This window comes from Electrophorus electricus, chromosome 19 (genome assembly GCF_013358815.1).
Source record: "Electrophorus electricus isolate fEleEle1 chromosome 19, fEleEle1.pri, whole genome shotgun sequence".
Taxonomy (NCBI): domain Eukaryota; kingdom Metazoa; phylum Chordata; class Actinopteri; order Gymnotiformes; family Gymnotidae; genus Electrophorus; species Electrophorus electricus.
In genome coordinates, this window is record NC_049553.1 from 1,432,402 (window position 1) to 1,503,622 (window position 71,221).

At 39.2% G+C, this 71,221-nt stretch overlaps 4 protein-coding genes across 5 annotated transcripts in view; 1 reads left to right on the top strand and 3 right to left on the bottom strand.

Annotated features, from left to right (window-relative positions):
- Nucleotides 1-281: 281 nt before the first annotated feature.
- LOC113579709 (macrophage mannose receptor 1-like) lies at nt 282-16,397 on the bottom strand. 2 transcript variants are annotated; one of them, XM_035520023.1, is made up of 31 exons: nt 16,223-16,397; nt 15,132-15,515; nt 14,718-14,897; nt 14,423-14,575; nt 14,130-14,243; nt 13,852-13,989; nt 13,535-13,714; nt 13,089-13,246; nt 12,754-12,870; nt 12,417-12,532; nt 11,963-12,111; nt 11,617-11,816; nt 11,291-11,415; nt 10,755-10,827; nt 10,489-10,639; nt 9,877-9,912; nt 9,604-9,767; nt 9,426-9,487; nt 9,223-9,323; nt 8,858-9,000; nt 8,590-8,692; nt 7,650-7,798; nt 7,492-7,536; nt 7,195-7,309; nt 6,816-7,045; nt 6,514-6,679; nt 6,015-6,170; nt 4,770-4,886; nt 4,356-4,538; nt 3,859-3,891; nt 282-3,520 (listed from the first exon to the last, which is right to left on the bottom strand). In XM_035520023.1, the coding sequence occupies exons 1-31, from the start codon at nt 16,317-16,319 to the stop codon at nt 3,279-3,281; spliced, it is 4,380 nt and encodes a 1,459-aa protein (XP_035375916.1). In that variant the 5' UTR covers nt 16,320-16,397; the 3' UTR covers nt 282-3,278. The 2 variants fall into 2 exon arrangements, with proteins under 2 accessions (XP_035375916.1, XP_035375917.1); XM_035520024.1 differs by lacking the exon at nt 7,492-7,536.
- Nucleotides 16,398-27,661: 11,264 nt separating this feature from the next.
- LOC113580436 (macrophage mannose receptor 1-like) lies at nt 27,662-47,113 on the bottom strand. Its single transcript, XM_035520032.1, has 31 exons — nt 46,961-47,113; nt 46,469-46,852; nt 46,011-46,184; nt 45,716-45,865; nt 45,396-45,509; nt 44,834-44,971; nt 44,517-44,696; nt 44,072-44,229; nt 43,737-43,853; nt 43,400-43,515; nt 42,946-43,094; nt 42,600-42,799; nt 42,198-42,328; nt 42,037-42,109; nt 41,782-41,935; nt 41,258-41,293; nt 40,984-41,147; nt 40,744-40,805; nt 40,550-40,650; nt 40,189-40,331; nt 39,833-39,935; nt 32,736-32,887; nt 31,830-31,862; nt 30,922-31,042; nt 30,574-30,803; nt 30,286-30,448; nt 29,960-30,118; nt 29,738-29,854; nt 29,247-29,426; nt 28,526-28,558; nt 27,662-28,175 (listed from the first exon to the last, which is right to left on the bottom strand). The coding sequence occupies exons 1-31, from the start codon at nt 47,043-47,045 to the stop codon at nt 27,934-27,936; spliced, it is 4,362 nt and encodes a 1,453-aa protein (XP_035375925.1). The 5' UTR covers nt 47,046-47,113; the 3' UTR covers nt 27,662-27,933.
- Nucleotides 47,114-59,374: 12,261 nt separating this feature from the next.
- Nucleotides 59,375-61,201, top strand: apoda.1 (apolipoprotein Da, duplicate 1). Its single transcript, XM_027014973.2, has 4 exons — nt 59,375-60,031; nt 60,120-60,241; nt 60,413-60,498; nt 60,688-61,201. Exons 1-4 carry the CDS (start codon nt 59,918-59,920, stop codon nt 60,969-60,971), a joined length of 606 nt encoding a protein of 201 aa, XP_026870774.2. The 5' UTR covers nt 59,375-59,917; the 3' UTR covers nt 60,972-61,201.
- A 296-nt stretch (nt 61,202-61,497) lies between these two features.
- Nucleotides 61,498-71,221, bottom strand: part of copa (COPI coat complex subunit alpha) — a 12,039-nt gene continuing 2,315 nt past the window's right edge. The window contains exons 7-29 of the mRNA XM_027013855.2: nt 70,084-70,193; nt 69,868-69,967; nt 69,496-69,714; nt 68,801-68,951; nt 68,584-68,650; nt 68,266-68,341; nt 67,437-67,519; nt 66,914-67,139; nt 66,052-66,190; nt 65,671-65,833; nt 65,341-65,487; nt 65,011-65,200; nt 64,807-64,902; nt 64,478-64,566; nt 64,243-64,366; nt 64,057-64,146; nt 63,795-63,895; nt 63,492-63,641; nt 63,028-63,351; nt 62,667-62,777; nt 62,254-62,415; nt 61,949-62,143; nt 61,498-61,846 (exon numbers count right to left, since the gene is read on the bottom strand). Coding sequence (XP_026869656.2) covers nt 61,787-61,846; nt 61,949-62,143; nt 62,254-62,415; nt 62,667-62,777; nt 63,028-63,351; nt 63,492-63,641; nt 63,795-63,895; nt 64,057-64,146; nt 64,243-64,366; nt 64,478-64,566; nt 64,807-64,902; nt 65,011-65,200; nt 65,341-65,487; nt 65,671-65,833; nt 66,052-66,190; nt 66,914-67,139; nt 67,437-67,519; nt 68,266-68,341; nt 68,584-68,650; nt 68,801-68,951; nt 69,496-69,714; nt 69,868-69,967; nt 70,084-70,193 — 3,173 coding nt within the window. The 3' untranslated portion in view covers nt 61,498-61,786. The remainder of the gene's footprint in view (nt 61,847-61,948; nt 62,144-62,253; nt 62,416-62,666; nt 62,778-63,027; nt 63,352-63,491; nt 63,642-63,794; nt 63,896-64,056; nt 64,147-64,242; nt 64,367-64,477; nt 64,567-64,806; nt 64,903-65,010; nt 65,201-65,340; nt 65,488-65,670; nt 65,834-66,051; nt 66,191-66,913; nt 67,140-67,436; nt 67,520-68,265; nt 68,342-68,583; nt 68,651-68,800; nt 68,952-69,495; nt 69,715-69,867; nt 69,968-70,083; nt 70,194-71,221) is intronic.

A 71,221-nucleotide genomic window follows, 5' to 3' on the forward strand; every position in this document is an offset into this window, starting at 1 on the left:
GCCCAGTGACCCAGTCGTTCAGTGCTGGGTCTTTGTCAAAGTTCTGAGTCAAGTGCCTAGCTGGTAACTTCAGGCATTGAGGTCTGTGAGTCCTCGTAATACACCTCACTTCTTGTCTGCAAGGGTGTTCGTGTTTTTACGCATCCCCTCCCCTCTCCAGTTTTCTGTCTCCCGAGGCTTCCCTTAGCCATTCAAGTTCCTCAGTGTTTTCTGGTTTTGTTTGGGAAGTTTTAGTTTGGTTTTCCGCAGTGTTTCGGGGTTGCCATTTCTTCCCGTGACTTCCTTTGTTCTCCCTTTTTCTATGCTCGGTGTGGTGTTTAGTTTTTTCCTTTTGTTTTACCTGATCCAAGATCTAATTGTTCTGCACATAGGCCCAGTATTGTTAGTGTGGTTGCTCACCCAGTAGGCTTTTGGTGTCATCACCTAGCTGACTTGGGTTTGAGCCCACCTTACACAACCTGTACATAACCATGACTTTGTGTTGTGAAACACATAATTGTCTCTTTTCTTACACAATAGCATTTTTCACATGTGCATTTGCAATTTCGTACATATGTAGATGATGTAAACTATTCAGAATCATATACAAAAGCCGCCTTCTTTTAATCTATAGAGTGAATCTCAACTATATGACTACCACTATAAGTTTACCACTTCATGAAGTAGCTATGAGTGTGAAATCGTAACATTTTGAATTAGGTTGAATCTTAAAAAGATTTACCTTTTTGTTGTTGTTGTTGTTGTTGTTGTTGCCAATGATGTTTAATTATCCTTATTACATGGGCAATATTAAAATAGAAATAATCACAAGATGCCCAAATGAAAAGGGTAGAAACCAGCATGGTTTCTGAAACATACACCCCTAGTCTGGAACACACCCCTAATCCTTTTGTTAATCATAGTGATTAAGTGATTAGCTCAAAAACCAGTTCACAAGTCCAGCAAATTATATTGCCCATATGTTTCAATTTCATCAATGTCCTAGATAGAATAAACATATAATAGTTATGTTCCTATGATTAACAACTGTACAATATAAGAGTAGTGGATATTGTGTGACCATTTGACAGGAACATAAACATAAGATGTGCACCTCTGGCATAGTGCAACCCATCATTGTGTAGCGTTATCTAGTTACTTCAGTATTTAGTAATTATTTATTTAATGACAGCTCCACTATTTACTTTTTTAAATGATTCAAAATATATACTTTAAAAGCTTAAACTTTGAAACTCTGTACAAAGAGTATATAGTATTGAATATCGAATACAATTGAAATATTGTATAAGCTATACTAAAGTGAATTGTTAGTATTGGTGATGTCAGAGTCGAGCATTGTTACAGTATGCAGTCAGGATGCACTTCTTTTGCTTTTTCTCTCAACTCTCCACACTGCTACATTATCTCTTCCTGTGGCCTAACTTTGTTTTCTGCCATTTCCTTTGGTTACTTTCTGGACTGCATGCAGTCTTGACCCCAGTTAACCATTCTAACAAAATTTGTTCATGTTGGTGCAGATGTTTATGCCATCACATAACTCTTAAAGCTTATATGTTTCTATGGTCATACTGCACTTTCTACCCTGCTGTCTGTATTGATATTGTAAAGGTTTTAAGTATTACTATATCTTTCTAAAGAACTATTTTATGCCAGTGGCCGTTTTTATTATTACAATATTTTGTATTAATATGGATCACTTTTATCTCTAATGTTTGAGATATTGGCACTGTGACGATGCGAGACACTATGCAGGCGTGCGTAGATAATTACGTAAACAAAAGTCGATTGAAAACGAAAGTAAAAGACGAAAACAAGACACACGTAACATACACACAAAAAGCAAATATGTCCGTTACGAAGTCGTCGACTGACGTAAACGAACAGCCACAAAGACAGTAACAACCGTATTCATAAAAAACAGAGAGGGGTATTTATACACATGATGAAGCGTGAAGGAACTAGACGCAGGTGAAGCGGGGCGCACCGGTAACAAGGGGCGCGTGGCAACTAACTGAAGGCGCGGGCTATTAAACGCGCAGACAGGAGGAAAACAAACACGTGAAACCACACGTCGTGTCTCACCACGTGGACGAGGAGGGGTATAGGATGGGCCATGACAAGCACATAACCAGTATTAAACCAGGACTGGTACCACTGGTACCAATCACAACACTAAGTTAATTTGGTCTTAAGACACTTTTTAATTCTTATGGTGAATCTTAACACTCTTACTATGTGATTTGTTAGCATAATTAAGCAATACACAAATAGAAAATTGTGCAGCACAGCCTTGTTTGTAAACTGGTTTTACATAAATAATTGGCAAGTCTGGATGGTAAACTGAAGGAAGATATGCTTAAGCAGCTGTGTGCCTTTCAGTTTAACAATGTTCAATTACAAAATTGTGCAGGAGTAACTGCTCTCACTCTTTTTTTTCATGACAGAAACTACGACAGACCACCTGGTTTATATCCTTGTTTTTACTGTTTTTACAATTGTCCTATTTTTATACAAGAAGTTTGAATCCCAACATCTTTTCTGCACATGCTGCATGTATTGGGACGTGTTTCCTATGCTCAGTCTCAGAGTATAATGTGTTCTTATTACTCTATGCATCAGTTTTTGATACAATATGGCTTAAATGCAACTTTTGTGCATTTGTGTATACCTCATATGCCTTTGTAGATTTGGGCTAATAAAAGTACAGAGTTCAACCTGTGCTGAAATATATTCTGCCTATTTGATCAACCTGGAACTAAGTTTCCCCAGAATTTACACTTGCTACTATTTAACTGAGGATTTAAAGTAAAATGTTTAAGCAAATATATCTTCATGAAAGTAAAACGGAATATACATATATTTGAAATATACATAAAAGCCAGCTTAAACACTTACTGTTGTATCTGTGATTTTAATATTTTAGTTAGGCTACATCTTATATACATGGAGACATCTTTGGGGAGAAAAATTACAGCACAATAACTAAAATTCTCTTTCACAACCTGAATTTGTCTAAGGAACATTTGTTGGCATGCATGACTGGTGAAATAACCTTAATTTAGATGGCCAATTAAATTAAAAACATATAAGCAGGAAAATGTATTCATTGCTCATGACTGAGTCCAGTTTGAAAATGTTGCAGTCTTGTAGTTCAGGAAGTAGATTTGAAGTGCTGCCATTACTGATAACGCCTTTTGATTTCTTAAACTCCTGAGAAAGACTTGTGTTATACACATTTCTTTTTTTTTTGCCTTGGCACTCCAGCACATATGCCAAAATTACAAAGGAGAATGCTTTTTATTAATCTCCATGTGGTCTGTTAAGTTTTTGATCTCTTTCTCCACTGGCAGAACTTCTACAACAGTAGGGTGATACATAGGGTTCTCAAACGCAGCATCAGCAGGCTGGTTCCTGGAAAACCTGTGGTAGCGGTAGAAGTAAGCCAACCCAGCCAGCAAACAGAGCACTACAGTCACCAGAACCACAGGAACAATGACTTTCACATGGTGTTCAGCATGATCTGGAACAAATGCAGAAAACACAGAATTGTACATTGTAATTGATTTGCAATACAATATAAAATGAAAAGTTCTAAAGGTTTGTGCATACTTATTCAATTCAAAGTATTTAATTTAATTATGAATTTTTGCATCATTTACATCATGGAACTGGTAATATTTTAAGCGCCTACAGCAATTTTGATCACAGAGAGAAATAAAAGTATTCATGTAATTCCAGTTGTACAGATTTCCTCAGGACTATTCATACCATAGTTCCCTCTGAACCTTTAGTTGCAACCTTTATTATTTAATTATCAGTTAATTATCAGTTATTATTTATTATCAGTTAATCTATTACCTGGATGTTTCACTTCTGTGGTTTTCTTTATATCTGCAGAGAAAGAGAAAAGTTGTGCTCTTAGGTTAAGCATTAGGAATGAAGGGAGGACTACAATATATGCTCTAAGAATACAGGACTTCATTTTACACACTAAAAATACATACATTTTATAGACCTGGCTGATTAGATCATTAATCAATTAATACACATTACCAGTGTCCCAAAACTACTATTCACACATTACTTATATTTAAGCACTGTAACTAGGTTTTGAATGCTAAAATATGATGAAAAGCTTTACCTGGAGATTACTACTATGCAACAGGTTACTACTAATGTTGCTGGTAGATTAATTAAAATGAATAACTAAATAATGCACAAGATAAAATGTAAGGTTTTAGAGCCATTTCTAAACCTCAGGAATGGTATTGAGTGACTGGGCATATCTGAGTTACCTATGATACAAAAGGATTTTTTGGTTCCACAGTAAGCTAATCATCTCCACTATGACATACCTTTGGCTGTTTTGCAGATGAACCGTGCCCTGTTTTCACAATGGCGTGTTCCCCATTGTTTACTTATGGTGGAGATAAATGCACATTCATTGAACTCATCATAGAAATAATTAGGATCATCAGATATAGACTGTCCCCAGTTAGTGTAATCCACCACACTACTGTCCATCCACAGCCAATGTCCTGTACAAACACAGAATTGTAACGATGTAAAAACCATAAAAAGAGTGTGTAGAAAAAACGACTGAAGCTGCTTCTAATGAAGCTGGTATTGAAATAAGCAACATGAACCACTTTCCAAAAAATGTTTGTAGTATTCAGACATTGTAAAATATGAAGGAATAAATTTTTGTTTACAACTTTGAATTGATAGGTGGGGCATAGCTGCCACTGACTGATGGTGCAGTGTGTTACCTGCATAGGTCTGATAAAGGCCTAGCCAGAAATGGCGGTCATCACTCCCAAGCAAATCAATATAATTCTCTATAAACTTTGCCTCACTTGTATCTTCAATGCTGACAAGACTGGCTCCTGATAAAAATAAATAAACAAAACTGGTCTTAATCTTTGAACCCGGAAGCATCATTAGTCATGGAATTCCAAATAAAAGCCTGTGCAATTAGAAAAAAAAAAACATTTTGGTTGCATAAAAGTATTTGTTTTAAAAAGACTAAGATGATATGTGAACCAAATAAAACAGAAAGTGTAAGAATGACTTACACAAGGCAAGTAAAATTTATTTATATAGCTTGTTGTCACAAAGAAGCTTTACAAATGTATGAGCCCAGATCCCTAATGAGTAAACATGTGGAGACAGTAGCAGGGAGAAACTCACTGGGTGAAAATAAAGAAGAAACCTTGGGAAGAGCAAGACTAAAGAGGGAACCCATCTTCCTTGGGCATCACAGCTAATAAACAATCCTTGCTTTAGTATTGTTTTTATTGTTTTAAAGTAGACAATTCATTATAGATGTGGGAGTTTCAGCTACTAAGGTGGGTCTTGGAACATTCATATTATCTGTCATGCTGTATTATAATAGAAGGATGTTGAAAATGTCTGAAATATTTATTTCCTCCAAAGGGGGCATGAAAGAAAACATTTGAGATCCACTGCTGCAATGTAAGTCTATTAGCAAAATGACAGGAAATCTGACCAATAAAATTTATGATTTTCACTGTGGGGGCTGGCCTATAGCAGCCTGGGTCTTCACAGCATTCTGAAGCGGGGGCTATGGCATTATTAGTAAAACATCACTGTCTATGTATGTACATGCTACATTAGCCAGCCAACTTTGAAGGGTGACTACAAAGTCAGACGTGTGTACTTAATTGAAAAGCTTTTCTCAAGGCTACCCTTCAATGAAAATCTCAAACTAATTCTACGAGGTCGGCCAACTCCATATATACATACATCTTAGACAGAAAGGAAAAAGGTACGTACATAGTTTCTATAGGAAGAACTATGAGATGTATTCCTGGCTAACAACTAACCTGTATGATACACACACATTTATGTTTTGCCAACAATAGTTGGGGGACTGCTGAATACAAACAATAATTCAAGGTTGCAAGTAATTGAGGGGGGTTTGAGAAGGGGTATGCACTTGATGTAGTTTATGTATGCACGCTGTGGTTGCCCAGTAATGAGGCTGTTCTTACCTCTTTTCTTACAAAATAGAGATGCAGAGCTCCATGACAGTGAAAGGTACATAAATGCATAACAATGTCCTTTATAAGGCAACCATGAGATTGGTGGATCCTCACTTTGCTCGGGGCACAACCCCGGGTATTGAGTTGGTCGATTTGGGGCAATGTCTGTGAAGAAGATGATGAACAGTGCACAGCAATGTTATAGCATGATGGACAACAAACTGTTACAGAGTTGTATGGACACAAAAAATTTGCCTGTTAGTAGAAAAGAACAAGAGGAAGGCTCTGCAGGCAAACCCACAATCCTTTGGGTTTATTCAACTATGGGACTGAAGTGAATGTTAACCTGTCATCATGTGTCTTAGACTGGCACATCGAGGAAAACTCAAACTTCATACCATATTTGTAATCATTTTTTTTCATGGAAACAATATTTGTTTAAATGTATTGTCAATTAAAACTGTATTTATTTTAAACATGGCATGGTCAGTTGATGAGTAAAGCCTACCTGTTGATTTCTTACAAACACTATAGTAGGTTTGGTTACAGTGCGCTGTTTTCCACTTTCCATTTACATCCACAAAAACACAGGGTTGGTCTTTCTTTGGTTCGTAGGAATTCCACCTTTCCATATTCAAATTCCAGTTATCAATCCATAGGAAGTAGCCATCTGTCTGTTCATAAACAATATTTCTATTAAGCATTTGTTGAAATTTTTTCTTCATGGCCAGAATCTTGAAGTTTATAGAAAAGATCTTTGCAAGTCTTTAGTCAGTTGTTTCACAATATTAGAACACTTGACTGTCATACCTCATTACTATTAAGGCCGATCCACAAAGGCTGTCCAAGTTCATGCGTCTGCAGCTCAATGTAGGACTGGGTGATCATATCCCGAATGCTGGCCAGATGTGCTCCTTCTACTTCACAGTGGTGCTTTGCTTCCTTCCAGGTCAGGGTTCTTTGAATGACCATGTAAGAAGAATTTCCGAGCTTGATGAAAGTTTTGGGTTCCTCTTTCGGACTTGGTTTTATAAAGTGATCTGGATCCAGAACAAAAAACCATAAGAAAATGCATTTAAATGTTATTATAAAATAACATTTCATTTATTTCAAATGTATTACACAATACACAATTCACTGATGAAAAAATGACAGTGGCATAAGAGAATCTGAAAATTTCTAGCCTTACCTACAGTTCGACTGCAAATAAAACCATTGGTATCATTGCAGTCTTTTGTCACCCACATTCCCAGCTCAGGACTTTGCACAGCTCCCATTACAACACAAGATGCTGCGTAATAAATCTATGGTTAAAATATACATATATTTTACACATTTAAAAAGATGACCTGGTAAAAATCATGTTTATCATTACATCCAAAGCAGCATATCATCATTCTTATTGATGATTTAAAATAGAAATTCAGCATATCAATTCATGCATAGTCATATGCATGCTTTATACAAAAAAATAGAAAAGAATTACCCTCAATGGATGGTTAACAATCCAGGAGGGAAAATGCTGAAAGAACTGGGGGGGGGAACACAAATGCTTTATTTTAAAAAGCAAATGTCTGTTCAATTGCTGAAGTGAAGCCCTCTCAGAATTTGTATATTTGTAAATAACAGCTGTACTTGTTATACCTCAGAATGCCATTCTGAAGGCTGTCCTTTGGCCCATTTTGTAACATGGATTGGGCTCCCATCTGTCCATTTAAAACTTTTGCCTGCCAAATTACTGAAGCCAATCCATAAATCTGGGGTGTTTTCAATCATCCTTAAGGTAAGAAAAGCTGTAACCAACAAGTGAGAACATATAATCTGTTACACAATTAACTAACCAAGATTAATCACTAGACATTCAAGATAACAGAAACTTTGCACAAGTTCACAATTCACTTAAAACTGTACTTCAACAAGATTTATACATTATTATATGAAGATAAAAACCCTCTTCCACTCTCGTTCTGAATAAAAACAGACTAAAGCGACATCTCAAATCTCATGGGGACCAAACAGTATTTGTGATCCTACAGTCTACATATGCTTATTAAAAACGTGTAAATTGTAATTGTAAAATGTGCAATCTAGGATTTCCCATATCACTTATTCAACACTTACAGAATTTCAGATTGTTAAACAATATTTTTTTAAAAGTAGTGACACATAGAGAATTGCTAATAATAATTTGCATAAATATTTACAAACAAGGTCTGATTGCATCAGCTGTGTATTATTATAAATCTGCTGTGGTTAATATAAATTATTACAACTGTTTACCTATTCTTATGTTTAATAAACAGAGGGTGTGATTATTTTAAATTGGTAAAGTATGTCCTAAAGTATGTTCAAAAGCTCTGGATCAGAAATAGACTATTACATTGTATAAAAAATATTATTAGAGGTGTTGGACCGCAAGCTATTTGCCCTGGTTGTGCATGGTCCCAAGTTCCACTCACTATCAATGTTTGTTTCAATATCATTTGTTTGTTACTAACCAGGTCCTCAAAAGATCATTGAGATAAATCAACACAGCTAAACAAATGACAGATTTTAGTTTTATGATCACTAAACTGAATCTGACCTTGCTGAAGACTATCAGTAATAGAAGCAAGATCTCCCCCGAGTCTTCTACAGTATGATCTGGCTTCAGTCCATGTTTTTGGCTCAAGTCTTATGTTGTAACACTGTAAGTAAACAAAAAGCACTTACAAAAGGCTTCCAGTAACTTCTGCAACCATTCAGTTATATAATCATTGTGCATTTCATTGATTTGAGTGTGTATGCAGAGATGGAGAGAGAATTTCTTGTGATTATTTGGCTATAAAATATGTTAATATAATATCTCTTACCTTTCCCTGAAACTTCACCCAGTCAGGAGCACAGCCACCAATGGAAGGTTCAGTGGGGGCGACAGTAGAATTGACTGGTGGAGTTCCACTCCGTTTACAAATAAAATTTTCTTCATCACCGCAATTTACATTTTCCCAGAGACCTGTAACAGGCATTAATCTGTTACTCTCACTGAAGATAGAAAATTAATTCTATGTGAATTGTGTCATAGTCTAAACAAGCTGGATTCGGACTGTTTTTTTTTTTAAACTTTTTTACTTTCCATGCCCATTTGCTTTATGGCTATGATGCATTATAATACAGATAAAACAATGTTTAACTCTTCCTGTTTGTCTTTGTGTTTCTACTGAGATTAATATTTTACCTTGAGATCGGGTCATTTTTACACAGTGCTCCTCATCGTTCTCAAATGCTGGCTGGTTTTCTGACCATGCTTGAAATACTACAGGTGATCCATCCATCCACCTTGTAAAGGAACAACTGTATAATTTAATTTCTTCTTTTAATAATGTGTTTAATGTTTTTATGAATCCTAGTACAACATTGTTTTGAATTCTTTACACTTACGTGAAAGTCTTGTCTAAATCAATATGCATACCAATATAAATGTCATCATAACGTTTTTTGGCCTGTAACACACACATGATGAATTGGGTTCAGTTCACACTACAATCACAATATGAGGTATATCATGCGCATGAGTGAAACAATATAGAGCCACAGCTTACTTCATCAACGATCTTACCTGATGCCATAGAAACACTCTCTCCTCTTCATCATTAATGACCACAAGATCACTATGTCTGTTCTTACAGAACATCCGTGCTTCTATCATAGAGATAGACCTGTGACCTATGTAATATTGATTGTCCTTGAATATAATCCAGCCATCATCTGTGGTATTATACGCTGTGAAATTAGAAATAAATTTTACAGCATAAATAAATTTGAGTCATGTTTTTCTGCATCGATAAGATGACAGGCCATCTGGGCACTGTTAAATGCTTAGAAGACTTACTTATACTTGTAATGTTTACTTCTTTTGGTATCACACCTAGAAGAACACAGAGAGGCCAGAAGTGATCATGTGGAATGGACAATGGCAGCTCTCTCGTTTGATTGATGCCATTTTCAATCTCTACATAATCTGTGAAAGCACTTTGTGCCACTGAAAACAAATGGCTGTAGTGTATTTGAGGCATGCTAACTTCAAGACTGAGAAATGGTCTAGATTTGTTAGCAATGGGCATTATCATTACTGTTACAACATTGTTTAGAAATATTGTTTAGAAACCTTTTTTACATATTCTTTCAAAATCAGAAATTGCTTGACATCAAAGATTCTACTTCTGGAAGACCACAGCTATTGACAATGTAACCAGATGTGTTTGAGCAGAGAAAACCTTAAGATGTCCTATGCCACACAAATACTGGAATGTTATTTTGGTGCTTTACTGTGAGCTGTCCAACCTATTCAACATCTATTGATAGTGAAATGTAAAACAGTGTTTGCCAACTAGATTCATTTTACATTTAATAGATTTATTTTTAGATTATTTTTTCCCTGCATGGCCCTAGAATGATTTTATTGGACACCTCTACCCACACAAATGCATTTTGCTTTCTTTACCTTTTCTAATCTCACAAATCCAATTGCTTCTGTCATCACAGTGGAGGTCATTCCAATGTTTTTCATCCCACCAAGTATTTTCCATTCTAACACAGTTTTCCACATCATTTAAATTATTTGGTTCACCTGTTGCCCAGTTTTCATAGGATGACTGAAAGAAAGAAGAAAATAAATCTAAAATATGTTATTGTGTTCACATGCAGGCATATTCTATCCCCTCTTAAAATAAAACATTGCAGGGTGATTAAAATTTCAGCCCAACTCACAGAGGAACCATCACTCCATACGTAGCCAGCAGTGGGATTCTGAATACTGTAACCAATCCATGCTGATGATGAACTACAAGCATTAATATTATAAGAAAATATATGTGAAAAATAAAATGTAAAACAGAATGAAAAATCATTTTAACATCATTTCAATAACACTAGTTAACAAAGATTTTGATCCATGTAAAAAAAGATCTGATTCTTTTGTATTTTTGCACGCTGAACCTAAATGTGTTTTCATAATTTCTCTATCATCTATAGATTTTTTGTTCCAGTATACTTTCTTATAATTATGCATAATATAGAAAAGTGGTACCAAGGAAAGTGGAGTCCCTATATGTTAGCAGTGTAATAACAGCCTTATTTATGAATAGGTAATAGATAATATATATTTATAGTAAAAGTTATTTATTTATAGTAAAAGGTACCCATCTATTTCAATATGTGGGTAAAAATTTTAAATTGTGGGTAAAAAAAAATAAATAAAGATTTTGCTGCTGGTGTAGTAAGTTGTTACATTGTTGCCATCTTACTATTTTAAGTGCTGTTGTCTAATGTCTAAATCACTGTGGATGCTCAGAAGATCTCCTCCAAGTTCTCGGCAGAAGTCAAGAGCCTCAGACCAAGTCTTCTTTTTGTCAAACTGCACGTCAAACATCTTTAACAAAGACAATAAAGCATAAACTCAATTTAGAGACATAAAATATACAAAAATTACTTATAATTCATCAACCACTGAAAATTGTTGGATTCTACCCTTGTGTTCAGTAGTCAAAGCAGTTTTAAGCTATTCATAAATGCTATCTTTATTCTTTTCTAACATTGTCATTTGTCATCATTTTGTCCATCCTCATTATACCTTAAAGCAGTAGTCTCTGTTTGTAAGTGGATACCAGCCCTCACTGCAGCTGGGAGCAAGCGTTGTTGGGGGTGCTGGAGTTGTCACCATCCCCTCAGCCTTTTGCTTGCAGATATACTTTTCTTTATTAGTACAACTAAGCACATCCCATAATCCAGCAAGCACTCCTGTAGTCATGGCAACACAACCTTGTCTCCCTCCTGTATTTTTAAGAATTTGTACACTTTGTATTAGCATTTTTCAGCCAAAATACTGCCATACAAGCTTTATTTTGTTCATCTTTCTACTATAGCTGTCATGGACAGACATCTTTAGTTATAAAGAGTATTTCATCTTTAGCATTTACCTGGCATTCCAGCATTAAAGTGAGTGAACAAAACTTTGTTGTTGTTAGTCCACGCAAATGTGTGTCGGTCCCTTTGGTTAGACAACCCGATCCAGAAGTGCTTCTCTGGTCGTGCCCCAACCAGGCTGACCAGGAATGCGTTTTCAACCCTGATGTGACAAGAAAAAGCATGATCACTGACCAACTTAAGAAGCTCCAATGTTATAAAATGGTATGTTTCAAGTGAATATTAAATTCATATTAAATGCATATACAAGTATTTATATATAAAGGATAACTTTATATACATCATATACTATCAAGCAATACATACTTGTTTATTACAAAAATTCCAGACCTACTGGGTTAGTAATCATTTACATTAATTTAACTACTGGGTTAGTAATTAAAATCTTATAGGAAGCATGTATGCTCAAATTCACAGTATAATTCCCTTCAGCCAAAGAGTTCTTACTTGTTTGTAATGTCAATCAAATAAGATCCAGATTTTTCACACATCTGCTTGGCCTCTTCAAAGGATTTAATCTCTGCTCCGGCTAGGTAACAGTAGTAGCCGTACCTGATCCAACCCTTAAACATTCAAGAAAAGTAAAGCAACTATTAGAGAAAGTATTTCAGCGTACATACATCATAGAATTCCTTATTAGTTTTTAAATTACTATTTTTTTCTTATAAAATTAATTTTCTGCAATTGCAAAAAGTTATTAGTAAAATGTAATTGAGTATAATTTCAAAGCTAAATGGTCTTATTACATCATGTTATAATGGAAGTGTTTCAAATAAACGCTTACAGGTTTGCAGCCTGGACTTGTGACAACAGTGTCATCAGTAGATGGATTCACATTGGTCTTTTTCTTACAGATATATCCATACTTCTGCTGACAGATTTGGTCAGCCCACTTGCCCTCCTAATAAAGAGACAAACATGTTTACTGTATAGATGGACCTTCTCATCTTCTAAATGTATGCTTCATGCAGCTCTGTTTAATGGTACTACAACTATGAAAAATTAAAGATTAGACCCCTTATAGAGTTCACACAGAACAGTTTGTCCTGAGTGAGAGTAATGCATATTTGTGTTATTTGATAATACCTCTGATCGTGACATGTAGGACAGTTCCCTTACCTCTCCTTTCATTAAAACACAGTCCTCTTTAAGAGCAGCACTGTGGCTCGGTTCATTCATGCCCCACCAGGCAAATGGAACAAAGGAGTGATCACTCCACTCAAACAGCATTGGAGTCTTGAGATCATTAAAGCCAATCCACAGCTCATCCGTCTGTACTGTAGAAGTTGTTTGAAAATTCATCAGCTGCAGATGTATTTTTCCAGATTGCTTTCCAGATCTAAAATCTCTACAAATTTACTTTGTTATAACTGAAGTTGCACTGTGAAAATATCTAAACAAATGGCAGGCTGCCACTATGAATTGGTTAGACAATGCCATCCACCATGGTGTCTCACTCCCCAGTGACTACCTCAACAAAAATTACTTTTCTTACATTAGTAATTTCAGCAACTTGAAATTGTGCTTGTCACTCCATGTTTTTAATACATTTTCAAGGAACTTACAATATCCAAGTTGTGAGATGACGAAACTTTGTTCCTCTGACTTCAGAATGCTCAGCAGGTCTCCACCTTCACGTCGACAGGCGTCTCTCGCCTCCAGCCACGTTCTCTTTGTGCGATTGAGGAAATAACAGTGGCCTGAGTAAGGGATCCATGGACTATGGCAATAACCTGTGTGCACCACTGGATCACAAGGGATGAAGAAATATTATTCAAAATAAACATGCAGTATCTCAAAGACAATGTTTTATAAAAGAAATAATGTAATAATGTAATGTAAATAAAAGAAAGAATGTTTTAGAATAAGACCTGGTGAGTACCTGGTGGAACTGTGGGAGTGGCAAGACCTTTTTGGCATATATATCCATGTCTTGCAGAACAAATATCAGTCGACCATTTAGAATCATAATGCTGATTTATCACCCCACAGGTGTGCCCTGGTTTAAAGGATGGTTGCCCTTTTCCCCAAAAAACACATATGAGTAAGAGAATAAACAAACAAACAAATGAAACAATGAATACCCAAACAAATATGGCTATATGAATAAACAAACAAATAAAAGAGACACAATTTGCAATACTTAAGTTAAAAACTTACCATTGAGCCATTTCAGATAACGTAAAGGTTGCCCATTGATCCATTGCCACCCACTTAAGGAATCTAAACTATTCAGTCCTGTCCACAATGCAGGAGCTGTTGTCAGAGTCATCCCTAAGTGAACAAAACTGTTTATTATTTGTTAATTATTATAAATTACTTCCATTAATAATCTCAGTGTTATAAAATAATACTGTTTCTTTCATGATTTGCAATTTGAGATGCAAAACTTTATAAGAGTATTTATAATAGCAACATGACATATGCATCAGCAGTCTTGCAAGGTAAAGCACCTGATATGAAGGTTTGTTCATGGGGCTCAGTGATGCTCAGCAGGTCTCCGCCCTGCTGCTGGCAGCTCTTCCTGGCCTGATACCAAGCCAGTGCAGAATTTTCATTCACCTGGTAATAGATGCCTGTCAGGGGGTTCTTACTCCATGATTTGTCTACAGCAAAAAGTGGCAGTCATGAAAACAAGTTCATACCACAAGAATTTATGAATAGACATATTACACAAGCAGTACATATAGGGATTTCTTTTTTAGTATGTAAACGTGTTCTAATGTAATAATATAGGAGACCAGGTACCTATTTGATGTGTTGGGCAATAACCCCAGGGCCCATCATCTTTAAATTCACTTTCAATTGCACACCATAGACGACTGACAGAGGAGCCTTCTGTTGTGCAGTCTGTGTACCATTTCTTATTGAATCTAAATGGAAAGTGACATGGGCGTCCCAAGGCATTGCCATGGAGTGTGTATAACTCTGTGAAAAACAACAACAGACATTACTTATTCCCATCCATTCTTTAACTACAACAGTATATGGGTGTGAGAATAGGGAATCTGTCAATGTGAAGCTTCCATGCTCGCTCTCATTTCGTTGTTCACATGAAAAGGCACTTCATACCACACATGTTGAAAACTCATACTGGCCTATACATTTTGTCTCATAGGTTGTACTGAGGTAACACCTCCATTGAGCTTTGCAGTCATATACCCTCATATGGCCGTGAGCAGACGCTGTCCATTGTTCCATGAATTGTCCACTTCCCTTCCTCCCCTGGATCTTTGGACAGTGTGAGCAGATTAGTATCTTTCTGAACAGACAAGTAAAGAGACTCATTCTTCAGGCCAAACTGCAAGTTGTCATTGCACTCCCATTTTTGAAGGTCACTGTTGGCATCACAGATGTACCACTGCAGTTTATTGCCTTCAGTCTTGCTTCCTGTGCCAAGGCATTTTTTCTGGGCAACATTGAAGATGCGACTCTTTGAAGTCCAGCGGAACTGTTGTCTTGTGCTTAAGGGGTTACACAGGACCAGGCCTTGAAAATCTCCCAGGCATCTGTTCTTATATGCATTGTAAATCAAAAAGTTTCCATCTATGGAAGAAAATCAGCATTCTTTATGGTAGAATGGAGGTCAAATAAGTTTTTACATTTCAAATATATCCTTCTTGGAAAAAGAAAAATTATCACTGTCAAAAGTAAACTTTGCATCTCAACTTTATAGGAAGGATACTTTAAAGGAAAAATATTTCTTTAATCTGTCAAAGTGATAATTTTATTCCAATTAACTTTGGCCACTTTTTATTAGTCTATTCATTCAATGTTCACACATTGTATTGATTGCACCTCATAATTAAACAACATAATGGATGGTCTTTGCAGAGAGTTAAATCTTAAAAACCTATAAAAGTTGTAGTTATGTAGTTACAAAAATGTAATTAAAAGAAAATGTAGCTACACTGTTTTTCTTATATTTATATTGTGATGTATACTACATGCTATACTTTGGTATTCAGGTCTGCCAGCTTATTGCATGTTTTGTATTAATATACCTGTCACTGTTAATGCATTTAACTTGTTTAGGCATTTAAGTTCATTTCCACTGCCACCAATGCAAACCAAGTTAGATTTAGTAAAACATTAGAATACGTATCTCCATACTATCTACTGCTTTTTAGGTTGTTTAGGACAACAGTAGATACTTTTTATTCTCTTTCTAAATTTAGGCTTTGTGCTAACTAAAATATAATAATTGTTGCTTCATTTTAAATTAATCTGATGGAAAGAAGATGGCAACATACCTGATTGAGCAAAGCAGTTTGGTATTCTAAGTACAAGCACAATTATAGCAATTACTGTTATCATCTTGATAATCTTCAATGTTCTTTGGCTTTGCATGACAGAGTTCCAGCATTAAATTCTGTCGCTGGCTCAGTCTCAGTGTTCCTTTAATCTTAGTGACTGGCTCTTAAGAAGATTTTCCCCTCCTTAAAACACAACACAAATCTTAATATCCTGACACATGCATTTCTTTGGAACTAATGTGACAGAGCGATTTCATAATAAGACTTCTGGGAAGATTTGATTCTAGAACATAGTTTAGGTTATAAACAGTAATGTTATTCTCAGCACTTATTAGATTTCTCAATTGCTCTGCTGTTATTGTAGATTTGCATATTATTTATTCTTTTATAGTGTCATAGTGTCATCACTACATTTATGTTTTTGGCCAAAAAGTCTCATTAATGACTAACTGTGAGTATCCATGATCTGAAAACAGAGATTGTTGTACCAAACCCATTTTTCCTACAGTTCCTGACTTCTCCATTGTCACTGATGTCATCCCTGTAGGTAAACAACTACATAAACCTCATAGTCTCAGATGTCACTTCAGTGCCTATCCAATGCCACGTATTGATCTGCTTGATCTGGTTCTGCTTGCTTTTATTTGACTGGATTTGACAAAGGGATACTGGAAGATCCCCTTGACTCCAGCATCCAGTGACAAAATGGCATTCTTCACTACATTTGGTTTGCTGTACATTAGTTTCAAGCTAATGATGCGCAAGGCGAAGTACAGCACCACTGATAGGGATTGTCTGGCTATTGAGTGGGCAGTTCTCAACGTTCAGTACTCTTTCAGTAAGTTTCTACAGCTCTGGCATCCCTGGCCATTGAGAGAGAGTACCTACATTCGCACAATTGTTTTAGCCACTGAAAAAAACTTTTACCTAAGCTGCTCAAAAACAGCATCATTTTCTACCCAAAACTTTCTATTCTGTCCATGTTTGTGAAAATAAACGGAACTTTGTGTTCTACCTCCTGCATCCTGTTTCATCTCCCTGAACCAAGAATGTACCACAATGTTTAAATGTCACAATCAGCATTTTGATGAAGTGGTCTAAAATGTTTCCATATGGAAGTTGCAACAGCTTCCTTGTATGTCACACATTCATGTGTTTCATTTATTGTAAACCTGCCCAATTCTGCATATGTGACCCTACAGACGCCCACAGTTGGCTAACATAACACTGAATGATACAGTGAACGGGAAACATGGACATTCTTCCGATGCTGAGAGGATGGGCAGGTGGCTGTGATACTGACTCACAGTCTCTTGATGATTGGGCACAATCTTAACTCGGGATAATGTGGTTTTACTGTCATGCTTGCAGTTCCTCCATCTTTTTCCTTCTTCATTGAATACAAATACCTTGCTCGGCACAGAGTGTAAGTACGGACCAGAAAAAAAAGTCCTGAAAGAAAATAAAGTCCTACGATGCTGAAAGTTGCATTTGGTCAGATGGATGGATTTAGGCATTAAAACAAGTGCTAAAGGGCCATCCAGGAAAAAAATAATATGCTTTCATTTCCTCTTTGTCAATGCTTGCATAATGTAACCTTCCCCTCACTGGCCTGATTTGAGAGAGAATGCTGAAACAGCAGCATGTATAACTGAAAAGCCATTATATTATACAGAAGTATAAGAGTTACGCAAAACTTGGACTGCAGTCACAGATAGGGCACCTTAACTGTAGTATGTTTGAAGATATTTCATAGCATTCACATACTTTAAAAATTAGTTATGAATGAACATTGTGTTTCTTTTTAGGATGGAACATTTATGAAGTATATTAATATTCATATTTTGACTTTTCATATTTTGGTACCTTTATTTCATTAAATATTCATTATAAAATATATTTAGCACCTTTAATTAAATATGCATTATTTATCAATCAGTTTATTATTTACACTGTGCTGTATAAGTAAAAGTGAGTTTTAGGTCATCAGTACAGTAACTTTACAACTGAGCAGGTGAAGTTTTGTATTTGGGCTGGTCAGACATCTCTGCACAATAAAATTCTTGCATAAATATAATGTCCACAGCAGGTTCCTAGAGATCAAGGTTGCACAAGACTTCAGTTCATTCAAATCTAGGCCTAAAGCTTTTGGTATTATCACTGGATGATAATTTGCTCATATTTATTATTAGCGAGGATGAGTATAATGTTTCTTAACTATACAATGGAGAATGGAGAAGAAAAAGCAATAACATTATTAGGAGAATTTTCAGCTCAAACTTAAATAACTGTGTTTATTCCATGTAATAGACAATAACAAACAGTGAATTTTACTGTGTATATCTCTGCAGTTGCTGCAAGCACTTATCTCTGGCAGTTATATGTAGCCTTATAAAACTATCCCTACAGTGACTGTAACTCCTAGCTGAGGTGCGAGGTGTCATAGGAATTAAAGGCTCAATAGGGATATTTTACTGTATTAATGAGCATCAGTGCCATATCATATAGTCCATTCATTTTTTTTCTCTCCCCTCTTTGCAGCCTCGCACTCTCTAATGTATGGTTTGGATGTAATGGTGACAAATGCAAACCCTAGTATGTAAAACAGTGGGGTGAATGCATAATCAGTTCTGACCAATGTATAAAAATGTGGGTTCTTTGTTTGTTAGACATTCTCTGGTGGGTGCCTCAATAATGCTTGTTAACCTTAACTTGCAATAAAAGATGGACCAGCTATTCTCTTTAACTAATTCTGAAGTCTGCATCTTCATTATATATTTGAATGTTTAACTTTACAGCTAGCTGACTGGGGATTTAGGAATGACAGGAGTCTCTTGGTGGTAATTTCTAACAGAAGACATTACAGTTTGAGATGAAATGCACTGCCCCTATCCCCTTACCTTAAGAAAATTACTCCCTTGTGCCAACATTACTCCCTTGTATACGTAATAGCAACATGGTATGTCAACTCAATGCATGGTAGCAGGTGGTGGGCCTATCGCAAGTACATTAATACCTCAGGATTAGAGTCCAAGAAAGTCCAGTCTTTTTTTTCCTGCTTCACCACCTCTCACTCACACATTTAATTCTAGGCTTCCACCTAGTGGTAAAAATGCAGTAATCCTCCATTATATAAAACTTCATTCAACATAATTATGTAATTCAACATAAACACCTACAAAACAAATCTGCACATCTTGACATATACTACATAGAACAAGGCAAGAAAAGAGTTAATCCCAACATTAAATAATTAAATTCATGTTATTTACCATCACAAGTCTTTCACTACCTCTCTCATAGTCTCATAATAATTTTATTTCATATCCATTAATGATATGTGCATATCCAATTTTATGTCTCATAATCCTTCAACATGATGGATGGCTTACATGATCTGGCAGGCTACAGCCACACTTTACAGTGCATTCACTGCTATGCTTATTTCTCCTGGTAGAAGTGATGACCCTAAATTTATGTGCATGACCCCATTTGCGCTATGTGCATTTGAACCCATCACAACAAGCTCTGAGAGTTTTGGGTGTCTCTTGTGAACATAAGTAGGTTTTTGCACTTTCACTTTATCCCCTGCTTTAAGAAAGCAGGACATGTAGTTGTCAAGATAAAATTGTGGAGTCTTTAATTTGGATTGTTGTCACATAAAGGAGCCACTGGCTGTCTCTATGTTTGACATGTGGTACCACAGCAACCATCCCACACTGTTAAAACTGCCCTGTTCAGAACAGCTAGTTTAAGTGCCTGTTCTTTTCAGAGATAGTAAGCCACTGCTACCCCCACCCCCCACACTACATGTCATGATGGACAAACCATAGGGGTGCAAACATATATGTCACAACCTGAGTTTGCTTTGCTTTAATTCAGGTCACAAACTGGCATATTAGTGATACACAGTAACATACCTACACACTGTGGAGCATTCCTGTTAGCCAAATTATAGATGAGTATAAAAAAACATTTTCCTCTAGAACAACATGCTTGAAGTTTGTTGACCAGCCTGCTGGGGATGAAAGTATTAAACGCAGAGCTGTAGTCAATGAAGAGTATCCTGACATATGACCTCTGCTGTTTAAGATAGATCAGTACCATATGGAGAACCATGGCAATTGCATCTTCTGTGGACCTATTTACCCTGTAGGAATACTGATGTTGGTCCAGGGTTGCAGGGAGGATGGCTATAATATGTTTTAAGACCAGTCTTTCAAAACATCTTGCAATGATATGTGTAAGCACTGAAATTAATGTAGCAGACTTAAGACAGGTAGGAACAATAGCTAAGGACAAGGACATGTTAAAGATTTTACTAAACACCTGCACCAGCTGGTGGACACATTCTCTGAGCACTCTTCTTGGAATCTCATCAGGCCCTGCAGCCTTATTGACACTCACAGATCTGAAAATCCATCTGACTCAAGTCTGTATAGTAAGAGTGGGCTCATTGTTAGCTGGTGTGGGTGTAGCAACATTGTTCATCCCTTGTGTCTCAAAAAGGGCAAAGAAACTATTTAAATCCTTTGTCAGGAAAATGTTATTTTTTTGTCTGTGGATCTTTGTTGCTCCTGTAATTTGTAATGTGCTTGGATGCCCTGCCACATGCATGTGGGATCCCTGTTTTTAAAAATATTCCTCAATCCTTCTCTTATATGCAGCCTTGGCCACTTTAACACCTACCATCAAGTTGTCTTGCAGTATTGTACAGTTCTCTGTCTGCAAATCTGAAGGTCGTGTTTCCATATTTTAAATGTTCTCGACCTCTTTTTTTATCCATGATTTCCTGTTTGTGAAAACACAAATGCACCTGTTTAATGGCGACATTGCCAATGGTGGTACTAATGTGTTTCAGTGTACATACCCACATCCTTATCATAGAATAGGTCCCAGTTCATCAGAAATAGCACTGCAGTATTGAATACGCTCCTTCACGGCCAGGTTCTAATAGTTCTGATGGTGGGGTTCTCTTTTGATAGTGGGTTTGTATGCAGGGAATAAGAGCAGTGAAAGATGGTCTAGCAATTGGCTGACAAACGTACGCTTGCTCATTTGAAGCTCGCTGTCCGACACCTATAGAGAGTTCGGCCTATGTTTAGGTAAAATAACTAAAGTGCATTTTAGCCCACAGATGACATGTATGCATTGTATTATCACTGCCTTATAGAAAAAGCTCCTGATTTTCACAAGAATTAAATAGATGCTAAAAGAAATCAGTAATTCGAGTGCTGAGCATATGTAATTCTTATTTGTGAAATAAAATAATTTGGCATTTGCTACCTTTTTATTACATGGATCTTATGCACTGGTGCTTACAAACAATATTTGTGTTGACCGTACTTTGGCAAACTTCTTTCTTAATGTATCTAGCAACATCTCAGAAGATTTCAGACAGGTTATGTGGTTCTGCTTATCAGTACTATTGAAATCTTGGCTTTAATAAGCATAAACCTGGTAGTTTTTCCACAATGAATTTTTTGAATATACATATTTCTTAGGTAAAAATGTAAAAGGTTTCTACCCAAAAGAATAAACACATACATTTACTCTACTAATATGTCAATCAGACAGAAATAAATCTTGATTTTCATGGAAATTAAATAGATCTTAATATAAATCTCTCATTTTAGTGTTTAACATACAAAAGATTATATGTAGGAATTACTGGATTTCACAAATAAGAATGACATATTTCTTATTATATGCATTTTTTGCTGCTTGAGATCGAGAAAGTTCATTCCATATGTAAGTACATAATTTTTATAAGAAAATATGCAAATGTATCTTATATAATAAGGTAATTCAGTGAAATGTTGCAAAGCATTCCAAGCATGACCTGCTGATTGAATCTGGAATTTTTAAAATAATAATTCTGTAAATTTGGGAATTGCATTTTTTTCCCCCTAAGAATCCTGTAATGAATGGGAATTCCTATAGACAGAACCCTCTGCAGAGTTTTCATGATTACATTTATGGACCTCTAACATTGAAGTCAATGACAGAATATATAAGAATATATGAATTCTGTGTATGACCTTAACTCTAAACCTAGAATAGAAAAAAAACCAAAACATGCTTTGACCCAGTAAGGTCTATCACAAAAATTTCAAACATTTATTACTACATCTTTTATTCTCTTGACCTAAAAACATATCAGTCAATATTTTAAACTTGCTGATTGGCTGACAAACTTGTGGAGGCTCATTTGAAGCTTTTTGTCTGCCACCCACAGAGAATTGGGTCTATCTTTGAGTATGGAAAAAAATATGCACATGAGACCACATATGAACTCTAACATGACCCTTTCAAATAGTTCTGGGTATGTGAGGACCTGATAAATTCATTTTAATGATTGAGTCAGGTTCTAAACAGGATTCCATTGTTACTGCATCTAAATGAAAATTTTAAGGAAAAGGTTCCTCAGCTTTAATTCTCCCAATCAGAAAAGTCCACGTTTCAATGTTGGTGGTTATAGTTTAGCTGAAAAATTTGAGATTAATTATATGAAGCTCACTGAGTTCCACCTATAGAGAGTTGGTTCTGTATTTGGGTATGGCAATTAAACATGCAGATGATTCCACACATGAAGACTAACATGACTTCTGGTCTAGTGAGGTGATGGCAGCATAGAGCAACAGGCTCCTGACAATAAATGAGAAATTGAGCCTGATGTAATTGAATTTTTTGAGAGGTACTAAAGCCACTAGAAATACAAAGGGCAGACAAAAATGCCTAAATTATCAAAGAAATTTGCAAAGAACTTTATGAAGAGGAAATTACATCACTACCAGCTAGTAACGACATGCAGTTGGACTGCGACTTGAAGTCAACAAGGATTGCACTTTCAGGATCTTAGAGATTTAAGAAATGACTCGACCCATTATCTGTGGCATAAGAGAAGATATAAATAAAACAGAGAGTGGAAGAAGCAGAGGAATGAAGAGCTGAGACTCATATTTAGTCTTTTGAAAATATTTATTCAGAGCTAGTCAAGCATCAGAATATGTGGAGAAAAAAGAGTCGATGTATGAAAGAAATTGTAGCTCCCTTCCACCACAGTGCTAAAAATCAAGAGAGCATGCACTGAGCGCTTGCTCCTAAACGTTTAATTGAAGCTCTGCAGAGATCTATAGTTGTCAAGAGCCAAGAGCTATTTTAGACCCAAAGTTTGAAAAACTTTGTCTGTATAGTTCCATAATTTACACACCCTCATACCTGGACATGCCTTATAATCTATTCTCTCTTTCTGCCGAGGTACACCTACCCCTGATATCATGATATTACTGAGCCTTCTCAGCTGTCACGGCTACTCCCACCACCCCCTGATGTCCCCTACTGTAGCCCACCACACCTTCACCCCAGCCAACTACATCTCCATTGCCCTTGATAGACATTCTTTTTTGCAATGGGTTTCGGACATGTGCACACCATTGGTACAAGACTAGGACTTCTAAAATACTGGACTAGACATACTGCTTATTTTTTCATTTATTTATTTATTTATTTTTCTCTTAAAATTACTATTGTGGTGACCATTGTCAGCCAGAGGAGGATGCCCCCCTTTGAGTCTTGGTTCCTTTCAAGGTTTCTTCCTCATGCTCTAGGGAGTTATTCCTTGCCACTGTTGCCCTTGGCTTGCTCACTGGGGGCTTGGACCTGCTTTGTGACAACAGCTGTAGATAAATAAATTTGATTTCATTTCATTTGGTTTGTCTTTTGCCTAGGCACATTGATTCTAACCACAAATTGACTGCATGGAGATTCGTCTTCCATGAACGCATCGATGGATATAGCAGTACCATAATTTATCTGGAATGCTGCACAAAGTATTATGCACTTTCCATCCTGACTTTTTCCAGCCAGGTTTGGCATGCTTTGGTCTGCCTCAGAGAGTTAGAGGCGCTGAAAATGCGGAGGTTGCTCAGTACATTATAGATCATTTGGGGACAGGGAGAGGGAGTTTCATGATGGGTTGAAGAGTATTTCTCAATGTATTCATCAAATATCAAAGCGATACAGATTATATTAACAACACAAGCAACTCTTCTGGTCATTCTAGTTGTCTTATAGTTTTGTGTTTGGATCTTAAAGTTCTATTTTCATCCCCAGTATTCAATTAATTTTTTTTTCTACCACCATGATCATATAGAACTAGGAAAAGACTGAGCAGTGACAATGTTCCCGTCCTTCGTAACATTTGTCTTCTTCCATCTGCCACTAAGTGTACAGTCCCAGTACAGGAGGAGTCTTATTATTGCTACTTTGTGGTTTCAGAAACAACAAACTGCACAGAAAGTGCAACAGCATATAAGATCTGTTTTTCAGTCAAAACTTAAGGATCACATAGAGTAAGTCTTATTTAGTATCTGTTATCATATTCCAACATGTACGGGTGATGCTGTCTTTCTAACAATACAGGAGCAGACATCATATAACTAAGCAGTCTTCAAACAGGCTGATTGAAACAAGTGCATGAAAATGAACTGAATGGAGCCCTGTAACCACACTGTCCCTTTGTGGAAAAGGTTGACTTCTGCCCTAAACCATTATTTTTTATGGATTATTTTGCAGAATCACAATTATGATGGCATATCATATAAGACTGGTGGTACCAGTATTACCAGAGGGACAAGTTCTTAGTGGATCTGTTCTATGCACATTAAAGGATAAGGATAAAACCATCTATGTATGACCTTCATGAGACCCCTTGTTGGATGAGAACATAATGGTTGCATCATTTTTCCCCCGCCATTACCCCACCTCTTTGGAGGACGACTTTATTTTTATAAAGTACAAATTATAAATTAACAAAACTGTTAATAAGAAATAATAAATAACTAAGGAATGGGATTAGGTGGTCTATGAAAGAGGCTGTTATTTTAGTTACGGAACACTGCTTAAAGTGAAGAGTTTTTTTAGTTCTTATTTTGGAGAACAGCATCTAATAAGCACCTAAATCTATGTAGGTAGGTGTTTTGGTAATTAACATTTTGTTCCTGAAGTAAATTTAGCATTTCTGTGTGATTAGCATGGCTGATCTTGTGCATTTATGTTCACCATCTAAATAATATTACATATCTTATGTATTTTCAAGTAAATGCCCAAACTGGCTAGACCGTTAATGTCATTTCTGTCTTTAGTCATGATCTCAGTTAGGCTATATTTTGAAATTGGAAGTACATCATCTAAGTCTTGGGCAACACTGACATAATTAATATTTTTATTTTAAATATTACATTATTAACTTTTAGCTTGTTTGTCCTTTAGAAATTTGAATTCTTTCCAGCATACCAATTTAAAGATTTGTGATACATTTTTTTTTGTGTGTGATTTTGATGTGTTCAGCACAGTTTCAAACTAACATAATATGTGGTGGGTACATAGAAGGGCCTTTTTTATATCTTGATCGTTGATGTTGTTAATTTTGTGATTCAGGGGAAGATGCTTAAATACTCTCCTCACCTGATCTGCCATCTAGTCCTGTCAGTGTGAGTATAGAGCATATATTTAAATAGAGAACTTATAGGGCCTTGCTCAGGAGCCTAACAGTGAGGCTTGAACCAGCAACCTTCTAAGTACAAGTCAAGTATCTCAACCACTGTGCTGCCAATTCCTTCTTACTCACAGCTTTGTGAAAAAGCAATTAGGGTCCATCTAGGCTGCAAGAAGACCCTCAGGAAAATCCTGAAGGTGGCCTAGAGGCCTACGATCCAAAAGGATGTGTGGACATTTGTCAAATCTGCCAACAGCACAAAAACCCCAGTGTCCTGCCTGCAGGATTAATACAACAGACTGAAGTCAAAGAACCAGGGGAAATGCTAGGGGTGGACTTCATGGGTCCATTTCCAATGAGTTGAGTACTTATGATAGTGGTAGACTACTTCTCTAAATGGGTGGGATTGTTTCCATTAGGAGATGCTAAAACTGCTTGGGTGTGTAGTGTGCTACAGACCAACATCTTCACTCGTTGGGGGGGTACCAAAATATTTAGTGTCTGATCAAGGGCCTCATTGGATGAGCGAGCTCATGACCAGGCTATGAGAAGCCTGGGGAGTCACCCAGAAGATGACAATGGCCTATCATCCCCAGTCCAATCTCACTGAGAAAGTGAACAGGACCCTGAAGACCATGATTGTATTTTACGTGTGGATACACCATCAAGATTGGGATCGATGGTTGCCAGAGTTTCGCCTAGCCATCAACATAGCTGTTCATGAAACCACAGGGGTCTCACCTGCCATGTTGACTTTGGGGCGCTCACTTAAGGGTCGCATAGAACGACTCTTGCATACAACACCCGCACCATCCACTGCGGCATACAATACCCTACAACAACACACCTCATTACTCAAGGAGGTAGAGAGACATATGGGTGTGGCTAGGTCCAGGCAAGCCAGGTTTTACAATAAATGATGCACATGTGTACATTTTGAGGTCAGAGACTTGGTCTGGATTAGGACTCATCCATTGTCTAAGGCAGCTGTGAAATTCTCGGCTAAACTTGCACCTAGATGGAAGGACCCTGCGAGAGTCGAGAAGCAGTTAGGACCTAACAATTATCATATGCACTGGGGGACAGTAGGGAAGGCTGAAACAGTAAATGTGATGGACCTAAAGCCATATCATAGCCCTCCTGTGCTGCTAGCTGGGAGGGTATGTAACAATCACATATGATAAATAATGTGTACATATTGTTTTTTTTACTCATGTTTTTGAGTACATACCCCATAAAGGGGGGCATGGCACATGAGGTCAGGGCTCATCCCTCTCTGAGCAGTTGACTGTAGTTGGGACTGATCGCAAATGGACTAACAATAAAATAGGGAATCCCAGGAACCAGAAAAGAGGGTTTTTTGAACACACGGAAGCATCAGGTTGTGATATTTCACTTGGGGAAAGTTTGCATCTTCTCCCTCCACTTTCACGCAGTGGAAATACACCTGAAGGATTTTTTTGGTATTATTTGGTATTATTGACTGTGGACAGAATTTTGCCAAGGGATTTATGAACTTCGCTTTCCTGTTTAACAAAGGGGACTAGTGGGGTGAGCAGTGAAGTGGTAAAGAGACTGCTGAGTCTCCCATCTTAATTTGTCATGCTCATTCCTTCCCTGTTATGAATGCTATGTCCAAGTGGTTGTGTTGGATGACCTGAGATGTGAGATTATGTGGAAAATATTTGTATAATACTTCTTTTGGAGGTGTTGTATACACATGTTGGGGGAAGGGGAGTTATTAAACGTCCTACTTTTCAGCATTAGTTCGTGTATTTGAAAATATTATAGCACTAGAGTGTTATTCGCACTACCCCGTTCTTATTTGTGTGTGTGAAAGAGTCCTGAGCAAAACAGGGCGAATGTCACAAGCTAAATAAAAAGTTATTTTTAAAACAGAATGGAGTGAAACTAAGCAAACAGAGGTGGGACACAAGTGCAGAGAACATGTTTATTAAGGGCAAATCCAGTACAGTGACCAGAAGTAAGGTTCAGGGTCAGAGGTCAGACAATGAAACAAAACTGGAATGCATAACTAAAGAAAGGAAACAAGGAGATTAAAGACAAAACAACAAGCAAGTAATAAAGTGTGCAATACCCAAAACAAGCACAAAAATTAATAACGTAACTGAGAACAAGGAGTCATAACATAGAACACACACAATGAACAGGAATCATCGCCCATTTTCACAATATGTATGTACAGAAATTACAAAATAGGGGGCTCATCATTATTCTCCATTTGCTTGACTAAGGTTTCAGTATCTTTCTCCTCTGGTACCGGTACTACTGTACGGTAATACATTGGATTCCCAGACATGGAAGCTACAGTGTAAGAACTGGAGTGGGACCATTTGTAGAAGAAGTAAGTAAACCCAGCCAGGACACACAGCACTGCAATGATCACAACCACTGACATTCCAACAAATGTCTTTTGAGCTTCACCATCACCTACAGCAAAATCAAGGCAACCAATCACTGTCAGAGTAAAATATTAACAGCATGATATAATAACACACTCAATAATGAAACTGTAAAAATACTAAAAATATAGAATAAAATTAATTTGTTGCATCAGATAAAGTACTTAATGACAGTGTTTTCTTTTTAAACCTACAAATACTGATCCAGACATCCAGATCCAGACATTCAGAGTTTAAACAGACTAAAACATTTTTGATTACAGATGAAATCAAGGATTACCACATCTACTGAAAATGATTGAGATTATTCATCCAACACATGTATTTAAACATATATATTAAAACATCACCAACTGCATCAGGCTGTATATTTATTACCTGGAAGTGTAGTTATTGTGGTTGGTTTTATAACTGAAAATACAAAAGAGAAAATACACCTGCATCAGTTTCATAATCAGGTTCAGTTCTGAGCAGATTTAAGGTAATTAGTCAGTGTAGAAATAAAATTACCAGCAATACTAATGCCAATAATGCTACTGTAATGCATGTTAACATTAATATATGTAAATAGGGTACCAAAGCCCTCTCCAAAAACCTATGAATGCTAACTGTTAGCTATTGTAAAATCAAAAGGATTGTGGGTAACCAAGGTCTCCCATTAATGATGTCCTAAACTGTGGTAGACAGCTTCAGCTAGTCAAGTGGCATTCCCTGCACTATTCTGGTCAACCAATCAGAATGCTTGGTATTCTGGGGAGAGTGTTTGGAGGTTCGCCGGTCCGTTATTGTGAATGTTTTGGTCTATTGTTGATCAGTTACTGTGAATGTTTTGGTGTATCGTTGGTCATGCAGTCCTTAAGATGCATCAGCATTTGTAAAGGTGGTGTTTCGCTTTTCCTGATTAGGAGGGCTGTTAGGAAAGAGTAATATCCTACCACACCGAGACATGGCTACAATTAAAATTAACTTAAGGTTAAAAATAGTTTAAAATAGTTCAAATAGTTAAAATTTATCTCAGTAAAATAGTGTCTATGCTTTTTGCCTCTTTTCCACTATAATTCTAATAACATGTAAAACCCTGCACTAACTTAAAATGTACCTTTGACTGCTTTGCAGATAAATGATGCACGTTCTTCACAGTTGTATTTTTCCCACTGTTTGGTACTGCTTGAGATGGATGCACATGTGTCATATGTAGAAAAATAATCTGTATAATCATCTGCAGATTGATGCCAGTTAATGTAATCCAGCACACTGTTGTCCTGCCACAACCAGTGTCCTACAAAGTTCAAACACAAAATCCAGACTAGGTCAGTCACTCAAAAAACTCTGTGAAGCATTTCAGTCAGCAATCTAACATGAGGAAGGAATAATCCTCTTAAATGGCAATTAATAAGAGATTAAGCTTCTTTCCAGAATGTCTGGTGTAATGTGTAAATATTAAAATAGAGTTCCATTTTCTATATGTGTTCATAAATAATATATGCTCATCATTGACTGAAGTGATTTTAGAATACAAGGGGGATAATGGGGTAATTATAAGTAGCCTACAAAAAAAAAAAAATTTGTTTTCTGTTAATGGCACATTACCTTGACGGGTCATAAAAAGGCCTATCCAGAAATTGCTGTCAGAACTGCTTAGCAACCTGACGTAGTTTTCTATAAACCTGCCCTCCAGTGGATCTCTAATGCTAACAAGATTAGCTCCTGAGGCAAAGAAATAAATATTAATATATTCAATTTCAGTTACAAATAAATTAATGCAGTGCAATATCTTTTTAATAATCAGGATATCTTATTTCAAAATCTCACCTCTTGTCATACAGATTTGAGAGGCTGTGTTCCATGATTCTTTAATAGTTATAAATGCATAGCAGTGTTCTTTATAAGACAACCATATCATCTTTGGTTCTTTATCTGTCAGCTCAGGGCACATTCCTGGGTACTCACTTAGTGGATTTTGGGCAATGTCTGTGATTTAAAAAATAATATGGGGTTGTGGTAAAAATAATTTTTTCCCACAAATGTATTATGAAATTCGTCATGAAATCATTGTCAATTTTTTTCAGAAACTACAGATTTTGCATTGAGTCAATCAAGCCAGCACTACAGCACTACTACTATGACATATGAACTACCTGCTGATTTCTTGCATATGCTGTAGTAGGTTTGATTGCAGTGGGATGTTTTCCATTTTCCATCTACATCCACATAAACACAAGGGTTGCCCTTTGGTTCACTGTGGTCCCATCTATCCATAGTCAGATGCAAGTTAACAATCCACCGGAAGTAACCTTCTGTCTGTTCACATACAAAAATTGAGGGGTTTTTTCAGCAGAATATTCAACTTTCCAGAAAATATTATTAGACCAGGCAAGTCTTTCATCTTCCCATTCATTTTTTTGTACTCATTACTGTTTTCATACCTCATCACTATTAAGGCCAATCCACAAGGGCTGTCCAAGTTTATGTGTCTGCAGCTCAATGTAGGACTGGGTGATCATATCCAGAATGCTGGCCAGATGTGCTCCTTCTACTTCACAGTGGTGCTTTGCTTCCTTCCAGGTCAGGTTTCTTTGAACGACCATGTAAGAAGAATTTCCGAGCTTGATGAAAGTCCTGGGTAGCTCTGTGGGGCTTGGCATGATAACGTGATCTGAAAATGGGAGAGAAATGTGCATGAAAAAAAAATCAGATTTAATTGTCTGTAGTTCATGTGGATTTTGACAAAAAAAAAACAACAACAACTAAAGGGTCCCAAAAGCTGGACTTACCTACAGTTCGACTGCAAATAAAACCATTGGTATCATTGCAGTCTTTTGTCACCCACTTTCCTAGGTCAGGACTTTGCACAGCTCCCATTACAACACAAGCAAGAGGTGGTTTATAGGTTTCCTATAGTGAGAAAAAAAATGTAATGTCAAAAGGATCATCATATCAAATCAATTAGTATGGAAAATCACTAATCAAAACCACTAATCACCGTTCTGAAGGCAGCTGTGCCTTAGAGGTAGAACACACCTAACTGGTTTAGAACATAGTCATTCAACATAGCCAATAGATGGTAGCTTTGACTTAAATTTTTAATTAAACCTTTTTATATGGTTTTAGTTTCTCTGAAAACAATCTGGCAATGTAGCTAGTCTCTAAAACTGCATCTTCTTTATTTGCTTGTTCGTTAGCAAGGTGGTGTGCGGGCAAACTAATGTTAACTGCTAAGAATGCTAGCTAAATGTTAGCAACTTGATAGCTTGGTAGCTATGCTTGTGCAATGTCTGAGAGGGGCTATATTATTGTTGTTTTTAAATGTTTTTTTTTAAATAACCAATGCTTCATTTTTATGCAGAGTTGGAAAAAACATCTTTGGGGTTAGGAAAAAAGTATTTGGGGTTGGGGGAAAAAAAATTATTTGAGATTTGGAAAAAAATGCAGGCAGCCATGTAAACATTGCCATGGTAAGAACGCTCCCTCCTGCAAAATGATATATAAATAATCTGAAGTCACATTTCTGGAAGTCACAGCAAAGGAGCCATTTGTTGGGGGGTGAACGGGCGGTATTTAAAAATCTCCATCATTGCTTTTTAACCAATAATGTTCTTTCAGCCTCCAGAACAGTTTTTATTAGTTATTTTGCACATGAACTCTCAAAACCGCAACAATATTTGTTTCATTTAAAAATTACCATAAAGCTGAGTGAGAAATGTCTCCAATCACCCTGGAAGAAACAAAATCATAATTGTTAAAAGAAAAAAAAAAAAAGCTTTAGCAAATCATTACATACAAATCATAAATATTATAGTTAGAATATGAATATACACATTTAAATGATGAATGTTTTTTGAGACAAATCTTATATTGTGCTATGAATGTATTTGTTCCTTTTCTGTACTTAATGCTCAGATGCAGCGGGCATAAGTCACATAATTTGACTCAAGTTGCAAATTTAAAGGGGATTTAAATTTTGCAAAATTTCTTTATCATTAGATGTACATAAAGTCATTAAGAGTGTTTTGCTGTGAAATGTGCCTTACTAAAGAAATTCGGAGTCAGAATTGTTCACAGTTGTAGTACTAGGAACCAAATGTGGTGATGTCTAACCTCAAATATAACCATTTTATCTGCTATCCAAATTGTCCAATGAACTTTTAGGATTTTATGTCACATTGATAATGGTGAAATAATGGTACTTAAAAAAAATGTCTTTGGGTCATTTTTTCCACCTTGCACATATTTTTTGTGTAGTCTGGGTAGGCAATGGTGCATTATACACTTAGGTTTATAGACTAAAGACATGTGTGGTCTCTCTGTTCTGAGAATAGGAGAAAACAGTTCTGAAGGAAAGTTACAAATATAGGTAGTAACAGTAAGCAATCAAGTATAGAAGTATAGGTTGTTAGGGGTAGAGGGGAATCTACCTAGTGCCATATACGTGTGACTGCTGTGTAAGCAGTGGTCATGTGGTCAGAAACTGACCAGTGATGCACAGAGTAGAAGATGCCTGACAAATTATGCATGGGAATTTAAAAACCTAAGTTCCACAAGTTATGACCTGGTTCTTTGCAAATAACCACTATATTTGTCAACAAACCATAAATTGCATGTCTCCTGCAGGTTCTCGATTGGCCCAGTATGTGAAGCTAACAGGACTCCCATCTGTCCATCTGAATCTTCTGACTGCCAAATTATTGAAGCCAAGCCATAAATTTAGGGTGTTGTCATTCATCCTTGAGGTAAGAAAAGCTGAAGAAGTGAAGAAATATGATCTGTTATATAATTAACTGAATAAACCTGTAAGGGTTGGTGCCAGGCCGTGGCCCCCTCTGGCCACCAGAGGGAGGCCTCAAGTCAGGCACACCACTAATCAGTTAAGTGTCAGAACATCGGCTGAATCCGCAACGTTCCTATTTATTTAAATTTTAATGAATGAATGTTGTGACTCAAATTATTGATTACAATGAGTAATGATATCAAATTATGACAAGTAATTAGACCTTTTTTTGATGATGTTTACCACTAACATACCGATTCAACCCAATCAATCTTTTGAATATTCTACACCATAGCATTTCACATCAGCACGGTGGATTCGCCCTTGATTTAATTACAAACTGTATGCAATTCTATTCTATTTATTTGTAATTGTTTTTTATGTCATTATTTTCTTTGAAAAGAGGTCAGTGAATATTACTCTAGGGAGGTTTGCCTTGCCACTGTCGCCCTTGGCTTGCTCACTGTGGGCTTGGAGTCAAACATGTATAAAGCTGCTGTGGCGATGGCTGTTGTAAAAAGTGCTATAGAAATAAATTTGACAATTTGACATAACGTAGGGTATGTCCTTTTGACATCGTTTGTTGGTCTTTTAATAAAAAAGGATCAGTCAGCTTAATCAGATGTTTTCCTGGGCATAAACGTGAAACTCAGCAATTGCTCATTAGTAGTAAATGTATGCGAATTGAAATTTAATACCATTAATTTGCAGGCCATTAAAAAATGTATTCTTGCAATTCAAGGCTTTATTTCACAATATACCTGCTTTCTCTACTATCAATAGCAGTTAATAATAGTTAATTGTTATATTAATTATAAATAATAATATTCATCAATAGCATAATAATTGGACATGTGATGCATTGTAGGCTCCAAAAAAAACATTCACAAGGCATATCACTTCATGTCATTGTCTTATAATCACATGTTCCTTCCCCTGTGATTGAAAGGGTTTCCTTGTTGAGCAGGGTACCCCAGCTTGCTGTCTCATATGACACCACATCTTGACCCTGCTACAGTCTCACCCACTGCAGGACTAGAGCCAGGATTGAGGTAGAAATGTAGGCCAAGCCAGTTCCTGTGCTTGTGGCTTGTTTGGTATGACAGACCACCTGCTATACCATACAGTGACCCTAAGGAGGAAACCATGGCAGAGATGGTCCAGTCCTTAGGAGAAACCATTGGCATAAACTGACTTCTCATAAAATGCTCAAAACCATCACCATCCCCTGCATAAGTTTGAAAAAGGCAGTAAAAACTTTACTGACAGGAGGGAAACAAGGTTTTGTTTCATGTCATACAAATTTTTAATCTTTTAATTTGTTAAAAAAAAAAAACAACCTGTAAGGATTGGTGCCAGGCCGAGGCCCCCTCTGGCCACCAGAGGGAGGCCTCGAGTCAGGCACACCACTAATCAGACTTAACACCCAGCAGCTGGGATAGACCTTACATAAGCCCAGTGACCCAGTCATTCAGTGCTGGGTCTTTGTCAAAGTTCTGAGTCAAGTGCCTAGCTGGCAATGTCAGGCATTGAGGTCTGTGAGTCCTCGTGATACACCTCACTTCTTGTCTGCGAGGATGTTCATGTTTTTATACGTTCCCTCAAGTCTGTCTCTCTCCCGAGGCTTCCCTTAGCCATTTGAGTTCCTCCCCATTTTGTTTGGGAAGTTTTAGTTTGGTTTTCCCCAGTGCATCGAGGTTGCCGTTTCTTCCTGTGGCGTCCTTTGTTCTCCCTCTTTCCACAATCAGCATGGTGTTTAGTTTTTTTCCTTTTGTTTCAACTGATCCAAGCTCTAACTGTTCTGCACACAGGCCCACCATTGTTAAAGCGTGATTGCTCACCCAGTAGGCTATTGGTGTCATCACTTAGCTGACCTGGGTTTAAGCCCACCTTACAGAAAGACCCAGCCATGGACTCAGCTCAACAGTTAGATCTGGAACAGGTAACGGTGACTCTGACTAATCAGGGGGTGACCATTGGTCGACATGAGCAGGCCCTGCAACAGATCACCTCTCAGTTGCAGGTCCTGACAGACCTCCTGACACAAACACCAGTGCCTCCAGTTGCCCCTAGTCAGGAGGCAGCTGGGGCTGGGGCAGCAGCAGAGCCAGCCCAAATCCTGCCCACCTCGCATTCAGAGCCATTGTGCCCTGCCCTTGAGTGCTATGCCGGTGAGGCAGGAGGTTGTAAGTGGTTCCTCCTTCAATGCTCACTGGCTTTTGAACAGCAGCCATCTTGGTTCCCTACAGAGCGAGCAAAGGTGGCATACGTTATCTCCCTTCTGACTGGGCGGGCTCTGGTATGGGACACCCTGGTCTGGGAGCACCAAACTGACATATGTTCCACTGCAGCAGAATTTGCTGCTGCCGTTAAGTGGACTTTCAACCATCCAGTCACTGGAGGGGAGATGATTTCCTGTCTCCTTAATATATGTCAGGGAAAAAGAGCAGTGGCTGATTATGCGATTGAATCCCGCACTGTGGCGGCTGAGAATGGATGGAACCCTACAGCGCTGATCCTCAGCGAGGACCTTAAAGATGAACTGGTCCACTTTGATACTCCTGCATCTCTCAACGACCTGATTGATCTGATCTTGCGTATTGAGAGCGCGTGCGGCAGAGACGCAGAACACGGGGAGCAGAGATCAGTTGAGGCTCTCTTGGAGCTCCATGCAGCCTTAGTCCTGTTCATGTGCATGACAAGCAGGGGGAGTCCAGATCCCAGCCAATGCAGCTAGGACACACCCGTCTTTCCTGAAGTGAACACAACGCTTGGATGCGGGAGGGGAGGTGTTTGTACTGCATAAGCTTGGGTCATCTCCGCCCAGCTTGTCCTGAGCTCCAGGGAAAAAGACAATGTCCGTCAGGGGAGGGGGGACCTCTGACGGACTCAACCAGTCCTCCCCAAGCTCAGGAGTTGTTCATCAGCACCACAATGGCTTGGGAATCATCTGAAACATGTCTCCAGGCATTTGTGGACTCTGGGGCAGTGGGCAATTTTCTCAACACTGGGATGGCCAACAAGTTAGCCCTGCCACTGGTCCCACTGGATGAACTCCTACCCATTGCTGCCATTGATGGTCAGATCCTTGAGCCAGGGGTTCAAGTTCAAGTTCAAGTTTGGTTTAATTGTCACATACAAGCCAGTTGGGTTGTTAGTCATCAGACCCATCCAGTCATGTTGCGAGTTGGCGCACACACCGAATACATTTAGTGACATAATCCTCAGATAGACTGACTAAGCCAGTTGGTGCTGTCACAGGGTTCAACATGTCAGACCTCCTGCCTGCAGCCACCCAAACCCCGGTCTGGGGCTGGTCGCAATACCAATGATTTGGATCTGTCTTGAGTCCTCCAGGAATTCTGGGACCTTAGAGAAGCATTTAGCAGAGGCCCAACTATTGCCCCCACACCAGACATACGACATGGCCATAAACCTCCTCATGAGCTCCAGTCCCCCTACAGGCCGCTCGTTCTCCCTTTCGGGGCCTGAATGTTAGGCAATGTAAGAAAATATCCAGGAAGCTTTAGCCCTAGGATTCATCTGGTGATCTGCTTCCCCAGCTGGTGTGGGGGGGTTTTTTCGGGAAGAAAGACGGTGGGTTACGTCCCTGTATAGACTACTGGGGCCTTAACAAGGTGACTGTCAAGGACCGTTATCCGTTGCCCCTCATGACCTCAGCATTTGAGGTGTTGCAGCAGGCCTCCACCTTTACCAAATTGGACCCGCACAGCACCTACAACCTAGTGAGAATCCGAGAGGGAGATGAATGGAAGATAGCATTCATCACCCCCTCTGGACACTACGAATACCCAGTTATGCCATTTGGCTTGATGATCGCACCTGCCGTCATTCAGCGGTACATCAATGAGGTCCTAAGGTTGGTTCTTGACAGATACGTGTTCGTCTGCTTGGACGACATCCTAATATACAGCCAAACGGTAGACAAACATGTCACCCATGTTAGGCGGGTCCTCCAGCTTCTGCTCGAGAACCACCTCTTTGTCAAGTTGGAGAAGTCAGTGTTCCATGCCCGTACCATCTCCTTTTTGGGATTTGTCATCCCACAATAAATTGTGCATGGACCCCGCCAAGGTGCAGGCTGTAGAGAACTGGCCTAGACCCACCTCGGTGCGTCTGGTCCAACACTTCCTGGGCTTCATGAATTTTTATCGCAGATTCATTAAGAACTTTAGCACACTTGCAGCCCCACTGATCACGTTGACCAGGAAGGCATCAGGTCCGTGCTGCTGGTCCACCAAAGCCCAGCAGGCATTTGATGAACTGAAATGCTGTCTGATCAAGGCCCCTATTCTGCAGCTCCCTGATGCCGAGCTTCCATTTGTCGTTGAGGTGGACACATCTGAGGTGGGCGATGGTGCAGTTCTGTCCCAACAGTCTGGAGAGGACAAAAAACTGCATCCCTGTGCCTACTTCTCTCAACATCTGTCCCCAGCAGAACGGAACTATGATGTGGGCAACCGCGAATTACTGGCAGTCAAGCTTGTGCTCGAGGGATGGAGGCACTGGCTGGAGGGGGCAAAACACGTGTTCCTGGTCTGGACAGACCACAAAAACTTGGCCTACATACAGCAGGCAAAGCGACTTAATCGGCGCCAGGCCAGATGGGGATTGTTCTTTGCCCGGTTTGATTTTACTATATCATACTGGCTGGGCACTAAGAACATTAAACCAGATGCCCTCTCCCACCAGTGGGAATCATCGCTGCCTTCTGCTCCACCCTTGACCATTATCCCCGGGGCCCGTGTCTTAGCACCAATCCAGTGAGGGGTTGAGAAGGCAGTACTTCGGGCTCTCCTTACTGAACCAGACCTTACTGAACCAGTATGTCCCTAAGGCAGTTAGAGCTCCGGTCCTTGAGTGGAGACATGCATCCCCCTTTTCAGTGTACCCAGGAGTCACACGTACACTAGAGTTTCTCTGTCAGTGGTTTTGGTGGCCCCACATAGAACCCAACATCTGAGCATTTGTGAACTCTTGTCGCACCTGCGCTCAGAGCAAGGGCCACAGGACAAGGCCCGCTGGTCTGTTGCACCCACTGGCTGTGCCTTTGCACCCTTGGTCTCACCTTTTGTTCGACTTTATTACAGGGCTGCCCCCATCAAGGGGCAACATGGTGATTTTGGTGGTCATGGACAGGTTATCCAAGGCTGGCCACTTCTTTGCACTGCCTAAACTGCCATCTGCGAAGGAGATGGTTAAGTTATTTCAATTCACCAGCTGGTTCTAGGGGGCCTTCTATCAGTTGCTGGGGAAGAAGCTATCTAGTCCTCCAGCTTCCACCCTCAATCCAATGGCCAGACCGAAAGGGTTAATCAGGACTTGGAGTGTACCCTCCGCTGTCTGGCATCTTCCTGTCCATCCTCTTGGTCAGAGCACCTATTATGGGTGGAGTTTGTCCACAACACCCTGTGGCACTCCTCCTTAGGCATGGCACCATTCGAGTGCCAGTACGGGTATGTTCTGCCCATGTTTCCTGACCAAGAGGCCAATGTGGGTGTTCGGTCTGCTGAGCAGATGGTCAGGCACTGCCGCTTCACCTGACGACGGGCACGCAGGGCTCTTTTGTCTGCCGCTACTGCTCAGAAACTTTACGCTGATAAGAGATGGCGACCAGCGGCGACTTATTGGCCTGGGCAGCGAGTTTGGCTATCGGCCAAGGACCTGCCTTTGCGTGAGAATCCCTGCAAACTCACTCCTCGGTACATAGGGCCATTCAAAGTCCTTCACCATGTTAAACCTGTCTTTTATCACCTTGCCCTTCCCCCGTCATTGACGGTCCACCCCACTTTCCATGTGTCTCGGCTTAGGCCCGTGTTGTGCTCGGTGGGCCCCTCCGAACCACCTGGCCCATGCATGGTGGACAGTGCACCAGCATACACAGTCCAGCATCTCCAGTGGGTTCATGGTAGGGTCCAGTATTTGGTGGACTGGGAGGGATACAGCCTGAGGAGTGGTCCTGGGTCCTCTCCCATCACATTCTGGACGGTGATCTCATTCGGGCTTTTCAGCGGGATCATGCGACTGGCCTTGGGATGCCAGGAGCCACCCCTTCCGGAGGGGGTCCTGTAAGGGTTGGTGCCAGGCCGAGCCCCCTCCGACCACCAGAGGGAGGCCTTGAGTCAGGCACACCACTAATCAGGCTTAACACCCAACAGCTGGGCTAGACCTTATATAAGCTCAGTGACCCAGTCATTCAGTGCTGGGTCTTTGCTAAAGTTCTGAGCAAAGCTCCTAGCCGGTAACTTCAGGTATTGAGTTCTGTGGGCCCTTGTGCTACACCACACTTCTTGTCTGTGAGGGTGTTTGTGTTTTTATATGTCCCCTCCCCTCTCCAGTTTTCCCCTTTCGAGTCTGTCTCTTTCCTGAGGCTTCCCTTAGCCATTCAAGTTCCTCCCTGTTTTTTGGTTTTGTTTTAGTTTGGTTTCCCCCAGTGCATCGGGGTTGCCTTTTCTTCCCATGGTGTCCTTTGTTCTCCCTTTTTCCATGCTCGGTGTGGTGTCTACTTTTTTTCCTTTTGTTTTACCTGTTCCAAGCTTTAACTGTCCTGCACATGGGCCTACCATTGTTAGAGTGTGGTTGCTCACCCAGTAAACTACTGGTGTCATCACGTAGCTGACCAAGCCTACCTTACAAAACCTTAGTCTCCCAACATGAATTCCTGCTTGTTAACAACTGGCACATAAGGTGCAGTTCCTTTTTGTTAGAAGTGGTCACTTATAGTAGTGCTACATTTGACTAACATCACAGCTCTTGTGGACCAAGTTTGTACTGTCCCACAATAATGCCTGCCTTCTTTCTGGGTTTTTTTATTTACTTAAACTAGTAAAGTACAATAAAAATAGTAAAGTAGCACCTCCACATAAATTATGTCAGAGCAAATGACATAGGATTACCTTGATGAAGTCTACTATGAATAGAAGCTAGATCTCCTCCCTGACTTCTACAATAAGATCTGGCTTCAGTCCATGTTTTCTGGTCCAGTCCAATTTTGTAACACTATAAAGGTAAATGGAAGTATCACATACCTAGGCATCTAAACAAAACCAAATATAAACTTTTACCCATTTAACCCTTAATTCATAAGGATAAATACATTGATTTGTTAAGTTGATAATTGTAAAGCATCCTTGGGTTCTGGGAAAGGAGCTATATAAGTGTAACAGCATTTATAAAGAACTTATGAATTTTATTTTTCTGAAATTATACACTGATCCAGTAACAAATATATTTAATATAAAACTTAATTTACCTTTTCTTCAAACTTCACCCAGTCAGGAGCACAACCACCTATGGGTGGCTCAGTGGGGGCAGCAGTGGAATTGACTGGGACTAATCCACTTCGTTTACAAACAAAGCTTTGTTTATTTCCACAATATTCCATTTCCCATAGGCCTGGGGTTAACAGAGTTCTGTTACTCACTATAGAAAATCCTAATATTTTTTCAAGCAATTTCTAATATTTGTAAAATATAAGACTCATTGCCAGTTCAGCCTACCAGTATCGGAAGCAACAGATTTCTGCATGTTCTACTTAGCATTTGTAGGCCAATATTCTTCATGGTAGTGCAGCTACATCTTTGTTAAACTCTACTTTATGATGATTTATTTACCTGAATACCAAGACATTTTTACACAGTGCTCCTCATCATTCTCAGATGATGGTTGGTTTGGTGCCCACATCTGAAATACTACAGGTGATCCATCCATCCACCTTTGCAATAAGATTGTATAATTAAATTCCAGTCCTTTGTATTAATTATATGCATATTGTATTATGACTATGGACAGATCACTTATAACTTACATAAAAGATTTGTCTCGATTAATATTCAGACCAATATAAATATTATGATGTTTATTTAAGGCCTGCAAAACAGAAATAGTGAATTGTAATGAGATTACAGCATGATCATAAAAAAAACAAGTTTTTTAAGTGTGTGTGTGTGTGTGTGTGTGTGTGTGTTATATATATAATAAAATCTCACACATAATGTCTTGAAACATTACAAAGCCATCTGAAGCTTTGCTTTATCAGAGGTCTTACCTGATGCCATAGAAACACTCTCTCCTCTTCATCATTAATGACCACAAGGTCACCAAGTCTACGCTTACAGAACCTACATGCTTCTTCCATAGTAAGAGAAGTGTCATGGAAGTAATACTGAGAGTCCTTAAATATAATCCAGCCATCATCTGTCCTATTATACCCTGTGAAATCAAAGAGAATGAAGACTTTTAAATGTTTCTTATTTTCTAATTTCTTATGTGCTTTTTTTAACCAGCAGCAAAAAGAACACAGTTATATAGAGAGAACTTACTTTCACTAGTAATGTCTACTTCCTTTGGTATCACACCTAGAGGGAAACAGAAAGACCAAATATACTACATGGAAGCCACAAAGGGAGTTCACTTTAACTGTCATTTTTAGTTTATTTCTTTACTTGCTAACCTATTCTGTAGAAGCACAGTCTGTGCATACACATTTAAAGATAGCTAGTCACTTCAGTTATTTTTACCATTAGTTATAAGATTACATATTTTTAAAGTTCATTATGATTTGTTTTTACATATTCTTGTCTGACTATTCTTGCAGAGAAAACCCTAAACAGGGCAACACATAAGCAACAGATGGTGGTTCCAGTCTAAGAAGACTCTAAAACTGGAACCACCATCGGTTACTTTAATATTGGCTGCTTCACCTGTGTGACATATTAAGATCATGCAGTTGTGTAGTCATATTAAATTAAATGGATTTTTTCCATGCATCACACTAAACAGATAGAATTGGGCACATTATCTAGAAACCATTTCAATTATAATTTGAAATCATTTCTTTGTCTACCTTTTTTAATCTCACACAACCAATTCCTTCTTTCTTCACAGTGCCGGTCATTCCATTCTATTGTCTTTTTCCACTGGTAATAAGCAAGTTCAACACAGTTTTCCATATTGTTAAAGTTGTCTGGTTGACCTTCTCCCCATTTTTCATAGGACGTCTAAAGACAAAAAAAAAAAAAAAAAAAAGTATTTTGCCCAATATAACCTATTGGTAAAAAGTCAGTACTGGGTAGCAGATTAGAATTTAAACCATACTCACAGTAGACCCATCACTCCATACATAACCAACAGTGGGATCTTGGATACTGTATCCAATCCAAGACGACAGTGAACTACAAGTATAAATATACTTATGAAGATTCAAGATATACAAAATTGTTGCATACACTTCATTAAGTATTATTTTAATAACAGTCTTACTGTGTTTGGGGCAATGCAACATCTTGAATATCTGAATCACTGTGAATACTCAGCAAATCACCCCCAACTTCCAAGCAGAAGTCAAGCGCCTCAGACCAAGTCTTTGCTTTTTTGTAGTTCACCTCAAATATCTTTAGCAAAAAAGAATTAAGAACAACCCAAACAGTGGTAGAGAACATCCAAGTAACCAGTTTCCAAAATATGTGCAATAAAATATCTGTTCAGGCATCATATTAATGCATATTTGTTAAACCCCCCTGTTCAGACTCTTTTCAACATACCCACCGCAAACTGTCATTTTTCTAAATTTAGGATTCATAATTGCCATGATGTCCCTTTATCTTTCCTTCCCCTCAATTCTCTTTGTAACTTCATCTTCATCACCAATGTTATTCACTGTACCTTAAAGCAGTAGTCTCTGTTTGTAAGTGGATACCAGCCCTCACTGCAGCTGGGAGCAAGCGTTGTTGGGGGTGCTGGAGTTGTCACCATCCCCTCAGCCTTTTGCTTGCAGATATACTTTTCTTTATTAGTACAACTAAGCACATCCCATAATCCAGCAAGCACTCCTGTAGTCATGGCAACACAACCTTGTCTCCCTCCTGTATTTTTAAGAATTTGTACACTTTGTATTAGCATTTTTCAGCCAAAATACTGCCATACAAGCTTTATTTTGTTCATCTTTCTACTATAGCTGTCATGGACAGACATCTTTAGTTATAAAGAGTATTTCATCTTTAGCATTTACCTGGCATTCCAGCATTAAAGTGAGTGAACAAAACTTTGTTGTTGTTAGTCCACGCAAATGTGTGTCGGTCCCTTTGGTTAGACAACCCGATCCAGAAGTGCTTCTCTGGTCGTGCCCCAACCAGGCTGACCAGGAATGCGTTTTCAACCCTGATGTGACAAGAAAAAGCATGATCACTGACCAACTTAAGAAGCTCCAATGTTATAAAATGGTATGTTTCAAGTGAATATTAAATTCATATTAAATGCATATACAAGTATTTATATATAAAGGATAACTTTATATACATCATATACTATCAAGCAATACATACTTGTTTATTACAAAAATTCCAGACCTACTGGGTTAGTAATCATTTACATTAATTTAACTACTGGGTTAGTAATTAAAATCTTATAGGAAGCATGTATGCTCAAATTCACAGTATAATTCCCTTCAGCCAAAGAGTTCTTACTTGTTTGTAATGTCAATCAAATAAGATCCAGATTTTTCACACATCTGCTTGGCCTCTTCAAAGGATTTAATCTCTGCTCCGGCTAGGTAACAGTAGTAGCCGTACCTGATCCAACCCTTAAACATTCAAGAAAAGTAAAGCAACTATTAGAGAAAGTATTTCAGCGTACATACATCATAGAATTCCTTATTAGTTTTTAAATTACTATTTTTTTCTTATAAAATTAATTTTCTGCAATTGCAAAAAGTTATAAGTAAAATGTAATTGAGTATAATTTCAAAGCTAAATGGTCTTATTACATCATGTTATAATGGAAGTGTTTCAAATAAACGCTTACAGGTTTGCAGCCTGGACTTGTGACAACAGTGTCATCAGTAGATGGATTCACATTGGTCTTTTTCTTACAGATATATCCATACTTCTGCTGACAGATTTGGTCAGCCCACTTGCCCTCCTAATAAAGAGACAAACATGTTTACTGTATAGATGGACCTTCTCATCTTCTAAATGTATGCTTCATGCAGCTCTGTTTAATGGTACTACAACTATGAAAAATTAAAGATTAGACCCCTTATAGAGTTCACACAGAACAGTTTGTCCTGAGTGAGAGTAATGCATATTTGTGTTATTTGATAATACCTCTGATCGTGACATGTAGGACAGTTCCCTTACCTCTCCTTTCATTAAAACACAGTCCTCTTTAAGAGCAGCACTGTGGCTCGGTTCATTCATGCCCCACCAGGCAAATGGAACAAAGGAGTGATCACTCCACTCAAACAGCATTGGAGTCTTGAGATCATTAAAGCCAATCCACAGCTCATCTGTTTGTACTGTAGAAGTTGTTTGAAAATTCATCAGCTGCAGATGTATTTTTCCAGATTGCTTTCCAGATCTAAAATCTCTACCAATTTACTTTGTTATAACTGAAGTTGCACTGTGAAAATATCAAAACAAATGGCAGGCTGTCACTATGAATTGGTTAGACAATGCCATCCACCATGGTGTCTCACTCCCCAGTGACTACCTCAACAAAAATTACTTTTCTTACATTAGTAATTTCAGCAACTTGAAATTGTGCTTGTCACTCCATGTTTTAATACATTTTCAAGGAACTTACAATATCCAAGTTGTGAGATGACGAAACTTTGTTCCTCTGAGTTCAGAATGCTCAGCAGGTCTCCACCTTCACGTCGACAGGCGTCTCTCGCCTCCAGCCACGTTCTCTTTGTGCGATTGAGGAAATAACAGTGGCCTGAGTAAGGGATCCATGGACTATGGCAATAACCTGTGTGCACCACTGGAGCACAAGGGATGAAGAAATATTATTCAAAATAAACATGCAGTATCTCAAAGACAATGTTTTATAAAAGAAATAATGTAATAATGTAATGTAAATAAAAGAAAGAATGTTTTAGAATAAGACCTGGTGAGTACCTGGTGGAACTGTGGGAGTGGCAAGACCTTTTTGGCATATATATCCATGTCTTGCAGAACAAATATCAGTCGACCATTTAGAATCATAATGCTGATTTATCACTCCACAGGTGTGCCCTGGTTTAAAGGATGGTTGCCCTTTTAACAAGGAAACAATAAATTCATTACATTTTATTACATTTTATACCTTTAAAAATATAGAAATAGAAATAACTTATTTTGTAGCTGTTAAGGTTAAAATAGAGCTCACTTTCACAGAAGCATTAGAATTGACAATTACAAACACTGTTATTAAGGTGATGATACCATGCTATCAACTTTTTACATGGGTACATGTTTTTTTTCTGCTTAGATAAACATTTTTTCAAGTATTCATATTCCTATCTGAATATCATATGTCTGGACTTTTTCTATATTTATTTTCTTTTTGTGGATTTTTTCACTTAAAATAAATCTCTGGTGGCCATCCTGTTCTATTGTGACATATATGATGCACAACTAAAATGGATTTGTAATTTATATTACAATTCTTTTTTGCTGTAATTATGTGCTGAAAACTCACCACTGAGCCATGTCAGAAAACGTAGAGGTTGCCTATTGATCCAGTGCCATCCACCTGAGACATCTAAACAGTTCAGTCCTGTCCATAGGAGAAGACCTCTTTTCTGCAACAATCCTAGATGAATAAAATTAAGTGAATGCTAACTACTACTATTCAAATGTATTGCTCTTAAAATATAGAACCTGATAGTGCATAATTTAAAGCAGTTTCAAGGTTTTTCTTTTTTTCCAATTCCACAGTTTAACACTAAAAGATCTACCTCCACCAATGTCCTGTATGAACATAGCAACAGTTGGAAGTCCAGAGTTAAAAGACATCACCTGATATGAAGGTTTGTTCATGGGGCTCAGTGATGCTCAGCAGGTCTCCGCCCTGCTGCTGGCAGCTCTTCCTGGCCTGATACCAAGTCAGTGCAGAATCTTCATTCGCCTGGTAATAGACACCTGTCAGGGGGTTCTTACTCCAGTACTCTTGAACATTAAAGAGAAAATAACCAGTCAAGTAATAACATTTTGATTTTATATATATATATATATATATATATATATATATATATATATAAAATTTATTTATTTATTTATTTATTTAGAAGTTGTAGAATAAGACACCAGGTACCCATTTGATCTGTTGGACAATAACCCCAGAGCTGATTAACATCATATTCACTGTCAGTTGCACACCATAGATAACTGGAGTCTTCTGTTGTACAATTTGTGTACCACTGATCTTTATAACTGAATGGGAAATGACATGGGCGTCCAAAGGCATTTCCACCAAGTGTGTATAATTCTAAACAAATAGAAATAAGACATTGTCTTTTAGGATATTTTTCTATAAATAAATTTTTTCTGCTTTAATATATTTTTACTTGTTTCGCTGAATCTCTAGGGTTTGAATACAGTTTGAATAAGTACAGTTCACTGTGAACTGAGGTATGCTATTGGATGCAGGCTGCATGCTTGGCTGTATAAATCAGGGTCATAATACTGATCCTTGATTACTAAATCAGGCAAATAATGTTATGAGCATTTTATATTATTCAGCCTCCATTAAGACATTAAAAAGATGGATACCTTCATATGGCCGTGAGCAGATGCTGTCCATTGTTCCATGAATTGTCCACTTCCCTTCCTCCCCTGGATCTTTGGACAGTGTGAGCAGATTAGTATCTTTCTGAACAGACAAGTAGAGAGACTCATTCTTCAGGCCAAACTGTAAGTTGTCATTGCACTCCCATTTTTGAAGGTCACTGTTGGCATCACAGATGTACCACTGCAGTTTATTGCCTTCAGTCTTGCTTCCTGTGCCAAGGCATTTTTTCTGGGCAACATTGAAGATGCGATTCTCTGAAGTCCAGTGGAACTGTTGTCTTGTGCTTAAGGGGTTACACATGACCAGGTCTTGAAAATCTTCCAGGCATCTGTTCTTATGTGCATTGTTGATCAAAAAGGTTCCATCTATCAAAGAAATCAGCACACATTATGGTTTCGACAGAGAAGATCAATCTGACTTTGTTATGCATCTCAAGTAAAATTAATAACTAGCAAAGGAAAGATGCAGCATACCTAACTGAGCAAAGTACTGTGATATTTCAAGTAGAAGTACAATGACTGCAGTTATTTTCATCTCGATGATCCTTTGGTATTGCATGAGCAATTATAATGTCAACTTTGTTTCTGTCTCACTCTCACTGGCACTTCGGACTTCGGTAAACTGCCCTTAAAAGTGTAAACTCCTCACAATACAAGCCATAGCATCCTGTCATGTGCCTTTCTGTGGCAACTTCTATAATACACTGATATAATAAGACTTCCTGAAAGAGATTTTTTAGCACTTAGTTTTGTTCTTATGTTTTTTAATAATTATCTCTCTGTCCGTCTGCATTTATACTGAGTAGACATTATTCCATAGCTGAACTGTATATGCAGTATATATAATTTATTCATTTTTGTATTAATTTCTGCATAGACAGCATTGACAAGAGCATGAAATTAATTATGAGAGAAGCAGGGTGCAGGTTTCAATCAGTTAAATGACTTCAGAGTACAAAAGTGTTGTTAGGAGTTTTGGATTATTATTTATATGATAAAAACATTAACTGAACAATTATTTAGGTTAAAACAAAATAAATGAAAAGGGAATATCCCACACTTTTGTACTTTATTTATTTATAGGTTATCTGAAGATGAAAATGAGTGCTTTCATTTCCTCTTGGAAAAGGCTTTCATAATGCATCCTTCCCCTCTGCTGGGCTGCAGGAAAGAAAGCAGTCTCACTGACAAACCCACACTACATAGAGGCCAAAGTGTTACACAAAATTCAGCCTGTGGTCACAGTCACCACAATGACAGAGATTGTGCAATGTATTTTGAAAGTGCTGCAGAGTGTTTGTATAGAATAGCTGGGCTGGAGAATGATATAACCAGTGTGTTGCCAGTAAGAATTATAGTCAAATAAGAATGAATGAATAAATTAATCAAGTTTTCACTGCATTTTTTCAAAACAATCTCATCAACTTGAAAGTGTGACATTCCCCTCATGACTTGGAAGCATGTATTACCACCAGTAGGACAGTGAAGACCATAGTGAGGAAGACATTTTTCAGTAGGACTACACTTGCCTTTATGCACAACAGAAGAACTACGGGTTGGCATTTGAGAAAATCATGGTGGTTATGGGCATTAGATGTGTTAGTGAGCTACTCAGGGGAAGCAGAAACAACACAGTGGAATGGCCTGAGCAGTTCTTCTAGGGGCATGTCTGCAGTATGCCAGCATTATCTACAGGGTTGAAGTCAACGTTCCTTAAATATATTTTTCACAACCGACCATTTTGAGAGAGTAAACAAATATACCCAAATATAGACTACTTCACACATAAGCTGTCTCTTACTGAACAAACATGTCCAATTCAAAGATAAGGAATAAACAATTAATTATCTTGTAAAGGTGTCATAACATAAACTGTCACAATACATCTAACAATAACACCATCAGACTGAGCTATGGAAATACTGTTGCAGTATTATCTTGATTTCCTTTGTACTAAGGGTATATAGAACGATCCTGAAGTAACAATGCTATAGTCATCTCATGCCATGAACGTTAGAACTTGTGCATTTCTGCAAAAGCAGGAGAGAGCAAGAGAACAGTGGATCAGATTATGGCACTGTTGCTCCTTCTGTGGGTTTTTTATGAGGTTTGTGTTGTTTTTTATTGTTATTAAGGTTTTCTGATGTGGTTTTGCGATTTAGTAGTGTTATTGTATTTGAATTATTTTTGACAAAAGTGCAGCTGTCCTGTTTGAGTAAAGAAGGTGCCTGCAAGATCCTACAGTGTGCAGCTCCTTGGCACATCACTATAGGTGGAAGGCACATCACTATGGGTGGATGTCAGAGATGAAGGCAATTCAGCTGTTTTCAGTGCTCAGAGGAAAGGTGAACAGCGATGGAGTGGCAATGGTTTGTATGAGGCTGCTCCCAGTTTCAGTGGGTGGCTGGCTTCACTAGCACAAGTTCAGCTTGGCACCCATCTGGAATTTCCACACAGTGATGAAAAGAGTTCTTCAGCCTGCAATGAAAGATGGCAAATAGGCAGCAATAGTGAGCAGAAGTCTGCCAGAGTGGCATCAGCCTCTCATGAGAGAAACCAGGAGTACCTGATGACACAGAGCCAGTGTTAGGTAGAAGAACTTGGGGAGAGGCAGACAAAATCCCTCTCTTTTGGAAGAGCTGAACACACAGTCTTAAGTGGATGGGGGTGAAGCTCCAGGGGCCTTGAGCAATGTATCCCAATTTAAGTGTGGGCAGTGGTGATGGTGATGACTACTCAGTTGCGGTTGATTCTCCCTGTCATGAATTCATAGAGCCCTGCAGCTTGGAGCAGGTGACCATGAGCTTGGATGAGGGGTGAAGGTCAGAGTGTTACACCACATGGTTTGACCTTGAAAGCCAACCTGTTGTGGCACCTTAGTGGAGCTGCCCCAAGCGAGAATCAACTTGCTTGTTCAGTGCTGGGAATCGGCAACCCCCCAAAAAACAGTATGGCAGCTCCTAGCCCCCCACAGTCTGTGTTTAAAGGGCATTGCAGGTCATGCAGTTTTACCTGCATGGGGCACTTTGAAATCATAAACACACTGCAGTAACTCAGGCAGCGCTTCAACTGTCCAGGCTGGCGTGCTGATGTGGAGCTGCTTATGCAACACATCCACTACTGAGCAGAAGCTGAAGAATTCACAAGCATTTCTGTAGTCCCTACATTCACATGCCTCAAACGACAGATGAAGGCAGTGGATGGTCTGGGTCCATTACCCACCACTGACACTGGGAACCACAACATAAGGGCAATGGTAGCTCAGTGGTTAAGGTACTTGACTTGTAATTGGAAGGTTGCTGGCTCAAGCCCCACCACTGTTGAGGCCCTCAGCAAGGCCCTTACCGCTCAAGTTGTACTCAACCATAATTGTAAGTTGCTTTGGGTAAAAGTGTCAGCTAAATGCAAGATTCTTGGCAATTTTAAAAGGTGAACCGAGTAGTACACACATTCCAGACCAGACCACTACTGCAGAAAGACTACTTAAGTATTTCATCTGTTGATTAATCTTTCCAGAAGAGTTGCACAGTAAACTTAGCAGAACTCTGATACCAAGCATTCTCAGAGTCAAAGTTACATTTATTTATATAGTGCTTTTTACAACAGTTGTTGTCACAAAGCAGCTTTACAAATGTTCAAGTCCAAGCACCCTATGAACAAGCCAAGGAAAAACTCCCTATAGCATTAGGAAGAAACCTTGAGAGGAACCAAGACTCAAAGGGGGGGCCATCCATCCTTCTCTGGCCAATGGTGGTGTGCCATAGGGTGGAGCTTATGACACATAGTGCTGGAAAAGTTTTTCAACACAGAACTGGTCTGATGCATGTAAATGAAAGTAACACAGGTTTTATTTTTAACAGGGGGATCTGGAATCGTAATAGCATGAAAAGAAAATGAGAAGGGTTAAAACCAGCACAAAAAGATTACCAAGCCGAAGGAACATCAAACAGGCAAAAGGGACAGGCAAAGTAAGAAAAACAGAATAGCAAAATACCCTGCAGACAAATCCAATAAAAGTAAGGCAAAGATGAAAACAATAGAGCAAAACAGGGTCAGAACAAATAAACAGGTATCAGAGAGACCTAACAATACCTCACAATGAGTGTGACAAACAGGCAGGTATAAATGAACAGAAATAATAGGCTACAGTATAGTCCAGCAATGAGGAACATGTGACTGAACAGTGATTGGTTGAGAGCTGATCCGGGCTGGGTTCATAATCCTGGGAGTTGTAGTAGAGTTGATTGTCACTGGGGATAGGAGTGACGTCCTGTGAGACAAGATCCAACAACATATGCAAGAAACCCTGCCAGATCTCTGCTATATCGTTCCTTACACCAGTTGTGCTTTGACACAGATCAGAGGAACATTGTGTGTTTTGGGGTGTACTATGAAGTAGCAGTGGAAACAAAGTGAGAGGTTAGCACACTCAGTTAGGCTTCAGAATTTGTCGATCTGTGATAGGAGTGTTTCTCATCTCAGTATTGACACATTGGGGCTGGATAAACTGTTGCTGACACCCCTTCCTGCAGCAACTCATCATAAGTTCTGTCAAATTTTCTGTGCAGCTCATCTGGTAAGTTGAATCACCAGAAGAAACACTCAAGCAGTCTTTCCACAGAAGTGGTCTGGGCTGGAATGTGCTTCTTCTATTCTTCCATTCTGAGTGATGGCAGGCTACTACAATAACATCACTGGTGCACTTCCTAGAAAATATGCCAAGTTGTAATCAGAAAGGATTTAAATTATGAATAGAGCAACTTCTGTTAAGGGCAAATCCATAATCATTTACACTAGGACAGTATGAGGTCGAAGAGCCAGTGTAGTCATACATAGAAAGTAAACTGAATACATCTTAAGCACTAGGACAGAGTTGGTTAAAATGTGCTATACAAACACACAAAGGCAGATGAACAGGAGAACAGGACAACTGATACTTAGAACAATGACCAACAAACAAGACTAGGAAAAAACCCAGAACTAAACAGGGTGAAGACAAGACAGTGAGAAACACCTGTAGACAGTACAGGGTGGAAAAAGAATAAAAACAAAACAAAACACCATTGTGTTGATTCTAAATTATCTTAGGGGTGCTGAGAAATATACTATATAAATGTAACTTCATTTATTTATTCATTCAAAACATACATGAAAGCTAGTTCCCATGGGAATTTTGATGCCAGAAGAGGGGAATCATATTGTCTACAAATTGACTAAAATTGTCTAAGAATTGTATACCTTTTGTTTTTGTTGATGTGTAATTTTGCACATGTGTTTATTGAAACTTACTTGCATTACAAACCTTCTCATGGAGTTTTAATAATGTTTTGGTGAATTAAAATAGGTCATGCTTTGGTGTACAAACAGTGCATTTTAATTGTTTAAAATAGAATTTAACCAAAGTAATGTTTTTCTTCTTTCTCTCAGCCTACACATTAATTATAAACTTAAATAATTTGCTTAACCACTCCCCTGAGGGTTCTACATGCAAAGAATATGTATACTATGTATGTAGAACAATCAGAGGACAAGGAACATCCTACTCAAGGAACATCCTACAATGTTTGTACAATTGAACTGTTGTTCTTTTTGTTTGTTTGTTTGTTTTTTGTCTATTTGAAATATTGTCTTACCAAAAAAAACAAATGTTTTATTGGTACTTTTTGTCAATGGTCTTATTTTAGAGTAATTCTGAATATGATGTATTAATATAATAAATATAATATTTTTGGGCTTACTGAGACATGCAATAAAAAAGACAAAAGAAATCATAACTTTCTTGCACTATTTCCAATGGACACTGTATGATACTGACAAAGAAAAGTTGCTTCAGGCAGCAAAACCATTTTAAAAACAAGTATATCAAAGACAGAAACAGAGTACCTCTTTTCCATTGCTTCTCATCCCCTAGGGGATTAGTCCAAGTGAGTTATGTCCCTCAAATCCCCCCCCTAAAATAATGGGTATATCCCACTATAACTAATCAGCGTTACCAGGGGTGTTCAAATAAGCACAGATTCTACACACTAAAAATAACATTCTTTGTTCATACACATAGCAAAATATATATATATATTTTATATATTTATATATATATATATATATATATATATATATATATATATATATATATATATATATATTACTCATTCTTATTATAAACCATTATAAATATCATAATAGTGCCTCTTACCTGTATCCCTTTCATTAATGATAATCAGAGTGCAATGGTCTATCTTCAAAGTTAGAACTATAGCCTCCACCACCAGACCATCCAGGGCCTTTTTAAGGTTTAAGATCATGTTCTGCGGCCTTTTTAAGGTTTAAGATCATGTTCTGTGGCCTTGCTGTCCTGTGGTTTTACAACAGCTGCAATGACCAAGAGAAATATTTTTAATCTACCTTTGATTAATCCTGACTACTACAGAATACAATCAAAGGGATATTGGAATAGCCACAAAATAGTGTACACACACTGACATCAGGGATGCCAAAGATATATTAGTGTGAAAACACATATTAGTATATTCTATAAGTTTTCACTGAACAGAATAAATAGTCCACCTACACCTATAGCTCCAGTGAAGCAAGAAACAAACAATATGACTGACATCATGTTGTTTTATTGTGGATTCCAACCACAATAAAGCTCTCGCTGATGACTGCGTAACAGGTTGGTTGTGCTGGTGACATGATCCACATATCATGTAAATAATACATATCACATACTTTTTGTTACAAAAGGCATTTATAGTAACTAAACCATAAAATCTGCACCATAGTAAAGGGCTTACAGAAATTATAATATTTAAGCAATAAAACATTTTCACAGTGTATGTGATATCCAACAAAACAATTCCAGTTCAAAAGAAATAAAATATGATTCACATAACCATCTGTGCATTTCTTTAACTGCGTACTTAGCATAGCATTTCCTGTATTTGGTATGGTTTCTATTATAACTGCATAGGATCTAGGAGATACATTCCAAAGAACACAAGCATCTCGACGCCATAGTTTACCAGTGTTTGATTCTATCATTTGATTTAAGCTCTTTTAGTTCATGTTAATGGTGTCCAGGACCTGAAACTAAGTGCCTGTGAATAATTACCAAAACAAAATCCCAAGCCATGCCACCCTCACGTCTTTCTCTAGGGAATGAGAGAACCCTGTCTGTCCCCACACAAGCACTCATACATTAAAGGGATAACATAGGTGTGACTATATAAAATTAGCAAAATGTATTTATCCAATTACACAGACTACAACTGACAGATCACAAACAAACTAGAAAATGAACCACATAAGCTGCATCCCTACAGTTTGCAAGTGCATACAGGTTCACTCCGATAATTTACACAATCCACTCAAATCCTAAATATCATATACACACATTCACAAGCTGGCACATTCATTAGCCCATAATGAATATTAAACTAACACAGTCTCTTAAAGCCCTGAGTATATAACTTGTGCTGCACTAGCTATATTAACAGCCACAGCACATTACAAAATAAATAAATAAATAAATAATAGAAAACTAACTACATCTGAACCTGACAAAAAACATAACTCATACAAGAAGTAAAGAAAAACAAAACCTGACCAATAATTTGAAGCAATAAATAAATAAACAAATAAGTGACCAATAACTAAACCAGCAAAAAACAAACAAACAGCACAGCTGATCATATTAACTGCAACTCACCTGGACTAATGCTCACCACCATTTTACTGGGACACTACTAATTATTAGATCCTAGAGCCCCACAGTTTCCATGACTACTGTCACTAGTATCCGCTGTGTCCTAAAGCCTGCTGTTATTAGCCTGACCTAATGAGTACAGGGTCATTCTCCCTACATTCACTTTTCATGTCTCCTCATCAACATTCCTATCTTGTTCATTTACACTTTGAGGAACCTTTGTCGTGTGGGTTTTAAGCTTGTTATTGAACAAAAGCTCTGTTGGTGTTCATATCAAAAGGGTGTTAATCTGTGGTTTACTAGTGCTAAATAAAGGTCAGTTTTTGAGTTATCCTTCTTAATGAGAAATTTCACTTTTTTCACTATTTTCAATGAGTCTGTTGCAGTGGAGATATAATGCACTAGAAGTCACACGATTAAACTCGCTGAACTTGGCAAAATTGCTGAATAGACATTCCATCATAATAATGTCCATTATTAGTCATGACTATGTCATGAGTACTATGGCATGCAAATGCAAATGCCTCCTTCAGAAGTGCTATTTCAGGAGAGTACAAGTAGCAAACTACAAGGAATTTTCCCCCTCAAATTTTACCCACTTTATGTTTTTAGAGTAGCAAGTTTATTTTGGTCAATTTGTACATCCACATATTAACTCTAACAAATCTCTCACAGTTTATGCATTTGACCCAATTGCACATACCCACTGTGAGGTAGCTTCCCCACTGTATGACTTCAGTTTCTCTTTGTTTTTAGACAGACAGACATTTGCAAAGTGGTTATTTTTGCTGCTCTTTGACATTCCTTTGCCAAAACCACTGGCATGTGGCCTCCACAGCGCAGTGCTGAATCTTCTTTTTGATTTACATGCTTTTACATGCTTTCCAGCACTGTGCCACTTTACTGCTGTGTTTGATGCTTCTATTTTTAGCACCAAAGCCTAGTTTTTTAATTCTGTACTGAGTTGCCTCGACTACCTGACAAACCTTTACTACTTTTTCAAGCATCAAACAAAGCAACTTTTCTCTTAATCCCTTGTCACACACATACACATCATTATTCAGTTGTATACCAGTGAGTTTTTTAAGGTCACCAACGTTACGTTAGACTTTTTAATTTCAAGGCTATTATAAACTCTACAGATTTTGACTCAATTGTCTAGTGCTGAAAATGTATCTTTCATACATCTTTTTTTTTTTTTCTGGAAATGCAAAAATGATTAGAATTTGTCTATTACTGGTCTATAGTTCTACCATCAGCTGCATGCTGTGGAAAACATCCAGGACATCACTTCCTGCCACTGTTAGAAAAATTATGACCTTTCGACTGTCCTATATTTCATCAGTCCCTATTGCATTCATACAAAGCATGAGTTGTTGTTTGAACCCTTTCCACTGTTCCTCAAAGTTCCCTGTCAACTTTAATTTGCTTGGTGGCTTTTCTAGCTGCTACACAAGATACTTGGTTAAGTATGGCCTAGCATGAGCAACAACTCAGCACTTTTCAACTTGCCTTTCGATGTCTTTTTGTTTACTTGCTAATCTGCATGTGAGCTTTTAGTTCATGAACTCCTGGTACCATTCTATAGTGGCAGCACTATGTTCATGCACAGTTAATTTACTAAGGGAAGTAGACTATGCCACCTTGGGAATTTCACCCAAGAAATTGAAAATGCCTCTAAAAGGCCTCAAGTTCATTAGACCAGTGGGCAAAAGACAGGAAATTATTTAAAAACAAAACAATTAAAAAAAAATTGAATTTTATGCCACAATTTTTTTTTTTTTTAATCAGGTAGCTATAGGAGTAAGATGAAAAATACATATAAAAAACCAGTCACATCAAGAGAAAACCAGCATTAAAGGTGCTGAATCTTAATATGGTAAACTTTATTGGGCTCATTTAACACTACAATCACTCACAAGCAGTACAAAATAACAAACACCAACATATCTCAGCTACTTCCAATTATCACCACAGCAGCAAGTGGAACAAATTGGGTAGTGCTTTGAGCAGTTATATCCAGTTCATGTAGTGGAGTCAACACATTCTTCATAATAAGAACTCAAGGAACTGTGAGTGATAAATATACCCTCACTTGAAGCAGGAACAGCTATGGTTACATCATAAAGTCTATCCCTATAAAAATATAAATGGTTTACAGTCTTAAAAAACCAAAAGATAAAATCATGAGGTAAATGTGCAAGCACATAATATCTGAGGTGAGAGCTGAGCCAATACATCAGGTTAGAAACTTCAGTCTTATCAGCTGGTGAGGCAGACACTGAGGGAAATATCCTGAGGACATGTGGTCAACATTGTTAAATGAATATTCCAACCCATGTAGTTCTCTGAAGAAAAAAAAAGCAAAGCCAACTGGTAGCGCTAGAGGTGGAGGCCAACACAATCCAGCAGTCCTCATCATTGTCAGCCTTTGAGCCTCAGTGTCATTCAGGGTTTGGTGACCTTCCTTGCCATGGCCTGCCACACAGGGAAGGCCTCTACCCATCTAGAGACAAGCATGAGTACCCATTGGAAAACTTTGTCTTTGGGCAATTGAATAAAGTCCATCTGAAGGTGAGTGAATGGGCCATGAGGGCAAGCGGCGTGACCAATGGGACTCACTTGGGCTTAGATTTGAGGCAGGGAATACAGTGTCTGACTCACTCCCATACCTCAGTTCCACACCTCAGTTTGGATATCAGGGTATACACATGAAGACTTGAGTATAGCATGTCTTCTGCTCTCCATGGTGGGCCATGGTATAATACATATTGATCAGGCTGCGGAGAGGATGGAGGGTGGAAAAATGCGAAGGTGCACTCCATCTTGACGTGGGATTTCCCACACACCCTCACTTGACAGGACTGGGGACAGTTACTTGACCTGCAGCTTGTCAGAAAGGACATCATTGGAAAGGGCAAAAGGATGAACGGCAGGAGAGACAGCAGAAAAAGGGAAAAAGCAGCAGTCTGAATGGCAGTCAGTCAGTTTGTTATACTGGGCTTCAGGCATAGTAAAGTTGCTGGGACCAGTGGCCCTGCAGATAGCCAGGGAAGAGAGTGAGGAAGGTAAGGGGAGGAAACCATCCACCAAGTTGGTGTGTGCATTGAGGTTGCCTGAGGTAGAGAGGTAGCTGCAGTGGTGTCACAAAAGGCCATAGGAGGCATATGCTGTATAAATGGTAAAGAAAGAGGTTGGGGATTAAGAATACTGTTGTATTGCAGCACATAGAGGGTATAGTTCCACCACTTGGAACTCACCATTGGGGAGGGACCTAAGAGTCGCAACAGAACCATCAGAAAGGATGACAACCCAGCCAGCATGACACATGCCAGAGTTCATGAAGGAGCTGCCATCAACAAAGAGTCATGCAGAATCAGGCAGGAGTGTCTCAGTAAGGCTGTGGCCTTTCTCTGCATTGAAGCAGTCAAACGGCTTTCTCTCAGTCAACAGTAATGTAAGGCATTGTTAACAGTTAGAACAGCTAGGTAGTGCATGCTCTGTTTCTCATGTTCCCTTGCTGTGACGTAGCTTCCATAAATTGACTACCGTTTTATTTCTTGAAGGTGAGTCATGCTGATTTAGTCCTTGTAAATAATTAATACTAATCCTTGGAAAACATTAAACATCCAGCAATGTCTCACACAGATTAGACATGTAGTAAACCCTAAGTCATTTGTTTGGTGGGACTTAATAATTCTTTTCTGTTTACTCTTGTGATCCAATAGCTTTAAGTTGCTAGCTAATCTGAATACGCCTTTTGAGGCTGTATTCATGTACTTTATTCATTCCCTTAAAAGGCTGTTTTCATACTTTATTTCTTTGAAAATGTTACTTGGGGAAATGGATAAAGGTTAGGATATGCCCCAAGCTGTGTGTTCTGTGTTTTATGTGCACTGTGTAGTACAAGCAAAATGGAATGTAAAATAAAAGGGATAATAATAATAATAATTGTACTAGCTGTAATTTGTTTTATCAGCAGCTTTAAGAAACTGAGCTTGTTTGAATTCACTACTGTTTCATTTCTTGAAGCAACCATTGCCTGTCAAGGGGCTGAGAGAGAGAGAGAGAAGCTGGCTAGTAAAACGGCGCCACCAGCTAATGCACCACAAATTTACATTCCCTGGTTTCTCTTATTCCATCCAACATAACACAGCTTCGCTAGGGAGCTGCAGGGGAAGAAAGGGTTACAATAACGTGACCGTAAATCTGTTTTCCATAGCACACTGACAAAACAAATTAGCATACTAGTTCACCTGAGTACATCCACATTTAAATCAAAGTTTATCTTCATGTTCACTAGGCTCATGAGGATACAACTTAATAATAGCCAAGACATTTTCATTAAACTGGCTTACATAAGGTCAATCAATTAAGTTATAACAGGCAGAATCACACACTACATTAAAAAATTTCCAACCTCAAATTTATTTATTACCTTTATTAAAAATGAAAAAGGACTGGCCCCTTTGATTAACATCTTAAAGCTAATTAAGTAACCTCTAAGTAACCTTTAAGCGGTAATAAAATGCCAGCAATCAACCTGTTTTTAGTCTTCACCCCCATTGCAGGTCTTGCATCTTGGGAATGGTGTGGCCTGAAACAAAAACTGCACCAAAAAACTTCACTCCATATGGAGCAAAAGAAAACAAAATAAAACAAAATAAAAGAACCTGGGTAGCGCTGCAGTACCTTAGACCAGGCACCAGTCTTGGGCCCTTCTCTGTCTTGGTATTGCTGATCAATGCTCCGCCTGACGTCACTCTGGTCATGTATTGTTTCTCCTTGCAAATGCTAAGTTACTTCCAGTCATGTCAACTAAATTGCCCACCTCACACATGGAAAGAGTTTCTTGCTTGCGTCATACTTGTTGAAGAAACCAAACGAGCTCTGATCACAAGAGTTGTAGTGTCCACTTCAGGTCTGCTATATATTGGATTTTAGTCTTACATGGAAGCAGTTCCTCAATCCTCCTCCAAGGGACCCACAGCCAAGCACACTTTAATGTGCAGTGATATAGGTTCAAGAAGGGGACTGAGAAACACTGTATTAGAGATACATGTCAGCTGTTACAAACAGGACAGGAGAAAGCATGCAGAGTGCATCACTACATGAATATACTAGAGCACAATTCACATAGTCTGTGGACAGGATCCAATATGTTTCGTATGGGAGAACTGCAAGTAACAAGTAAATGTAAAGCTTGGACTGACTGCTATCAATCTCAATCGACAGCTACAGTAATAGAAATAATTTATTATATAGTGCTTTGCATTTGTTTAATGGCTGATATCTTTATGAAGTATTTAAATTATACTTAAAAACACAAAAAACTGAGTATAAACGAGTTCAGTCACTTTATGCTAATTGTTCTAGAATGTACACTCATGACTTTAATTTGTCTAATTTTTCACATGCAGTCAGGAATAAACTGCAGAAAGCCACTCATTCATGATATGCTTATGTTGGGTAACATGACTGTGGAAAGGGAGTGACTAAATAGTCTGCACTATTCAGCCCAGCATCATATACTACACGTAGCCAAGAGGTAAGCATCAATTTTCCACTTTTTGAATTATTTTTTTTTCCCCCAATATATTACAATATTGCTTTTCAATTTATAATGACATAACTGTTCCTAATGTGCTGAAATACTCTTCAATTGATGTATGTCTTGTATGACTTATAGTTGACTTCATTACCTAAACATTTCAGGTCTGAAGACAATGGCATGTTTTGTGGTTATGTTACCCCTTCTCTTGGCACTAGTGAAAGCCCAGGTACCTCACTGGGGGCCATGTACTGAACCTGCCACTCAGCCAGCATTCAACCTGAAACAGGTAGCATTTTTACTTCAGCTACCACACTTATTTTAATGTCATAACTATCCAACATTGTACTGTTGTATATATACACACATTTGTGCAGTTCATGGGGAGGTGGTTTGAGATTGCCAAATTACCTGCCCGGTTTGAGAAAGGAAGATGTATTGAGAGCAACTTTACCTTAAAGGTTGATGGAACAGCTCAGGTGGTGAGCTCTGAAATTCTGTGAGTGCTCCTGTTATTCTAACTAGCAAAATGTTGATAAAATGTTCAATAATGCTGCTGAATTACACTGGACAATGTCTTAAATATTAATGAAGATTGCCAACCTTTAATAGCATTTGCATAAAATGTATTACTGTTAACCAGTTTCCATTTTACTTTTCATTGATTCAGAAAAGGTGAACTAAGGAAAATTGGAGGGACTGTTATTGCTGAAGAGCCAAAGAATCCAGCTAAACTTGGCATCATCTTTTCACACGGTGAGAAATGTCACATTCTGAACTTTAGACAGAAGTGTCTTGCTGACATGTAATTTCATTACTTTAATTGCGACTAGTTTGAAGCACTAGCGATAGCAATCCCAATACCCTGCATGTAACAGTGGATCTATAGATGGTCCAACCTGCAGATGTGGTTGTCAACACTTTACATCTACTTGTTACTTGCAGTTCTCCCATACGCAACATACTGGATCCTGTCCACAGACTATGTGAATTCTGCTCTCGTGTATTCATGTATTGATGTCCTGCGGCTGTTTCATGTCGACTTTGCCTGGATTCTGAGCCGTACCCGCTCTCTGCCTGCGTCTGCCATCACCCAAGCAAGAGAGGTTTTTACCAGTAACAACATTGACGTCAGCCACATGGTCCTCAGCAGTCAGCAGGGTTGTGACAAAGACATGGACATTAACCCAAAGGCCATTAAGCCCAAGGCCACCACGATGTTCCTGTGAAGCGTTTGGTCTAGTACAACGAACGATTCCAATCTGAAAACACCGCAACAAAGCCTGCTAGAAGAACCAGCAATGCTAAAGGACAGCTGAGAAGTACAGCATGTGTTCATTATCTAGGTTTACCTGTTAAAGTGATCACTCTGAAATTACTGCAGTACAATTACAAAAGCCAGCCATTTTTGGCTTTGCAGCACTGAATCATAATGAATATGCACTAAACATTAAAAATGATCTTTGTATCACAATGCATCATGATTTGACTTCCATATTCTTCTGGATATTTTCACAAAACAGCCTTAGCTAGAACTTGGCTTTGTAGCCTTTTTTTTTTTTTTTTTTTTTTTTTAAATCGAAGTGCCCCTGTGTGGCCTTAATGAAAATTGCAACTTGGGGCTCTCCATCTAAAGCAGGTTAAATGTTACCTATACAAAGCAGAACAAAGTTCCTAGTCCCAATTTCTGCATCTACAAATTAAGTAGAGAATAAGTGAACCAAATTAGTAGAGATAAATAATTGAACCAGCATACATCATTTATGATTTTTATTTCAGAAGTTAAACATGCAGAGAATGTGTTTTATAGGTGGGAAAAGCAACAGTTTACTCTACTGAGTTTACTCTAATGGAGAGCTTATTATGAGAAGAGCTGATGGAGGACTTGAGCTAGAAACTACAATTCACTGGGGTTCACTGGAAAATAAAGTCACAAATGCACAACAGCTAGAAAAAAAGTGTCTGCAGGTGACAGTGGGAAAGTGTGTCTGAGGGCATGCAGGGGACGGGAAGAGTTTTATCTGAAATCAGATTCTCAACTTTTTCAGCGGAACTGCAGGGGGCTAATGCGCAGCCCAATCACATCCTTACCAATCTCTGTTACCTAGGAGACAATAGATTTTGCATCAGCTCCCGCAGATAAGCAACAAATTCTAATTTATAGCTGAATGTCAAGTCTAGGCAATACTGTCCTGGTGGCACTGACCTGTGTGACTCTGCAGACCTGGCCTTTGTAGGTCGGACAGTAGCAGGCACCTGACAGAGGGCACTTCTCCACTGGCCGACCGCGGTACAGCGGAACGAAAGAAGCAGCACACAGGTCAAAGGGATTATGGGGATCATAGTTCAGTTGGTGTGCATCTGTGAGGGTTTTCTCACATGCTGCAAGAATCTTTCGTGTCTGTAACCGAGAAGAATATGGGTGTCAAAGAGTATCCATGGTAAGAGCACACCTTCCAGAAAGGAGCCAACACAGACACACACGCGCACCCAAGGCCCACCACCACTTACCTGCTGTGCCACATCAGGTTTGGGGCCAAGTTCGAGAAGGCGGCGGGCAAAGCCAGCGGCTGTTTTGAAGTTGCGGAGTTTGAAGAAGAGATTGAGCGCAGTACGCAAGACCAGCACCATGTGGACAGGCTGTAGGTTGCAGTGAGTGAAGTACGCTGCCATCTATCACACACACCCACAAGGATGTTACATGACATTCAAAGCTACTGTGGGTAAAGTACTTAGTGGAACCTATACAAAACACTTTTTTCTAAGTAGTTAAGAAATAACAGGTCACTACATTCTTACACACATTTCTTCAGCACTGACAGGCAAATACAGAGAACCACATGCACAAAGACATGATCTCCCAATACCCACCCACACTGTAAGACTGCACTGAAACACACAGGTATATCCCGAATGATGTGTACCTCACACAGCCTCTTCTGCTGCTCCAGTGTATCTTTGGGCAGTTTCTTCCTTTCTGTTTCCATGGTGAGACCCACAATGTACTCTCTACAGATGGTAATCAACTGCTGAGCCTGAGAAACGTCAGAAGGAATACGTCAACCAACCAAGGCACACATGCATAAGCTAAACAAATACACAACACTCTTTAACAAAACAAATGTGCATGCACAACAGGCTTATATAGGGCTTTCCATCCATCTTGTCAAACATATGAATAGAGGGTAAGAGCAGGTCCTCAGCATGTTCTTTGATTAGTTCTGTATTATCAGCTTGGTTTTTACATTTGCCTTCTCCACTGGCAAAGCATGCGAGATCACATACCTCTGCAATCTCCTGTTTGTTGTCAACTACAAGTAGAGGCACAGAGAGCAGGATGGCCCGAAAGCGCTCCACTGCCTCGTCAAACCGCCCAGCTGTGGTGAGCTGGTAGCAGTGCTGCAGCCGGGAGATGATGTCAGCTAGCCGCAGGCCCACCGCAGGCAGGCCTGCCTTTGGTCCACAGTCCTTCCAGTTCCTCTGTGGGTAACCCTGTAGGCAGGGCAGCGAGGGCAAACCCAGGTAACAGGTCCGGCCCCGGGTCAGTGTCTGCATGAAGAGCTGCTTATAGGGTCCAAACTGCACCACACCGACTTGGTCATGCAGCAACTGTAAGGGGGGGGGGGGGGGGGTTGAAACGTGTCAGATGATGTGTGAGACTAACAAGAAAAACAAAACAAAAGCAAAGAATGGAAAAAAGGTGTGTAGAACAGCAGATGGAAGGGGAATGTTTATGGTGTGTACTTTACCCTCATGGCAGTCTCAAAGGAGCCAGCCAGGATGTGATCCACGGCCAGCTGGGAATTATTACACCACATCTGAGTGGGGCCAATTCCCTTAGTGGGTGGGACAAAGAACCCTTCCCCCTCAGACCCTCCTCCTGCACCAGTAGGCACATCCTATTGGTACACAAAACAGTATTGTTTCAGCAGATATATATATATATATATATATTTATATATATAGAATAAACAGTACACTTTTTCCTCTGGGGGCTTTTTAGGGGTCTAATATGAACGGTCCAAAAGACAGAGGGTAGTGGGAACAATGACCAGTTCTGGAGGCAGATCCAGATCCTCCTCCACCTCCCAGCCTCCACCCTCCTCCTTCCCTCCTTCATCACCCAGGGACTCTGGAGCATCCATAAAGCCATCTGCTCAAGGACAAGAAAAACACAAATAATGACAAAATGACAAAACATTTCTCCATGCACTGTGTGCCAAAGGGTAAGGGAAACAGACAGAGATAGACAAACACACAACAACAACAACAACAACAACAACAGGTGAAGACACTGAGGTTGGAGAGACTGACCCTCATCCAGGTGGAGCTCTGCATCCTCTCCCCAGCCCTCTCCTCCAGGGGCATCCATGTCCAGATCAGCTGCCATCTGACCTGCCCTTCCTATATACACACACACACACACACACCCTCTCTGAGGAATGCACATAGACACACAAGCAACTTCAAGTGACCTTAGACCCCTGTGCAGTCACTGACCCTTGGGAGTGATGGCCCCCTCGAAGAAGCCCTTGGAGACAGTGAGCAGCGGCCAGTTGGTGTCCAGTGGGTTGATGGGAGGAGGAGGCTGCAGTAGCTGTGCATTGGGATCCACCTCTGGGATCTACACACAGGAAGCCAGCACTGGCATCACTGCACATATCCATGGAATTGCCTGTGCTGCTGTGTGTGCGCGCAAGCATAGGGTAGAAGAGCATTGGTAGAAATATCTTACCATCTCTTTCTCAAGGTCAAAGGTCTCCTTCAGAGCCTCAGCCTCCTCGTCCAGGCCATGGGTTGCTGCCGTCAGATAAGCCAGAGATTCTGGGCACACAAAATGGTTAAACAGTTACTATAGGCACTGGATTACCAGGGTGCTGCAGTGTTTGTAGTGCCCTTAGGGGATGTGTATGTGAATGAATGTAGTTGCTCTTTGGTATTTGTGCAACAGTATTATGGAACACATAGTTGTGTGTATAGATCTATTAGGGTGTGTGTGTGTGTGTGTGTGTGTGTGTGTGTGTGTGTAGCTGTTCTAAAATATATAAATAGCTGCTTACTTACTCTGTCCACAGTTCTTCAAGATACGCACTCTCTCATTCACATCCCCCAAGTACAGAGCACCCTGATAGTGCCCACTCATATCCTTCCTGATCTCCGCTATAGGACGCAGCACAGCAAAGTCAGCACACACACATCCCATAGTCCTGAATAGCTAAAGTCCCCTTCCAGTGTTCTGAATCCCCGCATGCTTTCTGTTCTACATACCAATCTTCATCATCTTCCTCAGCTTGGCCAGGTTGCCCGTGATTAGATAAAGGAAGGTAAGTTTGTCGAAGTTCTTGGTTCTTTGGTAGCACATCTCCACCACCTGGTGATGACCCTGCAACAGTGCAGCCTCACCTAGACGCTCCCAGCATCCCCGCTCATCTAGGGCCTTTGCAGCCTCCAGTGCCACCTGCAGGAGGCAGGGAAATATAAACCCAGCCCACACCTCACAGAAAGGTCCTGCAAGTTTTGGGCTAAAACACAGTGTTTGAGCAGACAATTTATGAAACAATTTAGAACCAACAGTTTCTACAAGATGTCAATGGTCACCTCAATGTTGCCGCACTCAAGAGCCAGGCTAAAGCGGGTCTTCTCGTCTTTTACGAAGTGCAGCGCCACCTCTGGGTAGCCCTTCTTCTGCAGATAAGCTATGATAGACTGGCCCACCAGCTTAGCATTGCGCACCATGTGCAGCACCTAAGTATGTACATACAACAGAGGTGGTGCACTAAGAGAGAAGTGTGGCATGTTTTAAAAACAGCTCAACTTTACAAATAAATTTGTACAAAATATGACATGGCAGCCTAGATTTGGGATTAACTACCCAGTCAGTAGTGACACTGGAAGAAGTTACAGTGGAAGAGAGGTCGGCGTCCCTACCTCATCGTACTTGCGGTTAACGAGGGCAAGTTTAAAGCGGTACTCAGTGGGGTCGATATTGAGCACTCGGGGCCTGCATTCACGGTCCAGGCAGTAGACGCTATTCCCTCTCACACGTGTTACATAGATGGGCAGGTCCAGAGTGCGGATTATGCCATGATCACTGAACAGGGGGTTTGAAAAGAGAGAGTGTCAGAGTCACAATGGACTGGCATAATTAATTTGTCATTACCAGAGAGAAGGGGTCCGTGGCACATAACTAAGCATTGAGTAAATGCTCTGGTTACAGCTTACTGCAGCCATCTGTAGTCTAGGGTGAAGGAGTCTGCAGGGGAGACTAGTCTACAGAGCTGTGGGTGAAGACAGAATTGGATGCAGTACCCAGAGGTGAGGGCATATTTGATGTGGTTAGAGGTTGTGTAGATGAACACTCCACTCTCGTCCCATGCGCCACTCTTCACGCGGATGTTCTCATGGATGTTGCACAGGCTCTCGAGTTTCCGGTTGCAGATCATGATGGCTTGGGGGGAGACCGGCATCTGGTTAACAACAACCTCAAATACTCTTCCTATATTATTACAACATTTATTACCATTACTGTTATATCTGCTATTATCCTTAAGGTCAAATTATTTCAACATAATCACAATGTTATAAAATAATACTTAAAGTTGAACTCCAGTGACAAATACTGTATTGACGTAACATCAATGAAGTTTTCAAAAGGCATGCGGGAGCAGTGTTTGTACAGTACAGCATAACACTATGACAAAGGGAGTGGAATCCTACAAGTCCTGGAAAACAGCTAACCTACTGCTGCTCATAATGGCAGGGTGGGAGATTTCTCTCCACTCGATTCTCAACTGAAAAGGAACAGAAGAGATCTTAGTGCAACAAAAATTAACCAAGGCCATACAATGCCATGGCACGAGCAGGCATGACATGCATTTAACAAAATGGCACATGCTTACCTTAGCAAGTGTCGTTAGCTATTAGTTAGCCAATAGGCACTAATGTTATCTGCTGCTGTACAGCATGACACAAATGCAGGAAAATTCCACTCAAATGCTGACACGGCCAAAAAAAAAAACCTAAACTTGATGAATTTCAGTATTTATACCCTTAAGCAATGTGTTAGTGTTTATTTATTAGTGTTTAGTGTACCTAAATGTAATTACACCTTATAGACAAAATCTTTCACTGGAGTTCAACTTTAAAGATGTTGAGGAACTGGCTGCAATACCGTGTTTGGCCAGCAGGGCAACATGGCTTGTGTCTGCGCTCCACACAACATATTTGACCTTGGCAATTTTAACAGTGGCAAGAGAACGCTTCTGCTGAACATCAAACAGGGTGACACCGTCAGCGTCTCGGAGCAGCAGAGAGCCCGTGCCAGCATAGAAAATTTCCTCACAGCTTGGAACCTGGACTTTTTTCACAATCTCATTCTTCAAGTTCTTTATTAGCAGCTGCAGAGAGAACACACACTGATTATCAAATAGCTGTCAGCACAATTAATAACCAACAGAGTTCCTAAGACAACTTTCCAAGTTATCTGATGTGAGAAAAGTGTTTAAAGATGACTGTTTCAAAAGGGACATTACAAAATTATCCTAAGAGACATAACTTGCTACCAACTACATTTCCAAAGCATCATGAAGACTTGTAAGAGCTCACTTTAAGAAATTTATGACAATGATTTCAGCTCCAAAATGTGGAATTCTAAAAGTATCATGAACAGGAGTAACAATGTACAATAATCTTACAGAGTGCATCCGGTCTAACACAGCAAAGCGATTCCTGGCCACCCAGACTGCCGTCAGACCTGAAGAGCGTTTTCCCTCTGGTGCTACAGACACAATACAATAAAGATCTGCATTACTCTGTATACTCAACATTAAAGCAGCAGAAGATTTTATATACATGAGCCTAATAACAACCAATCAGAGCCAGAAGTGTCCAACAGAGGTCAATAACTGCTTTTTTGATGTTTTTTTAAAAGAATTTAAATCACAAAGCTAAGATAGTAATGGCTACAGTGACACTCCATAGTGCATCTGATTCTACTATGATGTTGCAGTCGAGCAAACAGTAGCTCGTTCCAATGCCAAAGTTAGCATTGTTTTATTTGGGAGTTGCTGTAAGTTGTAGGCAGTCGCATCGGTCCTCTATTATTTGTGTGTGCCTGTGCTCTCAAAGCTAAAATGTTTGCATAAGTGATTTACTCCTTATTTAGCACTGTTCATGACAGTTTCTTCATGAACCAAACAGCCAAGTTCTGTAATAAGTGTGTGCTAGTTCTTCTACCGAATAGTTATTGCTGTAGATTACTTCTTATGTATAAAATATTTTCTTCTGCATGTTTGTTAGCATTGTTGACATTTCACAACATGTACAGCAGCCTCTTGTGGGGAGGGGCTCTGGAGGCAGGGCTACACACAGCAGAGAGGGAAGGGGAGGGGCCTGGTAGTAGATCTCATTCAAATTTTCAAGCCAAGTCCACTCTCTTGTCAATGTTACTGACTGCAGCTTTAAACATGATTGTCATCTCTGCAAACATGCAGTAGAAGAAAATAATATCCAGTAGGTGCTCACCATCAGGATTCTGGGAGTCACTCTCACGAGGGATGGAGTAGAGGTCATATGTGCTGTTCTCCAGGTTAGTAGCTCTCTGGGGAGACAAGACAATCACACAGACACATTGAGGTTTAGTCGCTTTGAGATGAGGCTAATCTTCATGCATTGGTCTAGTGTAAAGCTGCTTTGTGACATCTGTTGTAAAAAGTGCTATATAATATTGTGTGTGTGTGTGTGTCAGACTTGCATACCACAGGAAAGTGCTGAGAATGTGTAGGTTCACTAGAGGTAAGCTGTGTGTGTGTGTGTGAGAGAGAGAGAGACTTTGGGACATACAGTGCACAAGAGGACAGCGTTCTCTGCAGGGTTGTACGACATGCTGAATACAGGAAACTTGGAACCACTAGAGGATGGAGAGAAACAGATCATTTGGTAGGACGACCTTAAGAAAAGACAGCATTAAAGCAGAGCAATTTAAATAGATAGATGTACAGTAGACAAGATGAGTTGGGTAAAATGTAGAAATAGATCTTTGAGGGGGTGGGGGGGCCACCTGCGGAGCTGCATGACGGCAGTGTCTTTGCTGCTGTTGAAGTCCAGCTGGCGCAGGAAACGATCCTTCACATAGTACAGCATGTTTCCATAAACCGCATAGGCAGGGCGCTCCCGCTCCAGTTTAAACACCAGCATCCCACTGTCATGACCTGACACATGCACGCACACAAGATGCGCACTCAGCACAAACTGGCTAGCACTAATTCAAATCAAGAGACAGAAAACCTAATCCATATATAACACAGACACATTTTGAAGGATACAAGAGTATATCAACATTTGATCATTTACTTTACAAAAATAAATGCATCTGTGACAAGGTGGGTGCAGTGGTGGAACAGGGGTTGTAACATGTAAAAGCCACCAGTGCAATGGTTTGAACCTATTTAGGCTTAAAACGGAGCCTGTGCTAATGCCTCCATGAACCTGCTCTTAGCACAAACGCAACACATTTGTGAGGCTGCATAAGATATTTTCCTCACTTCAAGCAAGCACGTAAAGATGTGTCCAATTTCTCACAGTAGGATATTGACAAGAAACACCTCTAAAATACACTAAAAATACATTTCCCAGGAAGTGAATCTGTGTGGGTCATGAAAACGGCAAACAAGATTTCTGCCAGCACTATGGTCTTATGCCTCATTGCCGCACTTTTGCCATATCCACTAAAATATAGCCTAAAATTACACCCACCAGCAGCAAAGAGATTGAGATTGGGGTGAGCTCCAAGCACCCAGAAGCGGTCGTGGTCCCGACGGAAGGTTTGGACACCTGTCCTCTTGGACATATCCCACACACGGATACTCTTGTCTTCCGAGTTGGACAGAATGAGCTCCTGGCGAGGGTGGAACACTGCACAGGACACGTTGTTATAGTGTCCCCTACAGGTGTCCAACTCCCAAGCCTTAGACTCTGCAGAATCAGCAGAGAGCAGGGGATTACAGTAGGCCATTTTAGTACAATAGTAACAACACAGCACTGAAGTCCAGAGGTGAGTTCCTATTGCCACACTGGTATGTAGGCAGCAGGAAACAGCTATGCTCAGTGTTGGAAGCATACACTCACCGTTCATCCTCCAGATCTTCACCTGACGGTCGTCTGCTCCTGACACAATAAGGGGCATGCTGGGATGGAAAGCTGCCCAGTTAACACCTCGATCGTGACCCTGAGGGTAGAGGTCAAATCTTCATTTATTTCAAACGTTCGTTCAAATCATCCATTACAGCAGCATTAAACAGGCTCGAATGAGAGCTTCTGTAATGTTTAGAGAGCTCATCAGACCTCCAGGACGTGTTTGACCACAGCATCGGATGCCCCGAACAAGTCTACTCCAGTGATGCCACGCACTTCAGTTTCAACAGCACCTGGAGAAAGGTTCTTCTTCCTCAGGCCTGTAACAAACATTTACAATCCAACGCATATGGTAGAGCCATTTACATGATACACAGGAATACCCACAAAGGGAGAGGGAAATAATAAAGACTATACACTCATATAAAAGTATAATTTTCTCATATTCTCATTATACATACACAAATTCATTTTATAAATAAATAAATGAATAAAGTATCAACTATTTAAAAAAAATGAATTTGCTTCCATGTGTGTTTTTTGTTTTGTTTTTTAACACACACACACACAAGCTATATTTGTTGGGCTGATAAACATACACAGGTACTAAGGAGCACAAGACATCTTTACACACTCATCTCAATCTCAGCTAGTGTCTGACATCATAAGTAGTCTGATATCTTGACAAACATGCTTTGTAGTTTGACACTCTAAAAAGGCATAAAAAACCACTCACTACTGGGTAGACAGCAGAAAATAATCAAATGACAGAGCATTGTCCCAACAACCTCAGGAATCTGAGTAACACTGCTAATGTGAAAGGACTCCCAGTTTATGGTGATAAGTCCCAGAAAGCAATCCAAACATGAGCAGTTTTACTCGCAGCTTCTCGTTGCATTGCAACCCAGAACAGAGAGGAGACAGAGAGAAAAGCAGGGCAGGATGTACTACGGCTGATCTTAGAACCCCCAAAATGGCTGCTGCATGATTAAAAGCCCAACAAAAACTGGACGCAGAAGCTGCACTAGGAACCCAATGTGCGGGTGGGGATGTTTCTGCAGGGGCATGAGAACAAGCTGAAGAAAGAGGGGATGAATTTGCCTGGTGGGTTGATGGGGTGGTGGAGGGCAAAAAGTGCTCTGATGGGATACAATGTCTAAATTGCAAAAATTAGGGCATGCGTTTATTACAAGGTGCATCTAGATGCATGGTTTGAGTCATGCATTTGTCAGTACATTTCTGTAAAATGGCATATAACTAATCTGTGGTAATCCAATCCAGTTAGAAGTATACAGCAATATTTTTTTCAGGCTAGCTGGTGTTACTATCTATGTTAAAGCTATAATCC

Coding starts and splice junctions, on each gene's coding strand:
- LOC113579709 (XM_035520023.1), bottom strand. CDS start 16,319: ATGCAAAGCCAAAGAACATTGAAGATTATCAAGATGATAACAGTAATT. Junction 9,913..10,488: donor GATTTGTGAGATTAGAAAAG/GTAAAGAAAGCA, acceptor GTGTTCTTCTAG/GTGTGATACCAAAAGAAGTA. Junction 6,171..6,513: donor TGTTTGTAAGAAATCAACAG/GTAGGCTTTACT, acceptor TCTTCTTCACAG/ACATTGCCCCAAATCGACCA.
- LOC113580436 (XM_035520032.1), bottom strand. CDS start 47,045: ATGCAATACCAAAGGATCATCGAGATGAAAATAACTGCAGTCATTGTA. Junction 46,185..46,468: donor CTGCTCACGGCCATATGAAG/GTATCCATCTTT, acceptor CTATTTGTTTAG/AATTATACACACTTGGTGGA. Junction 40,651..40,743: donor AATCGAGACAAATCTTTTAT/GTAAGTTATAAG, acceptor CTTATTGCAAAG/GTGGATGGATGGATCACCTG.
- apoda.1 (XM_027014973.2), top strand. CDS start 59,918: ATGGCATGTTTTGTGGTTATGTTACCCCTTCTCTTGGCACTAGTGAAA. Junction 60,242..60,412: donor GTGGTGAGCTCTGAAATTCT/GTGAGTGCTCCT, acceptor TCATTGATTCAG/AAAAGGTGAACTAAGGAAAA. Junction 60,499..60,687: donor TGGCATCATCTTTTCACACG/GTGAGAAATGTC, acceptor TGTTACTTGCAG/TTCTCCCATACGCAACATAC.